Source organism: Mesoplodon densirostris, chromosome 9, assembly GCF_025265405.1.
Source record: "Mesoplodon densirostris isolate mMesDen1 chromosome 9, mMesDen1 primary haplotype, whole genome shotgun sequence".
Taxonomy (NCBI): Eukaryota; Metazoa; Chordata; class Mammalia; order Artiodactyla; family Ziphiidae; genus Mesoplodon; species Mesoplodon densirostris.
In genome coordinates this window covers 6,419,751-6,489,349 of record NC_082669.1, presented here as the reverse complement: position 1 = coordinate 6,489,349, position 69,599 = coordinate 6,419,751, and the positions used below count along the sequence as shown (strand labels likewise).

Here is a 69,599-nt window from a genome sequence, read left to right as displayed (position 1 = left end):
GAGGGTCTTCTTGAAGTTGTCTCCCACTCATGGGCCAGATAAAAGGAATTAGAAAACAAGCCGGAGCTGCAGCCCCTTGTCTATCCAGACTCTCAGGAGCCCACACCTGTTCCTTGGACCTGGCCGGTTCAGCGAGGTCCATTTTCTGCAATGTGAGTCCCTGAGGGGTGAGGATGGGCTGACCTGGGCAGCCTGACCCTGCCGGCCAGCCCTCCCCAGGTGTGCCTGGGTTGAGGTCCATATAAACACTGCTCCAGGCAGCAAGAGCCCCTGCAGCTGTGCCTGACGCCATATTCTCTGCCCCGTCAGCAGTCTCGGGGCTGTGCTGGTGGGAGGGAGGGAGGGGCCACGGCTCTGTGGGTGGCCCGGTGTGAGTGGGGCTCTGCTGGACTTTCTGCAGGAGTTGCCGGGCTGCCACCTGCTAAAGAAGAGGATGTGTCACCCATACCTTCCGCTGGAATTTCTCCCCGGGCAGAGGTGAGGAAGGAAAAAAGCAGTGGGGGCCGGGACAGGAGGAGTATCTCAGGCAGGGAAATGGAAAGCTTCCAGAAGAGCGCCCGGGGCCAGGACCATCCTGGCTGGCCTGCAGGCACCAAGTCGGCCTGCGTGCTGTCGCTGCTGTGGCTCCACGGCCCTTCCTCTAGGCTTTCAAGCCCTCGTACATATTCAGGTGTTTTACCTGGGAAGGGTGGGAACAGTTCAGCAGCAGCTGGCCTGGGGCTCGGCTCACGTTTACTCACAGAGGCCTCGGCACGGTCCCCCAGCTTTGCAATGAGGACGCTCCTTGCGGGGGTGGGGGGGCTGCTGGCTGCATGGGAGGTGATTCCCCACCTCTGACCAATTTCAGAATTGTTTCCCGCTGGAGAAAGTGCCCTGATGGGTTTCCCTCTGTATAACTGGTGGGTTCTGGTTTTTTTTTTTTCTTTTTTGGTTCAAGTTAGATTTTATTCCTCTTCTATGTATTTATAGATATAAGCATGGAAATAATTCATTCCTATAAATACATCTGTGTGAAGGGAAGAACTTCTTTTCCGTTTTATTTAAAAATTTTATTTATTTTTAAAAATTTTGAAATTTAAGTTGATTTTTTTATTCAGCAGGATTATTATTAGTTATCTGTTTTATGCATATACATGTATACAGGACAATCCCAATCTCCCAACTCATCCCACCACCACCAACCCATGGCTTCCCCCCTCTTGGTGTCCATACGTTTGTTCTCTACCTCTGTGTCTCTCTTTCTGCCCTGCAAACCGGGTCATCTGTACCATTTTTCTAGGTTCCACATATATGCATGAATATACAATATTTGTTTTTCTCCTTCTGACTTACTTCACTCTGTATGACAGTCTGTAGATCCGTCGACGTCTCCACAGATGACCCAGTTTCGTTCCTTTTTATGGCTGAGTAATATTCCGTTTTATATATGGACCACATCATCATCCGTTCGTCTGTCTGTGGGCATTTAGGTTGCTTCCATTACCTGGCTATTGTAAATAGTGCTGCAATGAACATTGTGGTGAATGTGTCTTTTTGATTTATGGTTTTCTCTGGGTATATGCCCAGAAGTGGGATTGCTGGATCCTATGGTAATTCTATTTTTAGTTTTTTAAGGAACCTCCATGCTGTTCTCCATAGTGACTGTATCAATTGACATTCCCACCAATAGTGGAAGCGGGTTCCTTTGGTCCACACCCTCCCCAGCATTTGTTGTTTGTAGATTTTCTGATGATGCCCATTCTAACAGGTTTGAGGTGATACCTCACTGTAGTTTTGATGTGCATTTCTCTAATGATGAGTGATGTTGAGCAGCTTTTCATGTGCGTCTTGGCCATCTCTGTGTCTTCTTTGAAGAAACGTCTATTTAGATCTTCTGCCCATTTTTGTATTGGGTTGTTTTTTTTTTTTTAATATTAAGCTGCATGAGCTGTTATATATATTGGAGATTAAACCTTTGTCCATGGATTCGTTTGCAAATATTTTCTCCCATTCTGAGGGTTGCCTTTTTCCATTCCCGTTTTTTTTTTTTTTTTTTTAACAAAGAAAGAAAGAAAGAAAAAGAAGCAGAACCCTAATGTGCAGAACAAATATGCAGAACAAAATATGCCTCTTGAAAGTGTCGTTTTGAAATATGGACGTCTTTTGAATTTTTTGGTCGATATATGACCCCAGGATTTGTTTTCAGGGCAGGTGTCATTTACAGGCCTGCAATGATTTTGAATATCCACTGACCATTAGCGCTGGGATTAAAGGTGCTGTTGTGTGAAACGGCCACAAGGGGGCAGCGGTTCTCCCTTACCAAATCTGGTTACTAGGGCAGCAGAGCCTCAATGGAAGTCGTGTTCTAGGTTGTAATTTGGAATGAAATGTGCCAGGAGAAGGCCCCTTAAGTTTGTCTCACTACTTCTTGTTCGTTTTTTTAATTTAATTTTTTTATTTTTTTATCACAGCATGTTTGATTACAATGTTTGGCTTGTTGCAGGTGTGCAAGATGTGGTTCTTTTACACATATACATATGTCTGTTCTTCCTGGGATCCTTTTGCCATGTACGTTAGGACAGAATGTTGAGTAGTCTTCTCTTGGTATTCTGTAGGTCTTTGGTGATTATATATTTCACCTGTGTTTGTATATGTCTGTTAACCCCAATCTCGTAATGTATCCAGTCCTCACACCTTTCCGTTGGTGAACCATAAGTTTGTTTAATGAATCTGGGATTGCCCTTCTCTGTGGAAATATCTTCACTGGTATCAATTTTTAGGTAACACCTATAAGTGATATCATACGATACGTGTCTTTCTCTTTCTGACTTACTACAAGTCACGTGATCACCTCTAGACTCATGTACGGTGCTGCAAATGGCATTGTGTCCTTTTCTTCCTTGGCTAATATTCTGTCTGTACATGTACCAGTTCTCCTTTGTCCACTCATCTGTTGATGGACTTTTTGGTTGCTTCCACGTCATGGCTATTGTAATGCTGCGGCAATGCACATTTGCCTGCCTGTGTCTTTCCAATTCTGTCTTCTTAGGTTATAGGCCCAGGAGTGGGCCTGCTGGATCATATGGTAGCGGAATGTTTACCTTGTAGAGGCACCTCCAGTCTGTTCTCACTAGTGGCTCTTCCGAGGTTACGTCCCGCTTAAAGTTGAGGGTATGCACTTCTCCACAACACCTTCAGCATTTTTTGTTTGTAGTTTTTTTGCTTATTATGTTTAATTCTTATGTTTATTCTGACTAGTGTGAGCCGATATACCACTTTGTGGCTGGATTTGCATGCGTCTCATAATCCCTTGAAATTGAGCTTTCTGGCATGTCCTTCTTTTCTTCAACTGTGAGTACAGCTTACCTCTTCAAATTGTTTTCGTGAAGTGTGTGTGACATTTAGAAATATTTTGGCCATTACCTCCCTCAAGACGTTTTGAGGGCAGGTTTCATTTACAGCCCACCAGTACTGCTGCATATGAAGTGACCCTTAGCACAGGTCTTAAAGCTGCTGTTGCAGGTAACGGCCAGAGGGCGGCAGCATTTCTGCTTTTCCCAACCTGGGAACTAGGCAAACAGACCATCCGGGCAGTGGTGTTCCTCGGTTATATATTAGAGTGGAATGTGCCCCCCAAAGCTGATGTCTCCTTACTTATGTTTGTTTTATAAATTGTATTTATATATTTTTTTATTGGAGTCATATTCCATTGTGTACATGGACCACTTCTTCTTTGTGCATTCCTCTGTTGATGGACATTTTCGTAGCTTCCAAGTGTTGGCTATGGTAAATATTGCTGGAGTGGAGGATTGCCAGCCTGTGTTTTTTTTTTTTTTTTTTTTTTTTTTTTTTTTTTTTAATGCGGTACGTGGGCCTCTCACTGCGGTGGACCCTCCCATTGCAGAGCACAGGCTCCGGACGCACAGGCCCAGCAGCCCTAGCTCACGGGACAAGCCGCTCCGCGGCACGTGGGATCTTCCCGACCCGGGGCATGAACGCGTGTCCCCTGCATTGGCAGGTGGGCTCTCAACCACTGGGCCACCAGTGAAGCCCAGCCTGTGTTTTTTTTTGATTCTCATCCCCTCAGGCGATAGGCCCAGCAGTGGGTATGCTTGATTGAATGGTAGCTCAGTATTTACCTTTACAAGGCACCTCATTTTTGTTTTCACTACTGGCTCTTACCATGTCCCACTTTGGACCAAGGGTAGGCATTTCTCTAAAACCCCTTCAGCATTTACTTTTTGCAGAATTCTTGCTGATGGCCATTCTGACTGGTGTGAGCGGATAGGTTTTTGTAATTTGGATTTGCATATCTTTAATTATTCCTAATGTTCAGCAGTTTTCCATGCCGTTTTAAATTTCTTTTTTTTTGCCATTACACTATGCTTTTATTAGAAAAAAAAAAAATATATGTATTGGGGAACATTAAATATCTTGGATGTGCTAATGAGAAAATCATTTTCTCTACATGGACTGAAATTTTACTTGGAGACATGTTTTCCTACTAAAGGGAAGACTAAAGAAGGATTTTACTGTCGACCAGGCAAGACACCTCCCCAAAGATGACAATGCCTTGGACAGTGCTTATGGCGGGCTGGGGCACCTGGAATCCTTGGCCCATACTGGCAGGTACTAACTGGAAACACACTCTTCCTGGGGGGCAAGGATGGGAGGCACCTTAGGCCCAGCTGCTCATCGTCGAACCTTACACTGTTCAAACTCTGTTGGTGTCTGACTTCCCTTTCCCTGACAGCACAACTCTGGCCCTTGGAGGTGGCTTTATGACTGCAGGCTGTAGAACCCATCATTCTCCCTTGCTCTGGGTAGGAGGTAAGCCTATGGCAGCAGAAACCCCCACACACTGGGACTTGGCATTCCAGTCTGTGTTCATTTAACTTTGTGGCGTGAAGTCCATGGTGAATCGCTCTTGTTTCTTCTACGATCTGTCCAACAGCGGGCATGAGTGCCTGACCCTCAGCAGTCTCACTCTTCAAGGTTGATCTGCTTTGGACTGATCCGTGACTCCGGGCAGTGGCTGATATGGGCTTTTTTTTTTTCTTTGCAGAGCATCTCGACCATTGACTTTTTTATTGGGGAAAATCCACTTTAAAAATAGCCTCATCCTTTTTCTGAAGAGGCTCTCTGGAGGGCTACATTTCTTCTCTGGCATGAGCTGGAGACATCTGCTCCCAATAGAGTCTGTTATTCCCCTGACCTGGGCAGGGCGGCTCGTACTTCCAGCTTGAGGGGTCCCTCATTCTTTAAACCTCTCTTCATGCTCTCCTGGTTTATGCCTCCTACGGTCCTCTCTTTTGTAAGTAGGGGCAATCATCTTGCTCTGGCTCTTCCATGAGTCTTGGAGTTTTGAAGTTTGGGGCTCCTGCTGCCCTAGGTTGCTCCTTTGGCCTTCCATAAGGCCACTTGGCTCCTGGGAAGCTAACGTGTCTCTGGTGGGGACTCTCTGGGGATGGCACTGAGGCACCTGAGAAGCCAAGTTGTCTGCAGCAAGGAACCTGTGTTTGGGAAAGTCCTGAAGCTGGTTGTCTGACTGTACCTTTACTTTGGAGTTAAACTCACTAGCAACCTCCATGTTAAGGCATGGCTCACCTAGATGTTGGAAAACAGACATTCTAGGTAGTAGGAAACTTTTCCTGGCCCCTGGCACCTCTAAACTCCTCATAGGTACATTTGTGGTTTGGGATTTTGTCAACACTTTGGTTTCCAAGATAACACTAGACTGTGGTTGAAGAGCAGGAGACTCCTTGGCCTCCACAGCCTCCCTGGCCTCTTCACCTCTCAAAGATTGGGATCCTAAGTTCGCCTCCATCACTGTTACCCTATGGCAGGGGTCTCCTGAGGCCTGACCACCACTCTCCTCTCTTGGCTCGTTCCTGACCATTGCTGAACTTGGACCTGGCTCTAGGCTGTCCCTCTTGACCCATTCCACAGTCTCACTCTTCCAGGTTCTGCCCACAAGGCTGAGCGTGAGGGACTGAGAAGGTGGCCTTCCCTGCTGTGCAGTCAGAGAAGCCTTTGAGGGCCCATGGTAGTCACCAGGTGGAATCGCTCCCAGGGCACTCTGGATTTCCTTACACACAGTGGAGGGGACAAGGAGAGGCCTCTTCAGGGCAGGAACGGACTCTTCTGTTCTCACCTTCTCTCCTGAATGAGCCTGAGGAGGTTTCTCCAGGAACTCAGCAAACGTGACTGTTGAGTGGGGCCCAGATACACAGGTGGCTGAAGGGGACGAGGCTAACCGCAGGATGGTGGAGGGTTGGAACTTTGTCGACTTCAAGAGATTGATGGGCTTGAGGACCTTGAGGGGTAGGGTCCGCCCGTGCTTTACCCAAAACCTTGTAATATGTGCTTCCAGCACCTCTCGAGTGTCTTGAACCAGGAAGGAAACCCTACAGGAGGTGTTCCTGCAGGGTTCCCAAGCCTTCAAGCAGTATCCTCCACAGGCTCCAGCAGGCACTGCTTTGCACATCTCACCAGGAGGGTCTTGACATGAGAGCTGGTGAAAGTTGCCCTTGCCAGGAAGCCTCCCCAGGCAGCTCCGCAGAGGTGAAGCCAGGTTGTGAGTCCCCTCCAGTTCTTCCAGGCAATCTCTGCAAGCTTTCAAAGATCTCCTTTTCTTCCTACTCCTGCTCCTCCCCTTCAGCTCTACTTGATGCTTCCTGATGTTTCTAGGTTTCCTAGGTGGTGCTAAGAATGGATTACTCTGGAAGCAGGGGAGTAACATGAGGAAGAGCCCCAGTCCACACAGGAAGCCAAGGATGATATCAATCACCCAGGAAGTTGGGCTGGATCTCAGCCAGATAGCAACAGTGTTTTTCAAAGAAAAGAGATTCTCCGTCTTCTGAACTGCATTGCCGCCCTCAGGCAACAGAGCTCTGGGAGTTCACTTGATGGCAGAACCCCAGGCCTGCATCACAGAGCTGTGGCCTTGTCACAAAGGGCTTCTGAGTGTGGGGGAGGGGCACTAAGAGCAATAGGCTGAATCACTGCCCCTCCTTCCCATCCAGACCTTTATCCAGCTTTATCCGGAGAGAGCTGCAGAGAGCCACACCGGCGGACAGGTGGCGGCGCCGGGGCTGGGCGCCGGTGGGGCCGGCCAGGTGCAGGTGGAGGGGCTCGCGGGCCGCACGGACGGCCCCCGGGCCCGCGGCGGAGTCTGGGTCCGGGCCAGCCACCCCCGGAGCTTCAGGTGTGCCGCTGCCTTCCGGGGCCGCCTTCGGGCCGCATGCAGCGGCTCCTCTGGCGCGCTGTGGTGGTGGGGGGGGCGGTGCAACCCGCCCCCCGGGCCCGCGGCGGAGTCTGGGTCCGGGCCAGACACCCCCGGAGCTTCAGGTGTGCCGCTGCCTTCCAAGGCCGCCTTCGGGCCGCATGGAGCGGCCCCTCTGGCGCGCTGTGGTGGGGGGGTGGGCGGAGGAGGTGGGGCCTGCAGCGGTGCCCGGCGGGGGGCGGAGCTGGCGGCCACCGCCGCGGGCGACTAAAGGAGAAGGCGGAGCCGCAGCAGCGGGAGGCCAAAAGCCTACAGCACCCGGTATTCCCAGGCGGTCTCCCATCCAAGTACTAACCAGGCCCGACCCTGCTTAGCTTCCGAGATCAGACGAGATCGGGCGCGTTCAGGGTGGTATGGCCGTAGACGGGGGCGGGGACCGCGGACTGCCTCTTGAGGCCCAGCTTCGCTTGTCCTTGCGCCTTACCGCCATCCCCGCGGCCAGCCCGCCCCGGCAGGGCAACGGAGGCCTCGGGGACCGGGGCGTGGCGGAGGGGCCGTTTTCAACTTCTGGTACAGAAAAACAGAAAAAAACGGAGAGTACAATTAACCTCTTGAAATTGTCTTCTTGCACGGTTGCCCTCTTTAGAAGTTTTGGGTCCATTTTCGACCCCAGGATTGTTTTTCAGGGCAGGTGCCATTTACAGGCTGCAGTGAGTGTGAATATTTAGTGACCATGAGCACTGGGTTTAAAGCTGCTGTTGTGGGAAACGGCCACAAGGCGGCAGCATTTCTCCATTCCCTAATCTGGTTACTAGGGCAGCAGAGCCTTTCGGGGACCAATGGAATACAGAAGAAGGCATCACTGAAGTCTAATACAGAATACCGTGTCCTGGTGGATGGTAGAATGACCAGCAGGGTGTAGGAATTAGGAACTACCGGATGTATATCCTCGGTGGCTTCACTGACTGTCCCGACATCGTTTACCAGGTCCCCAGCAGCCCACGGGGCTCTCGTGGTCAGGGCAATCCCAGGATACGGAGCTCACCTGGGCAGGCCCCCCCTCCCCAGCAGCCCATGGCGCTCTCGTGGTCAGGCCCCCTCCCAGGATACGGAGCTCCCCTGGGCAGGTACCCCGGCAGGGCTGGGCACACAGGTACCGTGCACGTAGCCCTCATTGCAGAGCAGCCCAGATCACCTGTCACTCAGAGCTGACACAGAGCACCTCAGAGCAGGACTTGAACGAACAGACAGCAGCTCCGACAGGTCTGTGACCCTGGGCATCACTCTGTGCGGCCTCCCTCTGCCTGGTCTTCCAGAGGCTTCCACCGCAGCCGGGGCACCAGGCCTCTGTCTCCACCCATCACCGCTCCTCTCCCTGACTCCTGGGTTCCTCTCATTAGGAGAGGGTCTTCTTGAAGTTGTCTCCCACTCATGGGCCAGATAAAAGGAATTAGAAAACAAGCCGGAGCTGCAGCCCCTTGTCTATCCAGACTCTCAGGAGCCCACACCTGTTCCTTGGACCTGGCCGGTTCAGCGAGGTCCATTTTCTGCAATGTGAGTCCCTGAGGGGTGAGGATGGGCTGACCTGGGCAGCCTGACCCTGCCGGCCAGCCCTCCCCAGGTGTGCCTGGGTTGAGGTCCATATAAACACTGCTCCAGGCAGCAAGAGCCCCTGCAGCTGTGCCTGACGCCATATTCTCTGCCCCGTCAGCAGTCTCGGGGCTGTGCTGGTGGGAGGGAGGGAGGGGCCACGGCTCTGTGGGTGGCCCGGTGTGAGTGGGGCTCTGCTGGACTTTCTGCAGGAGTTGCCGGGCTGCCACCTGCTAAAGAAGAGGATGTGTCACCCATACCTTCCGCTGGAATTTCTCCCCGGGCAGAGGTGAGGAAGGAAAAAAGCAGTGGGGGCCGGGACAGGAGGAGTATCCCAGGCAGGGAAATGGAAAGCTTCCAGAAGAGCGCCCGGGGCCAGGACCATCCTGGCTGGCCTGCAGGCACCAAGTCGGCCTGCGTGCTGTCGCTGCTGTGGCTCCACGGCCCTTCCTCTAGGCTTTCAAGCCCTCGTACATATTCAGGTGTTTTACCTGGGAAGGGTGGGAACAGTTCAGCAGCAGCTGGCCTGGGGCTCGGCTCACGTTTACTCACAGAGGCCTCGGCACGGTCCCCCAGCTTTGCAATGAGGACGCTCCTTGCGGGGGTGGGGGGGGGCTGCTGGCTGCATGGGAGGTGATTCCCCACCTCTGACCAATTTCAGAATTGTTTCCCGCTGGAGAAAGTGCCCTGATGGGTTTCCCTCTGTACAACTGGTGGGTTCTGGGTTTTTTTTTTCTTTTTTGGTTCAAGTTAGATTTTATTCCTCTTCTATGTATTTATAGATATAAGCATGGAAATAATTCATTCCTATAAATACATCTGTGTGAAGGGAAGAACTTCTTTTCCGTTTTATTTAAAAATTTTATTTATTTTTAAAAATTTTGAAATTTAAGTTGATTTTTTTATTCAGCAGGATTATTATTAGTTATCTATTTTATGCATATACATGTATACAGGACAATCCCAATCTCCCAACTCATCCCACCACCACCAACCCATGGCTTCCCCCCTCTTGGTGTCCATACGTTTGTTCTCTACCTCTGTGTCTCTCTTTCTGCCCTGCAAACCGGGTCATCTGTACCATTTTTCTAGGTTCCACATATATGCATGAATATACAATATTTGTTTTTCTCCTTCTGACTTACTTCACTCTGTATGACAGTCTGTAGATCCGTCGACGTCTCCACAGATGACCCAGTTTCGTTCCTTTTTATGGCTGAGTAATATTCCGTTTTATATATGGACCACATCATCATCCGTTCGTCTGTCTGTGGGCATTTAGGTTGCTTCCATTACCTGGCTATTGTAAATAGTGCTGCAATGAACATTGTGGTGAATGTGTCTTTTTGATTTATGGTTTTCTCTGGGTATATGCCCAGAAGTGGGATTGCTGGATCCTATGGTAATTCTATTTTTAGTTTTTTAAGGAACCTCCATGCTGTTCTCCATAGTGACTGTATCAATTGACATTCCCACCAATAGTGGAAGCGGGTTCCTTTGGTCCACACCCTCCCCAGCATTTGTTGTTTGTAGATTTTCTGATGATGCCCATTCTAACAGGTTTGAGGTGATACCTCACTGTAGTTTTGATGTGCATTTCTCTAATGATGAGTGATGTTGAGCAGCTTTTCATGTGCGTCTTGGCCATCTCTGTGTCTTCTTTGAAGAAACGTCTATTTAGATCTTCTGCCCATTTTTGTATTGGGTTGTTTTTTTTTTTTTAATATTAAGCTGCATGAGCTGTTATATATATTGGAGATTAAACCTTTGTCCATGGATTCGTTTGCAAATATTTTCTCCCATTCTGAGGGTTGCCTTTTTCCATTCCCGTTTTTTTTTTTTTTTTTTTTTTTAACAAAGAAAGAAAGAAAGAAAAAGAAGCAGAACCCTAATGTGCAGAACAAATATGCAGAACAAAATATGCCTCTTGAAAGTGTCGTTTTGAAATATGGACGTCTTTTGAATTTTTTGGTCGATATATGACCCCAGGATTTGTTTTCAGGGCAGGTGTCATTTACAGGCCTGCAATGATTTTGAATATCCACTGACCATTAGCGCTGGGATTAAAGGTGCTGTTGTGTGAAACGGCCACAAGGGGGCAGCGGTTCTCCCTTACCAAATCTGGTTACTAGGGCAGCAGAGCCTCAATGGAAGTCGTGTTCTAGGTTGTAATTTGGAATGAAATGTGCCAGGAGAAGGCCCCTTAAGTTTGTCTCACTACTTCTTGTTCGTTTTTTTAATTTAATTTTTTTATTTTTTTATCACAGCATGTTTGATTACAATGTTTGGCTTGTTGCAGGTGTGCAAGATGTGGTTCTTTTACACATATACATATGTCTGTTCTTCCTGGGATCCTTTTGCCATGTACGTTAGGACAGAATGTTGAGTAGTCTTCTCTTGGTATTCTGTAGGTCTTTGGTGATTATATATTTCACCTGTGTTTGTATATGTCTGTTAACCCCAATCTCGTAATGTATCCAGTCCTCACACCTTTCCGTTGGTGAACCATAAGTTTGTTTAATGAATCTGGGATTGCCCTTCTCTGTGGAAATATCTTCACTGGTATCAATTTTTAGGTAACACCTATAAGTGATATCATACGATACGTGTCTTTCTCTTTCTGACTTACTACAAGTCACGTGATCACCTCTAGACTCATGTACGGTGCTGCAAATGGCATTGTGTCCTTTTCTTCCTTGGCTAATATTCTGTCTGTACATGTACCAGTTCTCCTTTGTCCACTCATCTGTTGATGGACTTTTTGGTTGCTTCCACGTCATGGCTATTGTAATGCTGCGGCAATGCACATTTGCCTGCCTGTGTCTTTCCAATTCTGTCTTCTTAGGTTATAGGCCCAGGAGTGGGCCTGCTGGATCATATGGTAGCGGAATGTTTACCTTGTAGAGGCACCTCCAGTCTGTTCTCACTAGTGGCTCTTCCGAGGTTACGTCCCGCTTAAAGTTGAGGGTATGCACTTCTCCACAACACCTTCAGCATTTTTTGTTTGTAGTTTTTTTGCTTATTATGTTTAATTCTTATGTTTATTCTGACTAGTGTGAGCCGATATACCACTTTGTGGCTGGATTTGCATGCGTCTCATAATCCCTTGAAATTGAGCTTTCTGGCATGTCCTTCTTTTCTTCAACTGTGAGTACAGCTTACCTCTTCAAATTGTTTTCGTGAAGTGTGTGTGACATTTAGAAATATTTTGGCCATTACCTCCCTCAAGACGTTTTGAGGGCAGGTTTCATTTACAGCCCACCAGTACTGCTGCATATGAAGTGACCCTTAGCACAGGTCTTAAAGCTGCTGTTGCAGGTAACGGCCAGAGGGCGGCAGCATTTCTGCTTTTCCCAACCTGGGAACTAGGCAAACAGACCATCCGGGCAGTGGTGTTCCTCGGTTATATATTAGAGTGGAATGTGCCCCCCAAAGCTGATGTCTCCTTACTTATGTTTGTTTTATAAATTGTATTTATATATTTTTTTATTGGAGTCATATTCCATTGTGTACATGGACCACTTCTTCTTTGTGCATTCCTCTGTTGATGGACATTTTCGTAGCTTCCAAGTGTTGGCTATGGTAAATATTGCTGGAGTGGAGGATTGCCAGCCTGTGTTTTTTTTTTTTTTTTTTTTTTTTTTTTTTTAATGCGGTACGTGGGCCTCTCACTGCGGTGGACCCTCCCATTGCAGAGCACAGGCTCCGGACGCACAGGCCCAGCAGCCCTAGCTCACAGGACAAGCCGCTCCGCGGCACGTGGGATCTTCCCGACCCGGGGCATGAACGCGTGTCCCCTGCATTGGCAGGTGGGCTCTCAACCACTGGGCCACCAGTGAAGCCCAGCCTGTGTTTTTTTTTGATTCTCATCCCCTCAGGCGATAGGCCCAGCAGTGGGTATGCTTGATTGAATGGTAGCTCAGTATTTACCTTTACAAGGCACCTCATTTTTGTTTTCACTACTGGCTCTTACCATGTCCCACTTTGGACCAAGGGTAGGCATTTCTCTAAAACCCCTTCAGCATTTACTTTTTGCAGAATTCTTGCTGATGGCCATTCTGACTGGTGTGAGCGGATAGGTTTTTGTAATTTGGATTTGCATATCTTTAATTATTCCTAATGTTCAGCAGTTTTCCATGCCGTTTTAAATTTCTTTTTTTTTGCCATTACACTATGCTTTTATTAGAAAAAAAAAATATATATATATGTATTGGGGAACATTAAATATCTTGGATGTGCTAATGAGAAAATCATTTTCTCTACATGGACTGAAATTTTACTTGGAGACATGTTTTCCTACTAAAGGGAAGACTAAAGAAGGATTTTACTGTCGACCAGGCAAGACACCTCCCCAAAGATGACAATGCCTTGGACAGTGCTTATGGCGGGCTGGGGCACCTGGAATCCTTGGCCCATACTGGCAGGTACTAACTGGAAACACACTCTTCCTGGGGGGCAAGGATGGGAGGCACCTTAGGCCCAGCTGCTCATCGTCGAACCTTACACTGTTCAAACTCTGTTGGTGTCTGACTTCCCTTTCCCTGACAGCACAACTCTGGCCCTTGGAGGTGGCTTTATGACTGCAGGCTGTAGAACCCATCATTCTCCCTTGCTCTGGGTAGGAGGTAAGCCTATGGCAGCAGAAACCCCCACACACTGGGACTTGGCATTCCAGTCTGTGTTCATTTAACTTTGTGGCGTGAAGTCCATGGTGAATCGCTCTTGTTTCTTCTACGATCTGTCCAACAGCGGGCATGAGTGCCTGACCCTCAGCAGTCTCACTCTTCAAGGTTGATCTGCTTTGGACTGATCCGTGACTCCGGGCAGTGGCTGATATGGGCTTTTTTTTTTTCTTTGCAGAGCATCTCGACCATTGACTTTTTTATTGGGGAAAATCCACTTTAAAAATAGCCTCATCCTTTTTCTGAAGAGGCTCTCTGGAGGGCTACATTTCTTCTCTGGCATGAGCTGGAGACATCTGCTCCCAATAGAGTCTGTTATTCCCCTGACCTGGGCAGGGCGGCTCGTACTTCCAGCTTGAGGGGTCCCTCATTCTTTAAACCTCTCTTCATGCTCTCCTGGTTTATGCCTCCTACGGTCCTCTCTTTTGTAAGTAGGGGCAATCATCTTGCTCTGGCTCTTCCATGAGTCTTGGAGTTTTGAAGTTTGGGGCTCCTGCTGCCCTAGGTTGCTCCTTTGGCCTTCCATAAGGCCACTTGGCTCCTGGGAAGCTAACGTGTCTCTGGTGGGGACTCTCTGGGGATGGCACTGAGGCACCTGAGAAGCCAAGTTGTCTGCAGCAAGGAACCTGTGTTTGGGAAAGTCCTGAAGCTGGTTGTCTGACTGTACCTTTACTTTGGAGTTAAACTCACTAGCAACCTCCATGTTAAGGCATGGCTCACCTAGATGTTGGAAAACAGACATTCTAGGTAGTAGGAAACTTTTCCTGGCCCCTGGCACCTCTAAACTCCTCATAGGTACATTTGTGGTTTGGGATTTTGTCAACACTTTGGTTTCCAAGATAACACTAGACTGTGGTTGAAGAGCAGGAGACTCCTTGGCCTCCACAGCCTCCCTGGCCTCTTCACCTCTCAAAGATTGGGATCCTAAGTTCGCCTCCATCACTGTTACCCTATGGCAGGGGTCTCCTGAGGCCTGACCACCACTCTCCTCTCTTGGCTCGTTCCTGACCATTGCTGAACTTGGACCTGGCTCTAGGCTGTCCCTCTTGACCCATTCCACAGTCTCACTCTTCCAGGTTCTGCCCACAAGGCTGAGCGTGAGGGACTGAGAAGGTGGCCTTCCCTGCTGTGCAGTCAGAGAAGCCTTTGAGGGCCCATGGTAGTCACCAGGTGGAATCGCTCCCAGGGCACTCTGGATTTCCTTACACACAGTGGAGGGGACAAGGAGAGGCCTCTTCAGGGCAGGAACGGACTCTTCTGTTCTCACCTTCTCTCCTGAATGAGCCTGAGGAGGTTTCTCCAGGAACTCAGCAAACGTGACTGTTGAGTGGGGCCCAGATACACAGGTGGCTGAAGGGGACGAGGCTAACCGCAGGATGGTGGAGGGTTGGAACTTTGTCGACTTCAAGAGATTGACGGGCTTGAGGACCTTGAGGGGTAGGGTCCGCCCGTGCTTTACCCAAAACCTTGTAATATGTGCTTCCAGCACCTCTCGAGTGTCTTGAACCAGGAAGGAAACCCTACAGGAGGTGTTCCTGCAGGGTTCCCAAGCCTTCAAGCAGTATCCTCCACAGGCTCCAGCAGGCACTGCTTTGCACATCTCACCAGGAGGGTCTTGACATGAGAGCTGGTGAAAGTTGCCCTTGCCAGGAAGCCTCCCCAGGCAGCTCCGCAGAGGTGAAGCCAGGTTGTGAGTCCCCTCCAGTTCTTCCAGGCAATCTCTGCAAGCTTTCAAAGATCTCCTTTTCTTCCTACTCCTGCTCCTCCCCTTCAGCTCTACTTGATGCTTCCTGATGTTTCTAGGTTTCCTAGGTGGTGCTAAGAATGGATTACTCTGGAAGCAGGGGAGTAACATGAGGAAGAGCCCCAGTCCACACAGGAAGCCAAGGATGATATCAATCACCCAGGAAGTTGGGCTGGATCTCAGCCAGATAGCAACAGTGTTTTTCAAAGAAAAGAGATTCTCCGTCTTCTGAACTGCATTGCCGCCCTCAGGCAACAGAGCTCTGGGAGTTCACTTGATGGCAGAACCCCAGGCCTGCATCACAGAGCTGTGGCCTTGTCACAAAGGGCTTCTGAGTGTGGGGGAGGGGCACTAAGAGCAATAGGCTGAATCACTGCCCCTCCTTCCCATCCAGACCTTTATCCAGCTTTATCCGGAGAGAGCTGCAGAGAGCCACACCGGCGGACAGGTGGCGGCGCCGGGGCTGGGCGCCGGTGGGGCCGGCCAGGTGCAGGTGGAGGGGCTCGCGGGCCGCACGGACGGCCCCCGGGCCCGCGGCGGAGTCTGGGTCCGGGCCAGCCACCCCCGGAGCTTCAGGTGTGCCGCTGCCTTCCGGGGCCGCCTTCGGGCCGCATGCAGCGGCTCCTCTGGCGCGCTGTGGTGGTGGGGGGGGCGGTGCAACCCGCCCCCCGGGCCCGCGGCGGAGTCTGGGTCCGGGCCAGACACCCCCGGAGCTTCAGGTGTGCCGCTACCTTCCAAGGCCGCCTTCGGGCCGCATGGAGCGGCCCCTCTGGCGCGCTGTGGTGGGGGGTGGGCGGAGGAGGTGGGGCCTGCAGCGGTGCCCGGCGGGGGGCGGAGCTGGCGGCCACCGCCGCGGGCGACTAAAGGAGAAGGCGGAGCCGCAGCAGCGGGAGGCCAAAAGCCTACAGCACCCGGTATTCCCAGGCGGTCTCCCATCCAAGTACTAACCAGGCCCGACCCTGCTTAGCTTCCGAGATCAGACGAGATCGGGCGCGTTCAGGGTGGTATGGCCGTAGACGGGGGCGGGGACCGCGGGCTGCCTCTTGAGGCCCAGCTTCGCTTGTCCTTGCGCCTTACCGCCATCCCCGCGGCCAGCCCGCCCCGGCAGGGCAACGGAGACCTCGGGGACCGGGGCGTGGCGGAGGGGCCGTTTTCAACTTCTGGTACAGAAAAACAGAAAAAAACGGAGAGTACAATTAACCTCTTGAAATTGTCTTCTTGCACGGTTGCCCTCTTTAGAAGTTTTGGGTCCATTTTCGACCCCAGGATTGTTTTTCAGGGCAGGTGCCATTTACAGGCTGCAGTGAGTGTGAATATTTAGTGACCATGAGCACTGGGTTTAAAGCTGCTGTTGTGGGAAACGGCCACAAGGCGGCAGCATTTCTCCATTCCCTAATCTGGTTACTAGGGCAGCAGAGCCTTTCGGGGACCAATGGAATACAGAAGAAGGCATCACTGAAGTCTAATACAGAATACCGTGTCCTGGTGGATGGTAGAATGACCAGCAGGGTGTAGGAATTAGGAACTCCCGGATGTATATCCTCGGTGGCTTCACTGACTGTCCCGACATCGTTTACCAGGTCCCCAGCAGCCCACGGGGCTCTCGTGGTCAGGGCAATCCCAGGATACGGAGCTCACCTGGGCAGGCCCCCCCTCCCCAGCAGCCCATGGCGCTCTCGTGGTCAGGCCCCCTCCCAGGATACGGAGCTCCCCTGGGCAGGTACCCCGGCAGGGCTGGGCACACAGGTACCGTGCACGTAGCCCTCATTGCAGAGCAGCCCAGATCACCTGTCACTCAGAGCTGACACAGAGCACCTCAGAGCAGGACTTGAACGAACAGACAGCAGCTCCGACAGGTCTGTGACCCTGGGCATCACTCTGTGCGGCCTCCCTCTGCCTGGTCTTCCAGAGGCTTCCACCGCAGCCGGGGCACCAGGCCTCTGTCTCCACCCATCACCGCTCCTCTCCCTGACTCCTGGGTTCCTCTCATTAGGAGAGGGTCTTCTTGAAGTTGTCTCCCACTCATGGGCCAGATAAAAGGAATTAGAAAACAAGCCGGAGCTGCAGCCCCTTGTCTATCCAGACTCTCAGGAGCCCACACCTGTTCCTTGGACCTGGCCGGTTCAGCGAGGTCCATTTTCTGCAATGTGAGTCCCTGAGGGGTGAGGATGGGCTGACCTGGGCAGCCTGACCCTGCCGGCCAGCCCTCCCCAGGTGTGCCTGGGTTGAGGTCCATATAAACACTGCTCCAGGCAGCAAGAGCCCCTGCAGCTGTGCCTGACGCCATATTCTCTGCCCCGTCAGCAGTCTCGGGGCTGTGCTGGTGGGAGGGAGGGAGGGGCCACGGCTCTGTGGGTGGCCCGGTGTGAGTGGGGCTCTGCTGGACTTTCTGCAGGAGTTGCCGGGCTGCCACCTGCTAAAGAAGAGGATGTGTCACCCATACCTTCCGCTGGAATTTCTCCCCGGGCAGAGGTGAGGAAGGAAAAAAGCAGTGGGGGCCGGGACAGGAGGAGTATCTCAGGCAGGGAAATGGAAAGCTTCCAGAAGAGCGCCCGGGGCCAGGACCATCCTGGCTGGCCTGCAGGCACCAAGTCGGCCTGCGTGCTGTCGCTGCTGTGGCTCCACGGCCCTTCCTCTAGGCTTTCAAGCCCTCGTACATATTCAGGTGTTTTACCTGGGAAGGGTGGGAACAGTTCAGCAGCAGCTGGCCTGGGGCTCGGCTCACGTTTACTCACAGAGGCCTCGGCACGGTCCCCCAGCTTTGCAATGAGGACGCTCCTTGCGGGGGTGGGGGGGGCTGCTGGCTGCATGGGAGATGATTCCCCACCTCTGACCAACTTCAGAATTGTTTGCCGCTGGAGCAAGTGCCCTGATGGGTATTCCTGTGTATAACTGGTGGGTTCAGGTTTTTTTTTTCTTTTTTGGTTCAAGTTAGATTTTATTCCTCTTCTATGTATTTATAGATATAAGCATGGAAATAATTCATTCCTATAAATACATCTGTGTGAAGGGAAGAACTTCTTTTCCGTTTTATTTAAAAATTTTATTTATTTTTAAAAATTTTGAAATTTAAGTTGATTTTTTTATTCAGCAGGATTATTATTAGTTATCTATTTTATGCATATACATGTATACAGGACAATCCCAATCTCCCAACTCATCCCACCACCACCAACCCATGGCTTCCCCCCTCTTGGTGTCCATACGTTTGTTCTCTACCTCTGTGTCTCTCTTTCTGCCCTGCAAACCGGGTCATCTGTACCATTTTTCTAGGTTCCACATATATGCATGAATATACAATATTTGTTTTTCTCCTTCTGACTTACTTCACTCTGTATGACAGTCTGTAGATCCGTCGACGTCTCCACAGATGACCCAGTTTCGTTCCTTTTTATGGCTGAGTAATATTCCGTTTTATATATGGACCACATCATCATCCGTTCGTCTGTCTGTGGGCATTTAGGTTGCTTCCATTACCTGGCTATTGTAAATAGTGCTGCAATGAACATTGTGGTGAATGTGTCTTTTTGATTTATGGTTTTCTCTGGGTATATGCCCAGAAGTGGGATTGCTGGATCCTATGGTAATTCTATTTTTAGTTTTTTAAGGAACCTCCATGCTGTTCTCCATAGTGACTGTATCAATTGACATTCCCACCAATAGTGGAAGCGGGTTCCTTTGGTCCACACCCTCCCCAGCATTTGTTGTTTGTAGATTTTCTGATGATGCCCATTCTAACAGGTTTGAGGTGATACCTCACTGTAGTTTTGATGTGCATTTCTCTAATGATGAGTGATGTTGAGCAGCTTTTCATGTGCGTCTTGGCCATCTCTGTGTCTTCTTTGAAGAAACGTCTATTTAGATCTTCTGCCCATTTTTGTATTGGGTTGTTTTTTTTTTTTAATATTAAGCTGCATGAGCTGTTATATATATTGGAGATTAAACCTTTGTCCATGGATTCGTTTGCAAATATTTTCTCCCATTCTGAGGGTTGCCTTTTTCCATTCCCGTTTTTTTTTTTTTTTTTAACAAAGAAAGAAAGAAAGAAAAAGAAGCAGAACCCTAATGTGCAGAACAAATATGCAGAACAAAATATGCCTCTTGAAAGTGTCGTTTTGAAATATGGACGTCTTTTGAATTTTTTGGTCGATATATGACCCCAGGATTTGTTTTCAGGGCAGGTGTCATTTACAGGCCTGCAATGATTTTGAATATCCACTGACCATTAGCGCTGGGATTAAAGGTGCTGTTGTGTGAAACGGCCACAAGGGGGCAGCGGTTCTCCCTTACCAAATCTGGTTACTAGGGCAGCAGAGCCTCAATGGAAGTCGTGTTCTAGGTTGTAATTTGGAATGAAATGTGCCAGGAGAAGGCCCCTTAAGTTTGTCTCACTACTTCTTGTTCGTTTTTTTAATTTAATTTTTTTATTTTTTTATCACAGCATGTTTGATTACAATGTTTGGCTTGTTGCAGGTGTGCAAGATGTGGTTCTTTTACACATATACATATGTCTGTTCTTCCTGGGATCCTTTTGCCATGTACGTTAGGACAGAATGTTGAGTAGTCTTCTCTTGGTATTCTGTAGGTCTTTGGTGATTATATATTTCACCTGTGTTTGTATATGTCTGTTAACCCCAATCTCGTAATGTATCCAGTCCTCACACCTTTCCGTTGGTGAACCATAAGTTTGTTTAATGAATCTGGGATTGCCCTTCTCTGTGGAAATATCTTCACTGGTATCAATTTTTAGGTAACACCTATAAGTGATATCATACGATACGTGTCTTTCTCTTTCTGACTTACTACAAGTCACGTGATCACCTCTAGACTCATGTACGGTGCTGCAAATGGCATTGTGTCCTTTTCTTCCTTGGCTAATATTCTGTCTGTACATGTACCAGTTCTCCTTTGTCCACTCATCTGTTGATGGACTTTTTGGTTGCTTCCACGTCATGGCTATTGTAATGCTGCGGCAATGCACATTTGCCTGCCTGTGTCTTTCCAATTCTGTCTTCTTAGGTTATAGGCCCAGGAGTGGGCCTGCTGGATCATATGGTAGCGGAATGTTTACCTTGTAGAGGCACCTCCAGTCTGTTCTCACTAGTGGCTCTTCCGAGGTTACGTCCCGCTTAAAGTTGAGGGTATGCACTTCTCCACAACACCTTCAGCATTTTTTGTTTGTAGTTTTTTTGCTTATTATGTTTAATTCTTATGTTTATTCTGACTAGTGTGAGCCGATATACCACTTTGTGGCTGGATTTGCATGCGTCTCATAATCCCTTGAAATTGAGCTTTCTGGCATGTCCTTCTTTTCTTCAACTGTGAGTACAGCTTACCTCTTCAAATTGTTTTCGTGAAGTGTGTGTGACATTTAGAAATATTTTGGCCATTACCTCCCTCAAGACGTTTTGAGGGCAGGTTTCATTTACAGCCCACCAGTACTGCTGCATATGAAGTGACCCTTAGCACAGGTCTTAAAGCTGCTGTTGCAGGTAACGGCCAGAGGGCGGCAGCATTTCTGCTTTTCCCAACCTGGGAACTAGGCAAACAGACCATCCGGGCAGTGGTGTTCCTCGGTTATATATTAGAGTGGAATGTGCCCCCCAAAGCTGATGTCTCCTTACTTATGTTTGTTTTATAAATTGTATTTATATATTTTTTTATTGGAGTCATATTCCATTGTGTACATGGACCACTTCTTCTTTGTGCATTCCTCTGTTGATGGACATTTTCGTAGCTTCCAAGTGTTGGCTATGGTAAATATTGCTGGAGTGGAGGATTGCCAGCCTGTGTTTTTTTTTTTTTTTTTTTTTTTTTTTTTTTTTAATGCGGTACGTGGGCCTCTCACTGCGGTGGACCCTCCCATTGCAGAGCACAGGCTCCGGACGCACAGGCCCAGCAGCCCTAGCTCACGGGACAAGCCGCTCCGCGGCACGTGGGATCTTCCCGACCCGGGGCATGAACGCGTGTCCCCTGCATTGGCAGGTGGGCTCTCAACCACTGGGCCACCAGTGAAGCCCAGCCTGTGTTTTTTTTTGATTCTCATCCCCTCAGGCGATAGGCCCAGCAGTGGGTATGCTTGATTGAATGGTAGCTCAGTATTTACCTTTACAAGGCACCTCATTTTTGTTTTCACTACTGGCTCTTACCATGTCCCACTTTGGACCAAGGGTAGGCATTTCTCTAAAACCCCTTCAGCATTTACTTTTTGCAGAATTCTTGCTGATGGCCATTCTGACTGGTGTGAGCGGATAGGTTTTTGTAATTTGGATTTGCATATCTTTAATTATTCCTAATGTTCAGCAGTTTTCCATGCCGTTTTAAATTTCTTTTTTTTTGCCATTACACTATGCTTTTATTAGAAAAAAAAAATATATATATATGTATTGGGGAACATTAAATATCTTGGATGTGCTAATGAGAAAATCATTTTCTCTACATGGACTGAAATTTTACTTGGAGACATGTTTTCCTACTAAAGGGAAGACTAAAGAAGGATTTTACTGTCGACCAGGCAAGACACCTCCCCAAAGATGACAATGCCTTGGACAGTGCTTATGGCGGGCTGGGGCACCTGGAATCCTTGGCCCATACTGGCAGGTACTAACTGGAAACACACTCTTCCTGGGGGGCAAGGATGGGAGGCACCTTAGGCCCAGCTGCTCATCGTCGAACCTTACACTGTTCAAACTCTGTTGGTGTCTGACTTCCCTTTCCCTGACAGCACAACTCTGGCCCTTGGAGGTGGCTTTATGACTGCAGGCTGTAGAACCCATCATTCTCCCTTGCTCTGGGTAGGAGGTAAGCCTATGGCAGCAGAAACCCCCACACACTGGGACTTGGCATTCCAGTCTGTGTTCATTTAACTTTGTGGCGTGAAGTCCATGGTGAATCGCTCTTGTTTCTTCTACGATCTGTCCAACAGCGGGCATGAGTGCCTGACCCTCAGCAGTCTCACTCTTCAAGGTTGATCTGCTTTGGACTGATCCGTGACTCCGGGCAGTGGCTGATATGGGCTTTTTTTTTTTCTTTGCAGAGCATCTCGACCATTGACTTTTTTATTGGGGAAAATCCACTTTAAAAATAGCCTCATCCTTTTTCTGAAGAGGCTCTCTGGAGGGCTACATTTCTTCTCTGGCATGAGCTGGAGACATCTGCTCCCAATAGAGTCTGTTATTCCCCTGACCTGGGCAGGGCGGCTCGTACTTCCAGCTTGAGGGGTCCCTCATTCTTTAAACCTCTCTTCATGCTCTCCTGGTTTATGCCTCCTACGGTCCTCTCTTTTGTAAGTAGGGGCAATCATCTTGCTCTGGCTCTTCCATGAGTCTTGGAGTTTTGAAGTTTGGGGCTCCTGCTGCCCTAGGTTGCTCCTTTGGCCTTCCATAAGGCCACTTGGCTCCTGGGAAGCTAACGTGTCTCTGGTGGGGACTCTCTGGGGATGGCACTGAGGCACCTGAGAAGCCAAGTTGTCTGCAGCAAGGAACCTGTGTTTGGGAAAGTCCTGAAGCTGGTTGTCTGACTGTACCTTTACTTTGGAGTTAAACTCACTAGCAACCTCCATGTTAAGGCATGGCTCACCTAGATGTTGGAAAACAGACATTCTAGGTAGTAGGAAACTTTTCCTGGCCCCTGGCACCTCTAAACTCCTCATAGGTACATTTGTGGTTTGGGATTTTGTCAACACTTTGGTTTCCAAGATAACACTAGACTGTGGTTGAAGAGCAGGAGACTCCTTGGCCTCCACAGCACAGCCTCCCTGGCCTCTTCACCTCTCAAAGATTGGGATCCTAAGTTCGCCTCCATCACTGTTACCCTATGGCAGGGGTCTCCTGAGGCCTGACCACCACTCTCCTCTCTTGGCTCGTTCCTGACCATTGCTGAACTTGGACCTGGCTCTAGGCTGTCCCTCTTGACCCATTCCACAGTCTCACTCTTCCAGGTTCTGCCCACAAGGCTGAGCGTGAGGGACTGAGAAGGTGGCCTTCCCTGCTGTGCAGTCAGAGAAGCCTTTGAGGGCCCATGGTAGTCACCAGGTGGAATCGCTCCCAGGGCACTCTGGATTTCCTTACACACAGTGGAGGGGACAAGGAGAGGCCTCTTCAGGGCAGGAACGGACTCTTCTGTTCTCACCTTCTCTCCTGAATGAGCCTGAGGAGGTTTCTCCAGGAACTCAGCAAACGTGACTGTTGAGTGGGGCCCAGATACACAGGTGGCTGAAGGGGACGAGGCTAACCGCAGGATGGTGGAGGGTTGGAACTTTGTCGACTTCAAGAGATTGACGGGCTTGAGGACCTTGAGGGGTAGGGTCCGCCCGTGCTTTACCCAAAACCTTGTAATATGTGCTTCCAGCACCTCTCGAGTGTCTTGAACCAGGAAGGAAACCCTACAGGAGGTGTTCCTGCAGGGTTCCCAAGCCTTCAAGCAGTATCCTCCACAGGCTCCAGCAGGCACTGCTTTGCACATCTCACCAGGAGGGTCTTGACATGAGAGCTGGTGAAAGTTGCCCTTGCCAGGAAGCCTCCCCAGGCAGCTCCGCAGAGGTGAAGCCAGGTTGTGAGTCCCCTCCAGTTCTTCCAGGCAATCTCTGCAAGCTTTCAAAGATCTCCTTTTCTTCCTACTCCTGCTCCTCCCCTTCAGCTCTACTTGATGCTTCCTGATGTTTCTAGGTTTCCTAGGTGGTGCTAAGAATGGATTACTCTGGAAGCAGGGGAGTAACATGAGGAAGAGCCCCAGTCCACACAGGAAGCCAAGGATGATATCAATCACCCAGGAAGTTGGGCTGGATCTCAGCCAGATAGCAACAGTGTTTTTCAAAGAAAAGAGATTCTCCGTCTTCTGAACTGCATTGCCGCCCTCAGGCAACAGAGCTCTGGGAGTTCACTTGATGGCAGAACCCCAGGCCTGCATCACAGAGCTGTGGCCTTGTCACAAAGGGCTTCTGAGTGTGGGGGAGGGGCACTAAGAGCAATAGGCTGAATCACTGCCCCTCCTTCCCATCCAGACCTTTATCCAGCTTTATCCGGAGAGAGCTGCAGAGAGCCACACCGGCGGACAGGTGGCGGCGCCGGGGCTGGGCGCCGGTGGGGCCGGCCAGGTGCAGGTGGAGGGGCTCGCGGGCCGCACGGACGGCCCCCGGGCCCGCGGCGGAGTCTGGGTCCGGGCCAGCCACCCCCGGAGCTTCAGGTGTGCCGCTGCCTTCCGGGGCCGCCTTCGGGCCGCATGCAGCGGCTCCTCTGGCGCGCTGTGGTGGTGGGGGGGGCGGTGCAACCCGCCCCCCGGGCCCGCGGCGGAGTCTGGGTCCGGGCCAGACACCCCCGGAGCTTCAGGTGTGCCGCTGCCTTCCAAGGCCGCCTTCGGGCCGCATGGAGCGGCCCCTCTGGCGCGCTGTGGTGGGGGGGTGGGCGGAGGAGGTGGGGCCTGCAGCGGTGCCCGGCGGGGGGCGGAGCTGGCGGCCACCGCCGCGGGCGACTAAAGGAGAAGGCGGAGCCGCAGCAGCGGGAGGCCAAAAGCCTACAGCACCCGGTATTCCCAGGCGGTCTCCCATCCAAGTACTAACCAGGCCCGACCCTGCTTAGCTTCCGAGATCAGACGAGATCGGGCGCGTTCAGGGTGGTATGGCCGTAGACGGGGGCGGGGACCGCGGGCTGCCTCTTGAGGCCCAGCTTCGCTTGTCCTTGCGCCTTACCGCCATCCCCGCGGCCAGCCCGCCCCGGCAGGGCAACGGAGGCCTCGGGGACCGGGGCGTGGCGGAGGGGCCGTTTTCAACTTCTGGTACAGAAAAACAGAAAAAAACGGAGAGTACAATTAACCTCTTGAAATTGTCTTCTTGCACGGTTGCCCTCTTTAGAAGTTTTGGGTCCATTTTCGACCCCAGGATTGTTTTTCAGGGCAGGTGCCATTTACAGGCTGCAGTGAGTGTGAATATTTAGTGACCATGAGCACTGGGTTTAAAGCTGCTGTTGTGGGAAACGGCCACAAGGCGGCAGCATTTCTCCATTCCCTAATCTGGTTACTAGGGCAGCAGAGCCTTTCGGGGACCAATGGAATACAGAAGAAGGCATCACTGAAGTCTAATACAGAATACCGTGTCCTGGTGGATGGTAGAATGACCAGCAGGGTGTAGGAATTAGGAACTACCGGATGTATATCCTCGGTGGCTTCACTGACTGTCCCGACATCGTTTACCAGGTCCCCAGCAGCCCACGGGGCTCTCGTGGTCAGGGCAATCCCAGGATACGGAGCTCACCTGGGCAGGCCCCCCCTCCCCAGCAGCCCATGGCGCTCTCGTGGTCAGGCCCCCTCCCAGGATACGGAGCTCCCCTGGGCAGGTACCCCGGCAGGGCTGGGCACACAGGTACCGTGCACGTAGCCCTCATTGCAGAGCAGCCCAGATCACCTGTCACTCAGAGCTGACACAGAGCACCTCAGAGCAGGACTTGAACGAACAGACAGCAGCTCCGACAGGTCTGTGACCCTGGGCATCACTCTGTGCGGCCTCCCTCTGCCTGGTCTTCCAGAGGCTTCCACCGCAGCCGGGGCACCAGGCCTCTGTCTCCACCCATCACCGCTCCTCTCCCTGACTCCTGGGTTCCTCTCATTAGGAGAGGGTCTTCTTGAAGTTGTCTCCCACTCATGGGCCAGATAAAAGGAATTAGAAAACAAGCCGGAGCTGCAGCCCCTTGTCTATCCAGACTCTCAGGAGCCCACACCTGTTCCTTGGACCTGGCCGGTTCAGCGAGGTCCATTTTCTGCAATGTGAGTCCCTGAGGGGTGAGGATGGGCTGACCTGGGCAGCCTGACCCTGCCGGCCAGCCCTCCCCAGGTGTGCCTGGGTTGAGGTCCATATAAACACTGCTCCAGGCAGCAAGAGCCCCTGCAGCTGTGCCTGACGCCATATTCTCTGCCCCGTCAGCAGTCTCGGGGCTGTGCTGGTGGGAGGGAGGGAGGGGCCACGGCTCTGTGGGTGGCCCGGTGTGAGTGGGGCTCTGCTGGACTTTCTGCAGGAGTTGCCGGGCTGCCACCTGCTAAAGAAGAGGATGTGTCACCCATACCTTCCGCTGGAATTTCTCCCCGGGCAGAGGTGAGGAAGGAAAAAAGCAGTGGGGGCCGGGACAGGAGGAGTATCTCAGGCAGGGAAATGGAAAGCTTCCAGAAGAGCGCCCGGGGCCAGGACCATCCTGGCTGGCCTGCAGGCACCAAGTCGGCCTGCGTGCTGTCGCTGCTGTGGCTCCACGGCCCTTCCTCTAGGCTTTCAAGCCCTCGTACATATTCAGGTGTTTTACCTGGGAAGGGTGGGAACAGTTCAGCAGCAGCTGGCCTGGGGCTCGGCTCACGTTTACTCACAGAGGCCTCGGCACGGTCCCCCAGCTTTGCAATGAGGACGCTCCTTGCGGGGGTGGGGGGGGCTGCTGGCTGCATGGGAGATGATTCCCCACCTCTGACCAACTTCAGAATTGTTTGCCGCTGGAGCAAGTGCCCTGATGGGTATTCCTGTGTATAACTGGTGGGTTCAGGTTTTTTTTTTCTTTTTTGGTTCAAGTTAGATTTTATTCCTCTTCTATGTATTTATAGATATAAGCATGGAAATAATTCATTCCTATAAATACATCTGTGTGAAGGGAAGAACTTCTTTTCCGTTTTATTTAAAAATTTTATTTATTTTTAAAAATTTTGAAATTTAAGTTGATTTTTTTATTCAGCAGGATTATTATTAGTTATCTATTTTATGCATATACATGTATACAGGACAATCCCAATCTCCCAACTCATCCCACCACCACCAACCCATGGCTTCCCCCCTCTTGGTGTCCATACGTTTGTTCTCTACCTCTGTGTCTCTCTTTCTGCCCTGCAAACCGGGTCATCTGTACCATTTTTCTAGGTTCCACATATATGCATGAATATACAATATTTGTTTTTCTCCTTCTGACTTACTTCACTCTGTATGACAGTCTGTAGATCCGTCGACGTCTCCACAGATGACCCAGTTTCGTTCCTTTTTATGGCTGAGTAATATTCCGTTTTATATATGGACCACATCATCATCCGTTCGTCTGTCTGTGGGCATTTAGGTTGCTTCCATTACCTGGCTATTGTAAATAGTGCTGCAATGAACATTGTGGTGAATGTGTCTTTTTGATTTATGGTTTTCTCTGGGTATATGCCCAGAAGTGGGATTGCTGGATCCTATGGTAATTCTATTTTTAGTTTTTTAAGGAACCTCCATGCTGTTCTCCATAGTGACTGTATCAATTCACATTCCCACCAATAGTGGAAGCGGGTTCCTTTGGTCCACACCCTCCCCAGCATTTGTTGTTTGTAGATTTTCTGATGATGCCCATTCTAACAGGTTTGAGGTGATACCTCACTGTAGTTTTGATGTGCATTTCTCTAATGATGAGTGATGTTGAGCAGCTTTTCATGTGCGTCTTGGCCATCTCTGTGTCTTCTTTGAAGAAACGTCTATTTAGATCTTCTGCCCATTTTTGTATTGGGTTGTTTTTTTTTTTTTAATATTAAGCTGCATGAGCTGTTATATATATTGGAGATTAAACCTTTGTCCATGGATTCGTTTGCAAATATTTTCTCCCATTCTGAGGGTTGCCTTTTTCCATTCCCGTTTTTTTTTTTTTTTTTTTTAACAAAGAAAGAAAGAAAGAAAAAGAAGCAGAACCCTAATGTGCAGAACAAATATGCAGAACAAAATATGCCTCTTGAAAGTGTCGTTTTGAAATATGGACGTCTTTTGAATTTTTTGGTCGATATATGACCCCAGGATTTGTTTTCAGGGCAGGTGTCATTTACAGGCCTGCAATGATTTTGAATATCCACTGACCATTAGCGCTGGGATTAAAGGTGCTGTTGTGTGAAACGGCCACAAGGGGGCAGCGGTTCTCCCTTACCAAATCTGGTTACTAGGGCAGCAGAGCCTCAATGGAAGTCGTGTTCTAGGTTGTAATTTGGAATGAAATGTGCCAGGAGAAGGCCCCTTAAGTTTGTCTCACTACTTCTTGTTCGTTTTTTTAATTTAATTTTTTTATTTTTTTATCACAGCATGTTTGATTACAATGTTTGGCTTGTTGCAGGTGTGCAAGATGTGGTTCTTTTACACATATACATATGTCTGTTCTTCCTGGGATCCTTTTGCCATGTACGTTAGGACAGAATGTTGAGTAGTCTTCTCTTGGTATTCTGTAGGTCTTTGGTGATTATATATTTCACCTGTGTTTGTATATGTCTGTTAACCCCAATCTCGTAATGTATCCAGTCCTCACACCTTTCCGTTGGTGAACCATAAGTTTGTTTAATGAATCTGGGATTGCCCTTCTCTGTGGAAATATCTTCACTGGTATCAATTTTTAGGTAACACCTATAAGTGATATCATACGATACGTGTCTTTCTCTTTCTGACTTACTACAAGTCACGTGATCACCTCTAGACTCATGTACGGTGCTGCAAATGGCATTGTGTCCTTTTCTTCCTTGGCTAATATTCTGTCTGTACATGTACCAGTTCTCCTTTGTCCACTCATCTGTTGATGGACTTTTTGGTTGCTTCCACGTCATGGCTATTGTAATGCTGCGGCAATGCACATTTGCCTGCCTGTGTCTTTCCAATTCTGTCTTCTTAGGTTATAGGCCCAGGAGTGGGCCTGCTGGATCATATGGTAGCGGAATGTTTACCTTGTAGAGGCACCTCCAGTCTGTTCTCACTAGTGGCTCTTCCGAGGTTACGTCCCGCTTAAAGTTGAGGGTATGCACTTCTCCACAACACCTTCAGCATTTTTTGTTTGTAGTTTTTTTGCTTATTATGTTTAATTCTTATGTTTATTCTGACTAGTGTGAGCCGATATACCACTTTGTGGCTGGATTTGCATGCGTCTCATAATCCCTTGAAATTGAGCTTTCTGGCATGTCCTTCTTTTCTTCAACTGTGAGTACAGCTTACCTCTTCAAATTGTTTTCGTGAAGTGTGTGTGACATTTAGAAATATTTTGGCCATTACCTCCCTCAAGACGTTTTGAGGGCAGGTTTCATTTACAGCCCACCAGTACTGCTGCATATGAAGTGACCCTTAGCACAGGTCTTAAAGCTGCTGTTGCAGGTAACGGCCAGAGGGCGGCAGCATTTCTGCTTTTCCCAACCTGGGAACTAGGCAAACAGACCATCCGGGCAGTGGTGTTCCTCGGTTATATATTAGAGTGGAATGTGCCCCCCAAAGCTGATGTCTCCTTACTTATGTTTGTTTTATAAATTGTATTTATATATTTTTTTATTGGAGTCATATTCCATTGTGTACATGGACCACTTCTTCTTTGTGCATTCCTCTGTTGATGGACATTTTCGTAGCTTCCAAGTGTTGGCTATGGTAAATATTGCTGGAGTGGAGGATTGCCAGCCTGTGTTTTTTTTTTTTTTTTTTTTTTTTTTTTTTTTTTTTAATGCGGTACGTGGGCCTCTCACTGCGGTGGACCCTCCCATTGCAGAGCACAGGCTCCGGACGCACAGGCCCAGCAGCCCTAGCTCACGGGACAAGCCGCTCCGCGGCACGTGGGATCTTCCCGACCCGGGGCATGAACGCGTGTCCCCTGCATTGGCAGGTGGGCTCTCAACCACTGGGCCACCAGTGAAGCCCAGCCTGTGTTTTTTTTTGATTCTCATCCCCTCAGGCGATAGGCCCAGCAGTGGGTATGCTTGATTGAATGGTAGCTCAGTATTTACCTTTACAAGGCACCTCATTTTTGTTTTCACTACTGGCTCTTACCATGTCCCACTTTGGACCAAGGGTAGGCATTTCTCTAAAACCCCTTCAGCATTTACTTTTTGCAGAATTCTTGCTGATGGCCATTCTGACTGGTGTGAGCGGATAGGTTTTTGTAATTTGGATTTGCATATCTTTAATTATTCCTAATGTTCAGCAGTTTTCCATGCCGTTTTAAATTTCTTTTTTTTTGCCATTACACTATGCTTTTATTAGAAAAAAAAAATATATATATATATGTATTGGGGAACATTAAATATCTTGGATGTGCTAATGAGAAAATCATTTTCTCTACATGGACTGAAATTTTACTTGGAGACATGTTTTCCTACTAAAGGGAAGACTAAAGAAGGATTTTACTGTCGACCAGGCAAGACACCTCCCCAAAGATGACAATGCCTTGGACAGTGCTTATGGCGGGCTGGGGCACCTGGAATCCTTGGCCCATACTGGCAGGTACTAACTGGAAACACACTCTTCCTGGGGGGCAAGGATGGGAGGCACCTTAGGCCCAGCTGCTCATCGTCGAACCTTACACTGTTCAAACTCTGTTGGTGTCTGACTTCCCTTTCCCTGACAGCACAACTCTGGCCCTTGGAGGTGGCTTTATGACTGCAGGCTGTAGAACCCATCATTCTCCCTTGCTCTGGGTAGGAGGTAAGCCTATGGCAGCAGAAACCCCCACACACTGGGACTTGGCATTCCAGTCTGTGTTCATTTAACTTTGTGGCGTGAAGTCCATGGTGAATCGCTCTTGTTTCTTCTACGATCTGTCCAACAGCGGGCATGAGTGCCTGACCCTCAGCAGTCTCACTCTTCAAGGTTGATCTGCTTTGGACTGATCCGTGACTCCGGGCAGTGGCTGATATGGGCTTTTTTTTTTCTTTGCAGAGCATCTCGACCATTGACTTTTTTATTGGGGAAAATCCACTTTAAAAATAGCCTCATCCTTTTTCTGAAGAGGCTCTCTGGAGGGCTACATTTCTTCTCTGGCATGAGCTGGAGACATCTGCTCCCAATAGAGTCTGTTATTCCCCTGACCTGGGCAGGGCGGCTCGTACTTCCAGCTTGAGGGGTCCCTCATTCTTTAAACCTCTCTTCATGCTCTCCTGGTTTATGCCTCCTACGGTCCTCTCTTTTGTAAGTAGGGGCAATCATCTTGCTCTGGCTCTTCCATGAGTCTTGGAGTTTTGAAGTTTGGGGCTCCTGCTGCCCTAGGTTGCTCCTTTGGCCTTCCATAAGGCCACTTGGCTCCTGGGAAGCTAACGTGTCTCTGGTGGGGACTCTCTGGGGATGGCACTGAGGCACCTGAGAAGCCAAGTTGTCTGCAGCAAGGAACCTGTGTTTGGGAAAGTCCTGAAGCTGGTTGTCTGACTGTACCTTTACTTTGGAGTTAAACTCACTAGCAACCTCCATGTTAAGGCATGGCTCACCTAGATGTTGGAAAACAGACATTCTAGGTAGTAGGAAACTTTTCCTGGCCCCTGGCACCTCTAAACTCCTCATAGGTACATTTGTGGTTTGGGATTTTGTCAACACTTTGGTTTCCAAGATAACACTAGACTGTGGTTGAAGAGCAGGAGACTCCTTGGCCTCCACAGCCTCCCTGGCCTCTTCACCTCTCAAAGATTGGGATCCTAAGTTCGCCTCCATCACTGTTACCCTATGGCAGGGGTCTCCTGAGGCCTGACCACCACTCTCCTCTCTTGGCTCGTTCCTGACCATTGCTGAACTTGGACCTGGCTCTAGGCTGTCCCTCTTGACCCATTCCACAGTCTCACTCTTCCAGGTTCTGCCCACAAGGCTGAGCGTGAGGGACTGAGAAGGTGGCCTTCCCTGCTGTGCAGTCAGAGAAGCCTTTGAGGGCCCATGGTAGTCACCAGGTGGAATCGCTCCCAGGGCACTCTGGATTTCCTTACACACAGTGGAGGGGACAAGGAGAGGCCTCTTCAGGGCAGGAACGGACTCTTCTGTTCTCACCTTCTCTCCTGAATGAGCCTGAGGAGGTTTCTCCAGGAACTCAGCAAACGTGACTGTTGAGTGGGGCCCAGATACACAGGTGGCTGAAGGGGACGAGGCTAACCGCAGGATGGTGGAGGGTTGGAACTTTGTCGACTTCAAGAGATTGATGGGCTTGAGGACCTTGAGGGGTAGGGTCCGCCCGTGCTTTACCCAAAACCTTGTAATATGTGCTTCCAGCACCTCTCGAGTGTCTTGAACCAGGAAGGAAACCCTACAGGAGGTGTTCCTGCAGGGTTCCCAAGCCTTCAAGCAGTATCCTCCACAGGCTCCAGCAGGCACTGCTTTGCACATCTCACCAGGAGGGTCTTGACATGAGAGCTGGTGAAAGTTGCCCTTGCCAGGAAGCCTCCCCAGGCAGCTCCGCAGAGGTGAAGCCAGGTTGTGAGTCCCCTCCAGTTCTTCCAGGCAATCTCTGCAAGCTTTCAAAGATCTCCTTTTCTTCCTACTCCTGCTCCTCCCCTTCAGCTCTACTTGATGCTTCCTGATGTTTCTAGGTTTCCTAGGTGGTGCTAAGAATGGATTACTCTGGAAGCAGGGGAGTAACATGAGGAAGAGCCCCAGTCCACACAGGAAGCCAAGGATGATATCAATCACCCAGGAAGTTGGGCTGGATCTCAGCCAGATAGCAACAGTGTTTTTCAAAGAAAAGAGATTCTCCGTCTTCTGAACTGCATTGCCGCCCTCAGGCAACAGAGCTCTGGGAGTTCACTTGATGGCAGAACCCCAGGCCTGCATCACAGAGCTGTGGCCTTGTCACAAAGGGCTTCTGAGTGTGGGGGAGGGGCACTAAGAGCAATAGGCTGAATCACTGCCCCTCCTTCCCATCCAGACCTTTATCCAGCTTTATCCGGAGAGAGCTGCAGAGAGCCACACCGGCGGACAGGTGGCGGCGCCGGGGCTGGGCGCCGGTGGGGCCGGCCAGGTGCAGGTGGAGGGGCTCGCGGGCCGCACGGACGGCCCCCGGGCCCGCGGCGGAGTCTGGGTCCGGGCCAGCCACCCCCGGAGCTTCAGGTGTGCCGCTGCCTTCCAGGGCCGCCTTCGGGCCGCATGCAGCGGCTCCTCTGGCGCGCTGTGGTGGTGGTGGGGGGGCGGTTCAACCCGCCCCCCGGGCCCGCGGCGGAGTCTGGGTCCGGGCCAGACACCCCCGGAGCTTCAGGTGTGCCGCTGCCTTCCAAGGCCGCCTTCGGGCCGCATGGAGCGGCCCCTCTGGCGCGCTGTGGTGGGGGGGGGGCGGAGGAGGTGGGGCCTGCAGCGGTGCCCGGCGGGGGGCGGAGCTGGCGGCCACCGCCGCGGGCGACTAAAGGAGAAGGCGGAGCCGCAGCAGCGGGAGGCCAAAAGCCTACAGCACCCGGTATTCCCAGGCGGTCTCCCATCCAAGTACTAACCAGGCCCGACCCTGCTTAGCTTCCGAGATCAGACGAGATCGGGCGCGTTCAGGGTGGTATGGCCGTAGACGGGGGCGGGGACCGCGGGCTGCCTCTTGAGGCCCAGCTTCGCTTGTCCTTGCGCCTTACCGCCATCCCCGCGGCCAGCCCGCCCCGGCAGGGCAACGGAGGCCTCGGGGACCGGGGCGTGGCGGAGGGGCCGTTTTCAACTTCTGGTACAGAAAAACAGAAAAAAACGGAGAGTACAATTAACCTCTTGAAATTGTCTTCTTGCACGGTTGCCCTCTTTAGAAGTTTTGGGTCCATTTTCGACCCCAGGATTGTTTTTCAGGGCAGGTGCCATTTACAGGCTGCAGTGAGTGTGAATATTTAGTGACCATGAGCACTGGGTTTAAAGCTGCTGTTGTGGGAAACGGCCACAAGGCGGCAGCATTTCTCCATTCCCTAATCTGGTTACTAGGGCAGCAGAGCCTTTCGGGGACCAATGGAATACAGAAGAAGGCATCACTGAAGTCTAATACAGAATACCGTGTCCTGGTGGATGGTAGAATGACCAGCAGGGTGTAGGAATTAGGAACTACCGGATGTATATCCTCGGTGGCTTCACTGACTGTCCCGACATCGTTTACCAGGTCCCCAGCAGCCCACGGGGCTCTCGTGGTCAGGGCAATCCCAGGATACGGAGCTCACCTGGGCAGGCCCCCCCTCCCCAGCAGCCCATGGCGCTCTCGTGGTCAGGCCCCCTCCCAGGATACGGAGCTCCCCTGGGCAGGTACCCCGGCAGGGCTGGGCACACAGGTACCGTGCACGTAGCCCTCATTGCAGAGCAGCCCAGATCACCTGTCACTCAGAGCTGACACAGAGCACCTCAGAGCAGGACTTGAACGAACAGACAGCAGCTCCGACAGGTCTGTGACCCTGGGCATCACTCTGTGCGGCCTCCCTCTGCCTGGTCTTCCAGAGGCTTCCACCGCAGCCGGGGCACCAGGCCTCTGTCTCCACCCATCACCGCTCCTCTCCCTGACTCCTGGGTTCCTCTCATTAGGAGAGGGTCTTCTTGAAGTTGTCTCCCACTCATGGGCCAGATAAAAGGAATTAGAAAACAAGCCGGAGCTGCAGCCCCTTGTCTATCCAGACTCTCAGGAGCCCACACCTGTTCCTTGGACCTGGCCGGTTCAGCGAGGTCCATTTTCTGCAATGTGAGTCCCTGAGGGGTGAGGATGGGCTGACCTGGGCAGCCTGACCCTGCCGGCCAGCCCTCCCCAGGTGCGCCTGGGTTGAGGTCCATATAAACACTGCTCCAGGCAGCAAGAGCCCCTGCAGCTGTGCCTGACGCCATATTCTCTGCCCCGTCAGCAGTCTCGGGGCTGTGCTGGTGGGAGGGAGGGAGGGGCCACGGCTCTGTGGGTGGCCCGGTGTGAGTGGGGCTCTGCTGGACTTTCTGCAGGAGTTGCCGGGCTGCCACCTGCTAAAGAAGAGGATGTGTCACCCATACCTTCCGCTGGAATTTCTCCCCGGGCAGAGGTGAGGAAGGAAAAAAGCAGTGGGGGCCGGGACAGGAGGAGTATCCCAGGCAGGGAAATGGAAAGCTTCCAGAAGAGCGCCCGGGGCCAGGACCATCCTGGCTGGCCTGCAGGCACCAAGTCGGCCTGCGTGCTGTCGCTGCTGTGGCTCCACGGCCCTTCCTCTAGGCTTTCAAGCCCTCGTACATATTCAGGTGTTTTACCTGGGAAGGGTGGGAACAGTTCAGCAGCAGCTGGCCTGGGGCTCGGCTCACGTTTACTCACAGAGGCCTCGGCACGGTCCCCCAGCTTTGCAATGAGGACGCTCCTTGCGGGGGTGGGGGTGGGGGGCTGCTGGCTGCATGGGAGGTGATTCCCCACCTCTGACCAATTTCAGAATTGTTTCCCGCTGGAGAAAGTGCCCTGATGGGTTTCCCTCTGTACAACTGGTGGGTTCTGGTTTTTTTTTTTTCTTTTTTGGTTCAAGTTAGATTTTATTCCTCTTCTATGTATTTATAGATATAAGCATGGAAATAATTCATTCCTATAAATACATCTGTGTGAAGGGAAGAACTTCTTTTCCGTTTTATTTAAAAATTTTATTTATTTTTAAAAATTTTGAAATTTAAGTTGATTTTTTTATTCAGCAGGATTATTATTAGTTATCTATTTTATGCATATACATGTATACAGGACAATCCCAATCTCCCAACTCATCCCACCACCACCAACCCATGGCTTCCCCCCTCTTGGTGTCCATACGTTTGTTCTCTACCTCTGTGTCTCTCTTTCTGCCCTGCAAACCGGGTCATCTGTACCATTTTTCTAGGTTCCACATATATGCATGAATATACAATATTTGTTTTTCTCCTTCTGACTTACTTCACTCTGTATGACAGTCTGTAGATCCGTCGACGTCTCCACAGATGACCCAGTTTCGTTCCTTTTTATGGCTGAGTAATATTCCGTTTTATATATGGACCACATCATCATCCGTTCGTCTGTCTGTGGGCATTTAGGTTGCTTCCATTACCTGGCTATTGTAAATAGTGCTGCAATGAACATTGTGGTGAATGTGTCTTTTTGATTTATGGTTTTCTCTGGGTATATGCCCAGAAGTGGGATTGCTGGATCCTATGGTAATTCTATTTTTAGTTTTTTAAGGAACCTCCATGCTGTTCTCCATAGTGACTGTATCAATTGACATTCCCACCAATAGTGGAAGCGGGTTCCTTTGGTCCACACCCTCCCCAGCATTTGTTGTTTGTAGATTTTCTGATGATGCCCATTCTAACAGGTTTGAGGTGATACCTCACTGTAGTTTTGATGTGCATTTCTCTAATGATGAGTGATGTTGAGCAGCTTTTCATGTGCGTCTTGGCCATCTCTGTGTCTTCTTTGAAGAAACGTCTATTTAGATCTTCTGCCCATTTTTGTATTGGGTTGTTGTTTTTTTTTAATATTAAGCTGCATGAGCTGTTATATATATTGGAGATTAAACCTTTGTCCATGGATTCGTTTGCAAATATTTTCTCCCATTCTGAGGGTTGCCTTTTTCCATTCCCGTTTTTTTTTTTTTTTTTTTTTTAACAAAGAAAGAAAGAAAGAAAAAGAAGCAGAACCCTAATGTGCAGAACAAATATGCAGAACAAAATATGCCTCTTGAAAGTGTCGTTTTGAAATATGGACGTCTTTTGAATTTTTTGGTCGATATATGACCCCAGGATTTGTTTTCAGGGCAGGTGTCATTTACAGGCCTGCAATGATTTTGAATATCCACTGACCATTAGCGCTGGGATTAAAGGTGCTGTTGTGTGAAACGGCCACAAGGGGGCAGCGGTTCTCCCTTACCAAATCTGGTTACTAGGGCAGCAGAGCCTCAATGGAAGTCGTGTTCTAGGTTGTAATTTGGAATGAAATGTGCCAGGAGAAGGCCCCTTAAGTTTGTCTCACTACTTCTTGTTCGTTTTTTTAATTTAATTTTTTTATTTTTTTATCACAGCATGTTTGATTACAATGTTTGGCTTGTTGCAGGTGTGCAAGATGTGGTTCTTTTACACATATACATATGTCTGTTCTTCCTGGGATCCTTTTGCCATGTACGTTAGGACAGAATGTTGAGTAGTCTTCTCTTGGTATTCTGTAGGTCTTTGGTGATTATATATTTCACCTGTGTTTGTATATGTCTGTTAACCCCAATCTCGTAATGTATCCAGTCCTCACACCTTTCCGTTGGTGAACCATAAGTTTGTTTAATGAATCTGGGATTGCCCTTCTCTGTGGAAATATCTTCACTGGTATCAATTTTTAGGTAACACCTATAAGTGATATCATACGATACGTGTCTTTCTCTTTCTGACTTACTACAAGTCACGTGATCACCTCTAGACTCATGTACGGTGCTGCAAATGGCATTGTGTCCTTTTCTTCCTTGGCTAATATTCTGTCTGTACATGTACCAGTTCTCCTTTGTCCACTCATCTGTTGATGGACTTTTTGGTTGCTTCCACGTCATGGCTATTGTAATGCTGCGGCAATGCACATTTGCCTGCCTGTGTCTTTCCAATTCTGTCTTCTTAGGTTATAGGCCCAGGAGTGGGCCTGCTGGATCATATGGTAGCGGAATGTTTACCTTGTAGAGGCACCTCCAGTCTGTTCTCACTAGTGGCTCTTCCGAGGTTACGTCCCGCTTAAAGTTGAGGGTATGCACTTCTCCACAACACCTTCAGCATTTTTTGTTTGTAGTTTTTTTGCTTATTATGTTTAATTCTTATGTTTATTCTGACTAGTGTGAGCCGATATACCACTTTGTGGCTGGATTTGCATGCGTCTCATAATCCCTTGAAATTGAGCTTTCTGGCATGTCCTTCTTTTCTTCAACTGTGAGTACAGCTTACCTCTTCAAATTGTTTTCGTGAAGTGTGTGTGACATTTAGAAATATTTTGGCCATTACCTCCCTCAAGACGTTTTGAGGGCAGGTTTCATTTACAGCCCACCAGTACTGCTGCATATGAAGTGACCCTTAGCACAGGTCTTAAAGCTGCTGTTGCAGGTAACGGCCAGAGGGCGGCAGCATTTCTGCTTTTCCCAACCTGGGAACTAGGCAAACAGACCATCCGGGCAGTGGTGTTCCTCGGTTATATATTAGAGTGGAATGTGCCCCCCAAAGCTGATGTCTCCTTACTTATGTTTGTTTTATAAATTGTATTTATATATTTTTTTATTGGAGTCATATTCCATTGTGTACATGGACCACTTCTTCTTTGTGCATTCCTCTCTTGATGGACATTTTCGTAGCTTCCAAGTGTTGGCTATGGTAAATATTGCTGGAGTGGAGGATTGCCAGCCTGTGTTTTTTTTTTTTTTTTTTTAATGCGGTACATGGGCCTCTCACTGCGGTGGACCCTCCCATTGCAGAGCACAGGCTCCGGACGCACAGGCCCAGCAGCCCTAGCTCACGGGACAAGCCGCTCCGCGGCACGTGGGATCTTCCCGACCCGGGGCATGAACGCGTGTCCCCTGCATTGGCAGGTGGGCTCTCAACCACTGGGCCACCAGTGAAGCCCAGCCTGTGTTTTTTTTTGATTCTCATCCCCTCAGGCGATAGGCCCAGCAGTGGGTATGCTTGATTGAATGGTAGCTCAGTATTTACCTTTACAAGGCACCTCATTTTTGTTTTCACTACTGGCTCTTACCATGTCCCACTTTGGACCAAGGGTAGGCATTTCTCTAAAACCCCTTCAGCATTTACTTTTTGCAGAATTCTTGCTGATGGCCATTCTGACTGGTGTGAGCGGATAGGTTTTTGTAATTTGGATTTGCATATCTTTAATTATTCCTAATGTTCAGCAGTTTTCCATGCCGTTTTAAATTTCTTTTTTTTTGCCATTACACTATGCTTTTATTAGAAAATATATATATATATATATATATGTATTGGGGAACATTAAATATCTTGGATGTGCTAATGAGAAAATCATTTTCTCTACATGGACTGAAATTTTACTTGGAGACATGTTTTCCTACTAAAGGGAAGACTAAAGAAGGATTTTACTGTCGACCAGGCAAGACACCTCCCCAAAGATGACAATGCCTTGGACAGTGCTTATGGCGGGCTGGGGCACCTGGAATCCTTGGCCCATACTGGCAGGTACTAACTGGAAACACACTCTTCCTGGGGGGCAAGGATGGGAGGCACCTTAGGCCCAGCTGCTCATCGTCGAACCTTACACTGTTCAAACTCTGTTGGTGTCTGACTTCCCTTTCCCTGACAGCACAACTCTGGCCCTTGGAGGTGGCTTTATGACTGCAGGCTGTAGAACCCATCATTCTCCCTTGCTCTGGGTAGGAGGTAAGCCTATGGCAGCAGAAACCCCCACACACTGGGACTTGGCATTCCAGTCTGTGTTCATTTAACTTTGTGGCGTGAAGTCCATGGTGAATCGCTCTTGTTTCTTCTACGATCTGTCCAACAGCGGGCATGAGTGCCTGACCCTCAGCAGTCTCACTCTTCAAGGTTGATCTGCTTTGGACTGATCCGTGACTCCGGGCAGTGGCTGATATGGGCTTTTTTTTTTCTTTGCAGAGCATCTCGACCATTGACTTTTTTATTGGGGAAAATCCACTTTAAAAATAGCCTCATCCTTTTTCTGAAGAGGCTCTCTGGAGGGCTACATTTCTTCTCTGGCATGAGCTGGAGACATCTGCTCCCAATAGAGTCTGTTATTCCCCTGACCTGGGCAGGGCGGCTCGTACTTCCAGCTTGAGGGGTCCCTCATTCTTTAAACCTCTCTTCATGCTCTCCTGGTTTATGCCTCCTACGGTCCTCTCTTTTGTAAGTAGGGGCAATCATCTTGCTCTGGCTCTTCCATGAGTCTTGGAGTTTTGAAGTTTGGGGCTCCTGCTGCCCTAGGTTGCTCCTTTGGCCTTCCATAAGGCCACTTGGCTCCTGGGAAGCTAACGTGTCTCTGGTGGGGACTCTCTGGGGATGGCACTGAGGCACCTGAGAAGCCAAGTTGTCTGCAGCAAGGAACCTGTGTTTGGGAAAGTCCTGAAGCTGGTTGTCTGACTGTACCTTTACTTTGGAGTTAAACTCACTAGCAACCTCCATGTTAAGGCATGGCTCACCTAGATGTTGGAAAACAGACATTCTAGGTAGTAGGAAACTTTTCCTGGCCCCTGGCACCTCTAAACTCCTCATAGGTACATTTGTGGTTTGGGATTTTGTCAACACTTTGGTTTCCAAGATAACACTAGACTGTGGTTGAAGAGCAGGAGACTCCTTGGCCTCCACAGCCTCCCTGGCCTCTTCACCTCTCAAAGATTGGGATCCTAAGTTCGCCTCCATCACTGTTACCCTATGGCAGGGGTCTCCTGAGGCCTGACCACCACTCTCCTCTCTTGGCTCGTTCCTGACCATTGCTGAACTTGGACCTGGCTCTAGGCTGTCCCTCTTGACCCATTCCACAGTCTCACTCTTCCAGGTTCTGCCCACAAGGCTGAGCGTGAGGGACTGAGAAGGTGGCCTTCCCTGCTGTGCAGTCAGAGAAGCCTTTGAGGGCCCATGGTAGTCACCAGGTGGAATCGCTCCCAGGGCACTCTGGATTTCCTTACACACAGTGGAGGGGACAAGGAGAGGCCTCTTCAGGGCAGGAACGGACTCTTCTGTTCTCACCTTCTCTCCTGAATGAGCCTGAGGAGGTTTCTCCAGGAACTCAGCAAACGTGACTGTTGAGTGGGGCCCAGATACACAGGTGGCTGAAGGGGACGAGGCTAACCGCAGGATGGTGGAGGGTTGGAACTTTGTCGACTTCAAGAGATTGACGGGCTTGAGGACCTTGAGGGGTAGGGTCCGCCCGTGCTTTACCCAAAACCTTGTAATATGTGCTTCCAGCACCTCTCGAGTGTCTTGAACCAGGAAGGAAACCCTACAGGAGGTGTTCCTGCAGGGTTCCCAAGCCTTCAAGCAGTATCCTCCACAGGCTCCAGCAGGCACTGCTTTGCACATCTCACCAGGAGGGTCTTGACATGAGAGCTGGTGAAAGTTGCCCTTGCCAGGAAGCCTCCCCAGGCAGCTCCGCAGAGGTGAAGCCAGGTTGTGAGTCCCCTCCAGTTCTTCCAGGCAATCTCTGCAAGCTTTCAAAGATCTCCTTTTCTTCCTACTCCTGCTCCTCCCCTTCAGCTCTACTTGATGCTTCCTGATGTTTCTAGGTTTCCTAGGTGGTGCTAAGAATGGATTACTCTGGAAGCAGGGGAGTAACATGAGGAAGAGCCCCAGTCCACACAGGAAGCCAAGGATGATATCAATCACCCAGGAAGTTGGGCTGGATCTCAGCCAGATAGCAACAGTGTTTTTCAAAGAAAAGAGATTCTCCGTCTTCTGAACTGCATTGCCGCCCTCAGGCAACAGAGCTCTGGGAGTTCACTTGATGGCAGAACCCCAGGCCTGCATCACAGAGCTGTGGCCTTGTCACAAAGGGCTTCTGAGTGTGGGGGAGGGGCACTAAGAGCAATAGGCTGAATCACTGCCCCTCCTTCCCATCCAGACCTTTATCCAGCTTTATCCGGAGAGAGCTGCAGAGAGCCACACCGGCGGACAGGTGGCGGCGCCGGGGCTGGGCGCCGGTGGGGCCGGCCAGGTGCAGGTGGAGGGGCTCGCGGGCCGCACGGACGGCCCCCGGGCCCGCGGCGGAGTCTGGGTCCGGGCCAGCCACCCCCGGAGCTTCAGGTGTGCCGCTGCCTTCCGGGGCCGCCTTCGGGCCGCATGCAGCGGCTCCTCTGGCGCGCTGTGGTGGTGGTGGGGGGGCGGTTCAACCCGCCCCCCGGGCCCGCGGCGGAGTCTGGGTCCGGGCCAGACACCCCCGGAGCTTCAGGTGTGCCGCTGCCTTCCAAGGCCGCCTTCGGGCCGCATGGAGCGGCCCCTCTGGCGCGCTGTGGTGGGGGGGGGGCGGAGGAGGTGGGGCCTGCAGCGGTGCCCGGCGGGGGGCGGAGCTGGCGGCCACCGCCGCGGGCGACTAAAGGAGAAGGCGGAGCCGCAGCAGCGGGAGGCCAAAAGCCTACAGCACCTGGTATTCCCAGGCGGTCTCCCATCCAAGTACTAACCAGGCCCGACCCTGCTTAGCTTCCGAGATCAGACGAGATCGGGCGCGTTCAGGGTGGTATGGCCGTAGACGGGGGCGGGGACCGCGGGCTGCCTCTTGAGGCCCAGCTTCGCTTGTCCTTGCGCCTTACCGCCATCCCCGCGGCCAGCCCGCCCCGGCAGGGCAACGGAGGCCTCGGGGACCGGGGCGTGGCGGAGGGGCCGTTTTCAACTTCTGGTACAGAAAAACAGAAAAAAACGGAGAGTACAATTAACCTCTTGAAATTGTCTTCTTGCACGGTTGCCCTCTTTAGAAGTTTTGGGTCCATTTTCGACCCCAGGATTGTTTTTCAGGGCAGGTGCCATTTACAGGCTGCAGTGAGTGTGAATATTTAGTGACCATGAGCACTGGGTTTAAAGCTGCTGTTGTGGGAAACGGCCACAAGGCGGCAGCATTTCTCCATTCCCTAATCTGGTTACTAGGGCAGCAGAGCCTTTCGGGGACCAATGGAATACAGAAGAAGGCATCACTGAAGTCTAATACAGAATACCGTGTCCTGGTGGATGGTAGAATGACCAGCAGGGTGTAGGAATTAGGAACTACCGGATGTATATCCTCGGTGGCTTCACTGACTGTCCCGACATCGTTTACCAGGTCCCCAGCAGCCCACGGGGCTCTCGTGGTCAGGGCAATCCCAGGATACGGAGCTCACCTGGGCAGGCCCCCCCTCCCCAGCAGCCCATGGCGCTCTCGTGGTCAGGCCCCCTCCCAGGATACGGAGCTCCCCTGGGCAGGTACCCCGGCAGGGCTGGGCACACAGGTACCGTGCACGTAGCCCTCATTGCAGAGCAGCCCAGATCACCTGTCACTCAGAGCTGACACAGAGCACCTCAGAGCAGGACTTGAACGAACAGACAGCAGCTCCGACAGGTCTGTGACCCTGGGCATCACTCTGTGCGGCCTCCCTCTGCCTGGTCTTCCAGAGGCTTCCACCGCAGCCGGGGCACCAGGCCTCTGTCTCCACCCATCACCGCTCCTCTCCCTGACTCCTGGGTTCCTCTCATTAGGAGAGGGTCTTCTTGAAGTTGTCTCCCACTCATGGGCCAGATAAAAGGAATTAGAAAACAAGCCGGAGCTGCAGCCCCTTGTCTATCCAGACTCTCAGGAGCCCACACCTGTTCCTTGGACCTGGCCGGTTCAGCGAGGTCCATTTTCTGCAATGTGAGTCCCTGAGGGGTGAGGATGGGCTGACCTGGGCAGCCTGACCCTGCCGGCCAGCCCTCCCCAGGTGTGCCTGGGTTGAGGTCCATATAAACACTGCTCCAGGCAGCAAGAGCCCCTGCAGCTGTGCCTGACGCCATATTCTCTGCCCCGTCAGCAGTCTCGGGGCTGTGCTGGTGGGAGGGAGGGAGGGGCCACGGCTCTGTGGGTGGCCCGGTGTGAGTGGGGCTCTGCTGGACTTTCTGCAGGAGTTGCCGGGCTGCCACCTGCTAAAGAAGAGGATGTGTCACCCATACCTTCCGCTGGAATTTCTCCCCGGGCAGAGGTGAGGAAGGAAAAAAGCAGTGGGGGCCGGGACAGGAGGAGTATCCCAGGCAGGGAAATGGAAAGCTTCCAGAAGAGCGCCCGGGGCCAGGACCATCCTGGCTGGCCTGCAGGCACCAAGTCGGCCTGCGTGCTGTCGCTGCTGTGGCTCCACGGCCCTTCCTCTAGGCTTTCAAGCCCTCGTACATATTCAGGTGTTTTACCTGGGAAGGGTGGGAACAGTTCAGCAGCAGCTGGCCTGGGGCTCGGCTCACGTTTACTCACAGAGGCCTCGGCACGGTCCCCCAGCTTTGCAATGAGGACGCTCCTTGCGGGGGTGGGGGGGGGGCTGCTGGCTGCATGGGAGGTGATTCCCCACCTCTGACCAATTTCAGAATTGTTTCCCGCTGGAGAAAGTGCCCTGATGGGTTTCCCTCTGTACAACTGGTGGGTTCTGGGTTTTTTTTTTCTTTTTTGGTTCAAGTTAGATTTTATTCCTCTTCTATGTATTTATAGATATAAGCATGGAAATAATTCATTCCTATAAATACATCTGTGTGAAGGGAAGAACTTCTTTTCCGTTTTATTTAAAAATTTTATTTATTTTTAAAAATTTTGAAATTTAAGTTGATTTTTTTATTCAGCAGGATTATTATTAGTTATCTATTTTATGCATATACATGTATACAGGACAATCCCAATCTCCCAACTCATCCCACCACCACCAACCCATGGCTTCCCCCCTCTTGGTGTCCATACGTTTGTTCTCTACCTCTGTGTCTCTCTTTCTGCCCTGCAAACCGGGTCATCTGTACCATTTTTCTAGGTTCCACATATATGCATGAATATACAATATTTGTTTTTCTCCTTCTGACTTACTTCACTCTGTATGACAGTCTGTAGATCCGTCGACGTCTCCACAGATGACCCAGTTTCGTTCCTTTTTATGGCTGAGTAATATTCCGTTTTATATATGGACCACATCATCATCCGTTCGTCTGTCTGTGGGCATTTAGGTTGCTTCCATTACCTGGCTATTGTAAATAGTGCTGCAATGAACATTGTGGTGAATGTGTCTTTTTGATTTATGGTTTTCTCTGGGTATATGCCCAGAAGTGGGATTGCTGGATCCTATGGTAATTCTATTTTTAGTTTTTTAAGGAACCTCCATGCTGTTCTCCATAGTGACTGTATCAATTGACATTCCCACCAATAGTGGAAGCGGGTTCCTTTGGTCCACACCCTCCCCAGCATTTGTTGTTTGTAGATTTTCTGATGATGCCCATTCTAACAGGTTTGAGGTGATACCTCACTGTAGTTTTGATGTGCATTTCTCTAATGATGAGTGATGTTGAGCAGCTTTTCATGTGCGTCTTGGCCATCTCTGTGTCTTCTTTGAAGAAACGTCTATTTAGATCTTCTGCCCATTTTTGTATTGGGTTGTTTTTTTTTTTTAATATTAAGCTGCATGAGCTGTTATATATATTGGAGATTAAACCTTTGTCCATGGATTCGTTTGCAAATATTTTCTCCCATTCTGAGGGTTGCCTTTTTCCATTCCCGTTTTTTTTTTTTTTTTTTTAACAAAGAAAGAAAGAAAGAAAAAGAAGCAGAACCCTAATGTGCAGAACAAATATGCAGAACAAAATATGCCTCTTGAAAGTGTCGTTTTGAAATATGGACGTCTTTTGAATTTTTTGGTCGATATATGACCCCAGGATTTGTTTTCAGGGCAGGTGTCATTTACAGGCCTGCAATGATTTTGAATATCCACTGACCATTAGCGCTGGGATTAAAGGTGCTGTTGTGTGAAACGGCCACAAGGGGGCAGCGGTTCTCCCTTACCAAATCTGGTTACTAGGGCAGCAGAGCCTCAATGGAAGTCGTGTTCTAGGTTGTAATTTGGAATGAAATGTGCCAGGAGAAGGCCCCTTAAGTTTGTCTCACTACTTCTTGTTCGTTTTTTTAATTTAATTTTTTTATTTTTTTATCACAGCATGTTTGATTACAATGTTTGGCTTGTTGCAGGTGTGCAAGATGTGGTTCTTTTACACATATACATATGTCTGTTCTTCCTGGGATCCTTTTGCCATGTACGTTAGGACAGAATGTTGAGTAGTCTTCTCTTGGTATTCTGTAGGTCTTTGGTGATTATATATTTCACCTGTGTTTGTATATGTCTGTTAACCCCAATCTCGTAATGTATCCAGTCCTCACACCTTTCCGTTGGTGAACCATAAGTTTGTTTAATGAATCTGGGATTGCCCTTCTCTGTGGAAATATCTTCACTGGTATCAATTTTTAGGTAACACCTATAAGTGATATCATACGATACGTGTCTTTCTCTTTCTGACTTACTACAAGTCACGTGATCACCTCTAGACTCATGTACGGTGCTGCAAATGGCATTGTGTCCTTTTCTTCCTTGGCTAATATTCTGTCTGTACATGTACCAGTTCTCCTTTGTCCACTCATCTGTTGATGGACTTTTTGGTTGCTTCCACGTCATGGCTATTGTAATGCTGCGGCAATGCACATTTGCCTGCCTGTGTCTTTCCAATTCTGTCTTCTTAGGTTATAGGCCCAGGAGTGGGCCTGCTGGATCATATGGTAGCGGAATGTTTACCTTGTAGAGGCACCTCCAGTCTGTTCTCACTAGTGGCTCTTCCGAGGTTACGTCCCGCTTAAAGTTGAGGGTATGCACTTCTCCACAACACCTTCAGCATTTTTTGTTTGTAGTTTTTTTGCTTATTATGTTTAATTCTTATGTTTATTCTGACTAGTGTGAGCCGATATACCACTTTGTGGCTGGATTTGCATGCGTCTCATAATCCCTTGAAATTGAGCTTTCTGGCATGTCCTTCTTTTCTTCAACTGTGAGTACAGCTTACCTCTTCAAATTGTTTTCGTGAAGTGTGTGTGACATTTAGAAATATTTTGGCCATTACCTCCCTCAAGACGTTTTGAGGGCAGGTTTCATTTACAGCCCACCAGTACTGCTGCATATGAAGTGACCCTTAGCACAGGTCTTAAAGCTGCTGTTGCAGGTAACGGCCAGAGGGCGGCAGCATTTCTGCTTTTCCCAACCTGGGAACTAGGCAAACAGACCATCCGGGCAGTGGTGTTCCTCGGTTATATATTAGAGTGGAATGTGCCCCCCAAAGCTGATGTCTCCTTACTTATGTTTGTTTTATAAATTGTATTTATATATTTTTTTATTGGAGTCATATTCCATTGTGTACATGGACCACTTCTTCTTTGTGCATTCCTCTGTTGATGGACATTTTCGTAGCTTCCAAGTGTTGGCTATGGTAAATATTGCTGGAGTGGAGGATTGCCAGCCTGTGTTTTTTTTTTTTTTTTTTTTTTTTTTTTTTTTTTTTTTAATGCGGTACGTGGGCCTCTCACTGCGGTGGACCCTCCCATTGCAGAGCACAGGCTCCGGACGCACAGGCCCAGCAGCCCTAGCTCACGGGACAAGCCGCTCCGCGGCACGTGGGATCTTCCCGACCCGGGGCATGAACGCGTGTCCCCTGCATTGGCAGGTGGGCTCTCAACCACTGGGCCACCAGTGAAGCCCAGCCTGTGTTTTTTTTTGATTCTCATCCCCTCAGGCGATAGGCCCAGCAGTGGGTATGCTTGATTGAATGGTAGCTCAGTATTTACCTTTACAAGGCACCTCATTTTTGTTTTCACTACTGGCTCTTACCATGTCCCACTTTGGACCAAGTGTAGGCATTTCTCTAAAACCCCTTCAGCATTTACTTTTTGCAGAATTCTTGCTGATGGCCATTCTGACTGGTGTGAGCGGATAGGTTTTTGTAATTTGGATTTGCATATCTTTAATTATTCCTAATGTTCAGCAGTTTTCCATGCCGTTTTAAATTTCTTTTTTTTTGCCATTACACTATGCTTTTATTAGAAAAAAAATATATATATATATGTATTGGGGAACATTAAATATCTTGGATGTGCTAATGAGAAAATCATTTTCTCTACATGGACTGAAATTTTACTTGGAGACATGTTTTCCTACTAAAGGGAAGACTAAAGAAGGATTTTACTGTCGACCAGGCAAGACACCTCCCCAAAGATGACAATGCCTTGGACAGTGCTTATGGCGGGCTGGGGCACCTGGAATCCTTGGCCCATACTGGCAGGTACTAACTGGAAACACACTCTTCCTGGGGGGCAAGGATGGGAGGCACCTTAGGCCCAGCTGCTCATCGTCGAACCTTACACTGTTCAAACTCTGTTGGTGTCTGACTTCCCTTTCCCTGACAGCACAACTCTGGCCCTTGGAGGTGGCTTTATGACTGCAGGCTGTAGAACCCATCATTCTCCCTTGCTCTGGGTAGGAGGTAAGCCTATGGCAGCAGAAACCCCCACACACTGGGACTTGGCATTCCAGTCTGTGTTCATTTAACTTTGTGGCGTGAAGTCCATGGTGAATCGCTCTTGTTTCTTCTACGATCTGTCCAACAGCGGGCATGAGTGCCTGACCCTCAGCAGTCTCACTCTTCAAGGTTGATCTGCTTTGGACTGATCCGTGACTCCGGGCAGTGGCTGATATGGGCTTTTTTTTTTTCTTTGCAGAGCATCTCGACCATTGACTTTTTTATTGGGGAAAATCCACTTTAAAAATAGCCTCATCCTTTTTCTGAAGAGGCTCTCTGGAGGGCTACATTTCTTCTCTGGCATGAGCTGGAGACATCTGCTCCCAATAGAGTCTGTTATTCCCCTGACCTGGGCAGGGCGGCTCGTACTTCCAGCTTGAGGGGTCCCTCATTCTTTAAACCTCTCTTCATGCTCTCCTGGTTTATGCCTCCTACGGTCCTCTCTTTTGTAAGTAGGGGCAATCATCTTGCTCTGGCTCTTCCATGAGTCTTGGAGTTTTGAAGTTTGGGGCTCCTGCTGCCCTAGGTTGCTCCTTTGGCCTTCCATAAGGCCACTTGGCTCCTGGGAAGCTAACGTGTCTCTGGTGGGGACTCTCTGGGGATGGCACTGAGGCACCTGAGAAGCCAAGTTGTCTGCAGCAAGGAACCTGTGTTTGGGAAAGTCCTGAAGCTGGTTGTCTGACTGTACCTTTACTTTGGAGTTAAACTCACTAGCAACCTCCATGTTAAGGCATGGCTCACCTAGATGTTGGAAAACAGACATTCTAGGTAGTAGGAAACTTTTCCTGGCCCCTGGCACCTCTAAACTCCTCATAGGTACATTTGTGGTTTGGGATTTTGTCAACACTTTGGTTTCCAAGATAACACTAGACTGTGGTTGAAGAGCAGGAGACTCCTTGGCCTCCACAGCCTCCCTGGCCTCTTCACCTCTCAAAGATTGGGATCCTAAGTTCGCCTCCATCACTGTTACCCTATGGCAGGGGTCTCCTGAGGCCTGACCACCACTCTCCTCTCTTGGCTCGTTCCTGACCATTGCTGAACTTGGACCTGGCTCTAGGCTGTCCCTCTTGACCCATTCCACAGTCTCACTCTTCCAGGTTCTGCCCACAAGGCTGAGCGTGAGGGACTGAGAAGGTGGCCTTCCCTGCTGTGCAGTCAGAGAAGCCTTTGAGGGCCCATGGTAGTCACCAGGTGGAATCGCTCCCAGGGCACTCTGGATTTCCTTACACACAGTGGAGGGGACAAGGAGAGGCCTCTTCAGGGCAGGAACGGACTCTTCTGTTCTCACCTTCTCTCCTGAATGAGCCTGAGGAGGTTTCTCCAGGAACTCAGCAAACGTGACTGTTGAGTGGGGCCCAGATACACAGGTGGCTGAAGGGGACGAGGCTAACCGCAGGATGGTGGAGGGTTGGAACTTTGTCGACTTCAAGAGATTGATGGGCTTGAGGACCTTGAGGGGTAGGGTCCGCCCGTGCTTTACCCAAAACCTTGTAATATGTGCTTCCAGCACCTCTCGAGTGTCTTGAACCAGGAAGGAAACCCTACAGGAGGTGTTCCTGCAGGGTTCCCAAGCCTTCAAGCAGTATCCTCCACAGGCTCCAGCAGGCACTGCTTTGCACATCTCACCAGGAGGGTCTTGACATGAGAGCTGGTGAAAGTTGCCCTTGCCAGGAAGCCTCCCCAGGCAGCTCCGCAGAGGTGAAGCCAGGTTGTGAGTCCCCTCCAGTTCTTCCAGGCAATCTCTGCAAGCTTTCAAAGATCTCCTTTTCTTCCTACTCCTGCTCCTCCCCTTCAGCTCTACTTGATGCTTCCTGATGTTTCTAGGTTTCCTAGGTGGTGCTAAGAATGGATTACTCTGGAAGCAGGGGAGTAACATGAGGAAGAGCCCCAGTCCACACAGGAAGCCAAGGATGATATCAATCACCCAGGAAGTTGGGCTGGATCTCAGCCAGATAGCAACAGTGTTTTTCAAAGAAAAGAGATTCTCCGTCTTCTGAACTGCATTGCCGCCCTCAGGCAACAGAGCTCTGGGAGTTCACTTGATGGCAGAACCCCAGGCCTGCATCACAGAGCTGTGGCCTTGTCACAAAGGGCTTCTGAGTGTGGGGGAGGGGCACTAAGAGCAATAGGCTGAATCACTGCCCCTCCTTCCCATCCAGACCTTTATCCAGCTTTATCCGGAGAGAGCTGCAGAGAGCCACACCGGCGGACAGGTGGCGGCGCCGGGGCTGGGCGCCGGTGGGGCCGGCCAGGTGCAGGTGGAGGGGCTCGCGGGCCGCACGGACGGCCCCCGGGCCCGCGGCGGAGTCTGGGTCCGGGCCAGCCACCCCCGGAGCTTCAGGTGTGCCGCTGCCTTCCAGGGCCGCCTTCGGGCCGCATGCAGCGGCTCCTCTGGCGCGCTGTGGTGGTGGTGGGGGGGCGGTTCAACCCGCCCCCCGGGCCCGCGGCGGAGTCTGGGTCCGGGCCAGACACCCCCGGAGCTTCAGGTGTGCCGCTGCCTTCCAAGGCCGCCTTCGGGCCGCATGGAGCGGCCCCTCTGGCGCGCTGTGGTGGGGGGGGGGCGGAGGAGGTGGGGCCTGCAGCGGTGCCCGGCGGGGGGCGGAGCTGGCGGCCACCGCCGCGGGCGACTAAAGGAGAAGGCGGAGCCGCAGCAGCGGGAGGCCAAAAGCCTACAGCACCCGGTATTCCCAGGCGGTCTCCCATCCAAGTACTAACCAGGCCCGACCCTGCTTAGCTTCCGAGATCAGACGAGATCGGGCGCGTTCAGGGTGGTATGGCCGTAGACGGGGGCGGGGACCGCGGGCTGCCTCTTGAGGCCCAGCTTCGCTTGTCCTTGCGCCTTACCGCCATCCCCGCGGCCAGCCCGCCCCGGCAGGGCAACGGAGGCCTCGGGGACCGGGGCGTGGCGGAGGGGCCGTTTTCAACTTCTGGTACAGAAAAACAGAAAAAAACGGAGAGTACAATTAACCTCTTGAAATTGTCTTCTTGCACGGTTGCCCTCTTTAGAAGTTTTGGGTCCATTTTCGACCCCAGGATTGTTTTTCAGGGCAGGTGCCATTTACAGGCTGCAGTGAGTGTGAATATTTAGTGACCATGAGCACTGGGTTTAAAGCTGCTGTTGTGGGAAACGGCCACAAGGCGGCAGCATTTCTCCATTCCCTAATCTGGTTACTAGGGCAGCAGAGCCTTTCGGGGACCAATGGAATACAGAAGAAGGCATCACTGAAGTCTAATACAGAATACCGTGTCCTGGTGGATGGTAGAATGACCAGCAGGGTGTAGGAATTAGGAACTACCGGATGTATATCCTCGGTGGCTTCACTGACTGTCCCGACATCGTTTACCAGGTCCCCAGCAGCCCACGGGGCTCTCGTGGTCAGGGCAATCCCAGGATACGGAGCTCACCTGGGCAGGCCCCCCCTCCCCAGCAGCCCATGGCGCTCTCGTGGTCAGGCCCCCTCCCAGGATACGGAGCTCCCCTGGGCAGGTACCCCGGCAGGGCTGGGCACACAGGTACCGTGCACGTAGCCCTCATTGCAGAGCAGCCCAGATCACCTGTCACTCAGAGCTGACACAGAGCACCTCAGAGCAGGACTTGAACGAACAGACAGCAGCTCCGACAGGTCTGTGACCCTGGGCATCACTCTGTGCGGCCTCCCTCTGCCTGGTCTTCCAGAGGCTTCCACCGCAGCCGGGGCACCAGGCCTCTGTCTCCACCCATCACCGCTCCTCTCCCTGACTCCTGGGTTCCTCTCATTAGGAGAGGGTCTTCTTGAAGTTGTCTCCCACTCATGGGCCAGATAAAAGGAATTAGAAAACAAGCCGGAGCTGCAGCCCCTTGTCTATCCAGACTCTCAGGAGCCCACACCTGTTCCTTGGACCTGGCCGGTTCAGCGAGGTCCATTTTCTGCAATGTGAGTCCCTGAGGGGTGAGGATGGGCTGACCTGGGCAGCCTGACCCTGCCGGCCAGCCCTCCCCAGGTGCGCCTGGGTTGAGGTCCATATAAACACTGCTCCAGGCAGCAAGAGCCCCTGCAGCTGTGCCTGACGCCATATTCTCTGCCCCGTCAGCAGTCTCGGGGCTGTGCTGGTGGGAGGGAGGGAGGGGCCACGGCTCTGTGGGTGGCCCGGTGTGAGTGGGGCTCTGCTGGACTTTCTGCAGGAGTTGCCGGGCTGCCACCTGCTAAAGAAGAGGATGTGTCACCCATACCTTCCGCTGGAATTTCTCCCCGGGCAGAGGTGAGGAAGAAAAAAAGCAGTGGGGGCCGGGACAGGAGGAGTATCCCAGGCAGGGAAATGGAAAGCTTCCAGAAGAGCGCCCGGGGCCAGGACCATCCTGGCTGGCCTGCAGGCACCAAGTCGGCCTGCGTGCTGTCGCTGCTGTGGCTCCACGGCCCTTCCTCTAGGCTTTCAAGCCCTCGTACATATTCAGGTGTTTTACCTGGGAAGGGTGGGAACAGTTCAGCAGCAGCTGGCCTGGGGCTCGGCTCACGTTTACTCACAGAGGCCTCGGCACGGTCCCCCAGCTTTGCAATGAGGACGCTCCTTGCGGGGGTGGGGGGGGGGGCTGCTGGCTGCATGGGAGGTGATTCCCCACCTCTGACCAATTTCAGAATTGTTTCCCGCTGGAGAAAGTGCCCTGATGGGTTTCCCTCTGTACAACTGGTGGGTTCTGGGTTTTTTTTTTCTTTTTTGGTTCAAGTTAGATTTTATTCCTCTTCTATGTATTTATAGATATAAGCATGGAAATAATTCATTCCTATAAATACATCTGTGTGAAGGGAAGAACTTCTTTTCCGTTTTATTTAAAAATTTTATTTATTTTTAAAAATTTTGAAATTTAAGTTGATTTTTTTATTCAGCAGGATTATTATTAGTTATCTATTTTATGCATATACATGTATACAGGACAATCCCAATCTCCCAACTCATCCCACCACCACCAACCCATGGCTTCCCCCCTCTTGGTGTCCATACGTTTGTTCTCTACCTCTGTGTCTCTCTTTCTGCCCTGCAAACCGGGTCATCTGTACCATTTTTCTAGGTTCCACATATATGCATGAATATACAATATTTGTTTTTCTCCTTCTGACTTACTTCACTCTGTATGACAGTCTGTAGATCCGTCGACGTCTCCACAGATGACCCAGTTTCGTTCCTTTTTATGGCTGAGTAATATTCCGTTTTATATATGGACCACATCATCATCCGTTCGTCTGTCTGTGGGCATTTAGGTTGCTTCCATTACCTGGCTATTGTAAATAGTGCTGCAATGAACATTGTGGTGAATGTGTCTTTTTGATTTATGGTTTTCTCTGGGTATATGCCCAGAAGTGGGATTGCTGGATCCTATGGTAATTCTATTTTTAGTTTTTTAAGGAACCTCCATGCTGTTCTCCATAGTGACTGTATCAATTGACATTCCCACCAATAGTGGAAGCGGGTTCCTTTGGTCCACACCCTCCCCAGCATTTGTTGTTTGTAGATTTTCTGATGATGCCCATTCTAACAGGTTTGAGGTGATACCTCACTGTAGTTTTGATGTGCATTTCTCTAATGATGAGTGATGTTGAGCAGCTTTTCATGTGCGTCTTGGCCATCTCTGTGTCTTCTTTGAAGAAACGTCTATTTAGATCTTCTGCCCATTTTTGTATTGGGTTGTTTTTTTTTTTAATATTAAGCTGCATGAGCTGTTATATATATTGGAGATTAAACCTTTGTCCATGGATTCGTTTGCAAATATTTTCTCCCATTCTGAGGGTTGCCTTTTTCCATTCCCGTTTTTTTTTTTTTTTTTTTTTTAACAAAGAAAGAAAGAAAGAAAAAGAAGCAGAACCCTAATGTGCAGAACAAATATGCAGAACAAAATATGCCTCTTGAAAGTGTCGTTTTGAAATATGGACGTCTTTTGAATTTTTTGGTCGATATATGACCCCAGGATTTGTTTTCAGGGCAGGTGTCATTTACAGGCCTGCAATGATTTTGAATATCCACTGACCATTAGCGCTGGGATTAAAGGTGCTGTTGTGTGAAACGGCCACAAGGGGGCAGCGGTTCTCCCTTACCAAATCTGGTTACTAGGGCAGCAGAGCCTCAATGGAAGTCGTGTTCTAGGTTGTAATTTGGAATGAAATGTGCCAGGAGAAGGCCCCTTAAGTTTGTCTCACTACTTCTTGTTCGTTTTTTTAATTTAATTTTTTTATTTTTTTATCACAGCATGTTTGATTACAATGTTTGGCTTGTTGCAGGTGTGCAAGATGTGGTTCTTTTACACATATACATATGTCTGTTCTTCCTGGGATCCTTTTGCCATGTACGTTAGGACAGAATGTTGAGTAGTCTTCTCTTGGTATTCTGTAGGTCTTTGGTGATTATATATTTCACCTGTGTTTGTATATGTCTGTTAACCCCAATCTCGTAATGTATCCAGTCCTCACACCTTTCCGTTGGTGAACCATAAGTTTGTTTAATGAATCTGGGATTGCCCTTCTCTGTGGAAATATCTTCACTGGTATCAATTTTTAGGTAACACCTATAAGTGATATCATACGATACGTGTCTTTCTCTTTCTGACTTACTACAAGTCACGTGATCACCTCTAGACTCATGTACGGTGCTGCAAATGGCATTGTGTCCTTTTCTTCCTTGGCTAATATTCTGTCTGTACATGTACCAGTTCTCCTTTGTCCACTCATCTGTTGATGGACTTTTTGGTTGCTTCCACGTCATGGCTATTGTAATGCTGCGGCAATGCACATTTGCCTGCCTGTGTCTTTCCAATTCTGTCTTCTTAGGTTATAGGCCCAGGAGTGGGCCTGCTGGATCATATGGTAGCGGAATGTTTACCTTGTAGAGGCACCTCCAGTCTGTTCTCACTAGTGGCTCTTCCGAGGTTACGTCTCGCTTAAAGTTGAGGGTATGCACTTCTCCACAACACCTTCAGCATTTTTTGTTTGTAGTTTTTTTGCTTATTATGTTTAATTCTTATGTTTATTCTGACTAGTGTGAGCCGATATACCACTTTGTGGCTGGATTTGCATGCGTCTCATAATCCCTTGAAATTGAGCTTTCTGGCATGTCCTTCTTTTCTTCAACTGTGAGTACAGCTTACCTCTTCAAATTGTTTTCGTGAAGTGTGTGTGACATTTAGAAATATTTTGGCCATTACCTCCCTCAAGACGTTTTGAGGGCAGGTTTCATTTACAGCCCACCAGTACTGCTGCATATGAAGTGACCCTTAGCACAGGTCTTAAAGCTGCTGTTGCAGGTAACGGCCAGAGGGCGGCAGCATTTCTGCTTTTCCCAACCTGGGAACTAGGCAAACAGACCATCCGGGCAGTGGTGTTCCTCGGTTATATATTAGAGTGGAATGTGCCCCCCAAAGCTGATGTCTCCTTACTTATGTTTGTTTTATAAATTGTATTTATATATTTTTTTATTGGAGTCATATTCCATTGTGTACATGGACCACTTCTTCTTTGTGCATTCCTCTCTTGATGGACATTTTCGTAGCTTCCAAGTGTTGGCTATGGTAAATATTGCTGGAGTGGAGGATTGCCAGCCTGTGTTTTTTTTTTTTTTTTTTTTTTTTTTTTTTAATGCGGTACGTGGGCCTCTCACTGCGGTGGACCCTCCCATTGCAGAGCACAGGCTCCGGACGCACAGGCCCAGCAGCCCTAGCTCACGGGACAAGCCGCTCCGCGGCACGTGGGATCTTCCCGACCCGGGGCATGAACGCGTGTCCCCTGCATTGGCAGGTGGGCTCTCAACCACTGGGCCACCAGTGAAGCCCAGCCTGTGTTTTTTTTTGATTCTCATCCCCTCAGGCGATAGGCCCAGCAGTGGGTATGCTTGATTGAATGGTAGCTCAGTATTTACCTTTACAAGGCACCTCATTTTTGTTTTCACTACTGGCTCTTACCATGTCCCACTTTGGACCAAGGGTAGGCATTTCTCTAAAACCCCTTCAGCATTTACTTTTTGCAGAATTCTTGCTGATGGCCATTCTGACTGGTGTGAGCGGATAGGTTTTTGTAATTTGGATTTGCATATCTTTAATTATTCCTAATGTTCAGCAGTTTTCCATGCCGTTTTAAATTTCTTTTTTTTTGCCATTACACTATGCTTTTATTAGAAAAAAAAATATATATATATGTATTGGGGAACATTAAATATCTTGGATGTGCTAATGAGAAAATCATTTTCTCTACATGGACTGAAATTTTACTTGGAGACATGTTTTCCTACTAAAGGGAAGACTAAAGAAGGATTTTACTGTCGACCAGGCAAGACACCTCCCCAAAGATGACAATGCCTTGGACAGTGCTTATGGCGGGCTGGGGCACCTGGAATCCTTGGCCCATACTGGCAGGTACTAACTGGAAACACACTCTTCCTGGGGGGCAAGGATGGGAGGCACCTTAGGCCCAGCTGCTCATCGTCGAACCTTACACTGTTCAAACTCTGTTGGTGTCTGACTTCCCTTTCCCTGACAGCACAACTCTGGCCCTTGGAGGTGGCTTTATGACTGCAGGCTGTAGAACCCATCATTCTCCCTTGCTCTGGGTAGGAGGTAAGCCTATGGCAGCAGAAACCCCCACACACTGGGACTTGGCATTCCAGTCTGTGTTCATTTAACTTTGTGGCGTGAAGTCCATGGTGAATCGCTCTTGTTTCTTCTACGATCTGTCCAACAGCGGGCATGAGTGCCTGACCCTCAGCAGTCTCACTCTTCAAGGTTGATCTGCTTTGGACTGATCCGTGACTCCGGGCAGTGGCTGATATGGGCTTTTTTTTTTTCTTTGCAGAGCATCTCGACCATTGACTTTTTTATTGGGGAAAATCCACTTTAAAAATAGCCTCATCCTTTTTCTGAAGAGGCTCTCTGGAGGGCTACATTTCTTCTCTGGCATGAGCTGGAGACATCTGCTCCCAATAGAGTCTGTTATTCCCCTGACCTGGGCAGGGCGGCTCGTACTTCCAGCTTGAGGGGTCCCTCATTCTTTAAACCTCTCTTCATGCTCTCCTGGTTTATGCCTCCTACGGTCCTCTCTTTTGTAAGTAGGGGCAATCATCTTGCTCTGGCTCTTCCATGAGTCTTGGAGTTTTGAAGTTTGGGGCTCCTGCTGCCCTAGGTTGCTCCTTTGGCCTTCCATAAGGCCACTTGGCTCCTGGGAAGCTAACGTGTCTCTGGTGGGGACTCTCTGGGGATGGCACTGAGGCACCTGAGAAGCCAAGTTGTCTGCAGCAAGGAACCTGTGTTTGGGAAAGTCCTGAAGCTGGTTGTCTGACTGTACCTTTACTTTGGAGTTAAACTCACTAGCAACCTCCATGTTAAGGCATGGCTCACCTAGATGTTGGAAAACAGACATTCTAGGTAGTAGGAAACTTTTCCTGGCCCCTGGCACCTCTAAACTCCTCATAGGTACATTTGTGGTTTGGGATTTTGTCAACACTTTGGTTTCCAAGATAACACTAGACTGTGGTTGAAGAGCAGGAGACTCCTTGGCCTCCACAGCCTCCCTGGCCTCTTCACCTCTCAAAGATTGGGATCCTAAGTTCGCCTCCATCACTGTTACCCTATGGCAGGGGTCTCCTGAGGCCTGACCACCACTCTCCTCTCTTGGCTCGTTCCTGACCATTGCTGAACTTGGACCTGGCTCTAGGCTGTCCCTCTTGACCCATTCCACAGTCTCACTCTTCCAGGTTCTGCCCACAAGGCTGAGCGTGAGGGACTGAGAAGGTGGCCTTCCCTGCTGTGCAGTCAGAGAAGCCTTTGAGGGCCCATGGTAGTCACCAGGTGGAATCGCTCCCAGGGCACTCTGGATTTCCTTACACACAGTGGAGGGGACAAGGAGAGGCCTCTTCAGGGCAGGAACGGACTCTTCTGTTCTCACCTTCTCTCCTGAATGAGCCTGAGGAGGTTTCTCCAGGAACTCAGCAAACGTGACTGTTGAGTGGGGCCCAGATACACAGGTGGCTGAAGGGGACGAGGCTAACCGCAGGATGGTGGAGGGTTGGAACTTTGTCGACTTCAAGAGATTGACGGGCTTGAGGACCTTGAGGGGTAGGGTCCGCCCGTGCTTTACCCAAAACCTTGTAATATGTGCTTCCAGCACCTCTCGAGTGTCTTGAACCAGGAAGGAAACCCTACAGGAGGTGTTCCTGCAGGGTTCCCAAGCCTTCAAGCAGTATCCTCCACAGGCTCCAGCAGGCACTGCTTTGCACATCTCACCAGGAGGGTCTTGACATGAGAGCTGGTGAAAGTTGCCCTTGCCAGGAAGCCTCCCCAGGCAGCTCCGCAGAGGTGAAGCCAGGTTGTGAGTCCCCTCCAGTTCTTCCAGGCAATCTCTGCAAGCTTTCAAAGATCTCCTTTTCTTCCTACTCCTGCTCCTCCCCTTCAGCTCTACTTGATGCTTCCTGATGTTTCTAGGTTTCCTAGGTGGTGCTAAGAATGGATTACTCTGGAAGCAGGGGAGTAACATGAGGAAGAGCCCCAGTCCACACAGGAAGCCAAGGATGATATCAATCACCCAGGAAGTTGGGCTGGATCTCAGCCAGATAGCAACAGTGTTTTTCAAAGAAAAGAGATTCTCCGTCTTCTGAACTGCATTGCCGCCCTCAGGCAACAGAGCTCTGGGAGTTCACTTGATGGCAGAACCCCAGGCCTGCATCACAGAGCTGTGGCCTTGTCACAAAGGGCTTCTGAGTGTGGGGGAGGGGCACTAAGAGCAATAGGCTGAATCACTGCCCCTCCTTCCCATCCAGACCTTTATCCAGCTTTATCCGGAGAGAGCTGCAGAGAGCCACACCGGCGGACAGGTGGCGGCGCCGGGGCTGGGCGCCGGTGGGGCCGGCCAGGTGCAGGTGGAGGGGCTCGCGGGCCGCACGGACGGCCCCCGGGCCCGCGGCGGAGTCTGGGTCCGGGCCAGCCACCCCCGGAGCTTCAGGTGTGCCGCTGCCTTCCGGGGCCGCCTTCGGGCCGCATGCAGCGGCTCCTCTGGCGCGCTGTGGTGGTGGGGGGGGCGGTGCAACCCGCCCCCCGGGCCCGCGGCGGAGTCTGGGTCCGGGCCAGACACCCCCGGAGCTTCAGGTGTGCCGCTGCCTTCCAAGGCCGCCTTCGGGCCGCATGGAGCGGCCCCTCTGGCGCGCTGTGGTGGGGGGGTGGGCGGAGGAGGTGGGGCCTGCAGCGGTGCCCGGCGGGGGGCGGAGCTGGCGGCCACCGCCGCGGGCGACTAAAGGAGAAGGCGGAGCCGCAGCAGCGGGAGGCCAAAAGCCTACAGCACCCGGTATTCCCAGGCGGTCTCCCATCCAAGTACTAACCAGGCCCGACCCTGCTTAGCTTCCGAGATCAGACGAGATCGGGCGCGTTCAGGGTGGTATGGCCGTAGACGGGGGCGGGGACCGCGGGCTGCCTCTTGAGGCCCAGCTTCGCTTGTCCTTGCGCCTTACCGCCATCCCCGCGGCCAGCCCGCCCCGGCAGGGCAACGGAGGCCTCGGGGACCGGGGCGTGGCGGAGGGGCCGTTTTCAACTTCTGGTACAGAAAAACAGAAAAAAACGGAGAGTACAATTAACCTCTTGAAATTGTCTTCTTGCACGGTTGCCCTCTTTAGAAGTTTTGGGTCCATTTTCGACCCCAGGATTGTTTTTCAGGGCAGGTGCCATTTACAGGCTGCAGTGAGTGTGAATATTTAGTGACCATGAGCACTGGGTTTAAAGCTGCTGTTGTGGGAAACGGCCACAAGGCGGCAGCATTTCTCCATTCCCTAATCTGGTTACTAGGGCAGCAGAGCCTTTCGGGGACCAATGGAATACAGAAGAAGGCACCACTGAAGTCTAATACAGAATACCGTGTCCTGGTGGATGGTAGAATGACCAGCAGGGTGTAGGAATTAGGAACTACCGGATGTATATCCTCGGTGGCTTCACTGACTGTCCCGACATCGTTTACCAGGTCCCCAGCAGCCCACGGGGCTCTCGTGGTCAGGGCAATCCCAGGATACGGAGCTCACCTGGGCAGGCCCCCCCTCCCCAGCAGCCCATGGCGCTCTCGTGGTCAGGCCCCCTCCCAGGATACGGAGCTCCCCTGGGCAGGTACCCCGGCAGGGCTGGGCACACAGGTACCGTGCACGTAGCCCTCATTGCAGAGCAGCCCAGATCACCTGTCACTCAGAGCTGACACAGAGCACCTCAGAGCAGGACTTGAACGAACAGACAGCAGCTCCGACAGGTCTGTGACCCTGGGCATCACTCTGTGCGGCCTCCCTCTGCCTGGTCTTCCAGAGGCTTCCACCGCAGCCGGGGCACCAGGCCTCTGTCTCCACCCATCACCGCTCCTCTCCCTGACTCCTGGGTTCCTCTCATTAGGAGAGGGTCTTCTTGAAGTTGTCTCCCACTCATGGGCCAGATAAAAGGAATTAGAAAACAAGCCGGAGCTGCAGCCCCTTGTCTATCCAGACTCTCAGGAGCCCACACCTGTTCCTTGGACCTGGCCGGTTCAGCGAGGTCCATTTTCTGCAATGTGAGTCCCTGAGGGGTGAGGATGGGCTGACCTGGGCAGCCTGACCCTGCCGGCCAGCCCTCCCCAGGTGTGCCTGGGTTGAGGTCCATATAAACACTGCTCCAGGCAGCAAGAGCCCCTGCAGCTGTGCCTGACGCCATATTCTCTGCCCCGTCAGCAGTCTCGGGGCTGTGCTGGTGGGAGGGAGGGAGGGGCCACGGCTCTGTGGGTGGCCCGGTGTGAGTGGGGCTCTGCTGGACTTTCTGCAGGAGTTGCCGGGCTGCCACCTGCTAAAGAAGAGGATGTGTCACCCATACCTTCCGCTGGAATTTCTCCCCGGGCAGAGGTGAGGAAGGAAAAAAGCAGTGGGGGCCGGGACAGGAGGAGTATCTCAGGCAGGGAAATGGAAAGCTTCCAGAAGAGCGCCCGGGGCCAGGACCATCCTGGCTGGCCTGCAGGCACCAAGTCGGCCTGCGTGCTGTCGCTGCTGTGGCTCCACGGCCCTTCCTCTAGGCTTTCAAGCCCTCGTACATATTCAGGTGTTTTACCTGGGAAGGGTGGGAACAGTTCAGCAGCAGCTGGCCTGGGGCTCGGCTCACGTTTACTCACAGAGGCCTCGGCACGGTCCCCCAGCTTTGCAATGAGGACGCTCCTTGCGGGGGTGGGGGGGGCTGCTGGCTGCATGGGAGGTGATTCCCCACCTCTGACCAATTTCAGAATTGTTTCCCGCTGGAGAAAGTGCCCTGATGGGTTTCCCTCTGTACAACTGGTGGGTTCTGGTTTTTTTTTTTTCTTTTTTGGTTCAAGTTAGATTTTATTCCTCTTCTATGTATTTATAGATATAAGCATGGAAATAATTCATTCCTATAAATACATCTGTGTGAAGGGAAGAACTTCTTTTCCGTTTTATTTAAAAATTTTATTTATTTTTAAAAATTTTGAAATTTAAGTTGATTTTTTTATTCAGCAGGATTATTATTAGTTATCTGTTTTATGCATATACATGTATACAGGACAATCCCAATCTCCCAACTCATCCCACCACCACCAACCCATGGCTTCCCCCCTCTTGGTGTCCATACGTTTGTTCTCTACCTCTGTGTCTCTCTTTCTGCCCTGCAAACCGGGTCATCTGTACCATTTTTCTAGGTTCCACATATATGCATGAATATACAATATTTGTTTTTCTCCTTCTGACTTACTTCACTCTGTATGACAGTCTGTAGATCCGTCGACGTCTCCACAGATGACCCAGTTTCGTTCCTTTTTATGGCTGAGTAATATTCCGTTTTATATATGGACCACATCATCATCCGTTCGTCTGTCTGTGGGCATTTAGGTTGCTTCCATTACCTGGCTATTGTAAATAGTGCTGCAATGAACATTGTGGTGAATGTGTCTTTTTGATTTATGGTTTTCTCTGGGTATATGCCCAGAAGTGGGATTGCTGGATCCTATGGTAATTCTATTTTTAGTTTTTTAAGGAACCTCCATGCTGTTCTCCATAGTGACTGTATCAATTGACATTCCCACCAATAGTGGAAGCGGGTTCCTTTGGTCCACACCCTCCCCAGCATTTGTTGTTTGTAGATTTTCTGATGATGCCCATTCTAACAGGTTTGAGGTGATACCTCACTGTAGTTTTGATGTGCATTTCTCTAATGATGAGTGATGTTGAGCAGCTTTTCATGTGCGTCTTGGCCATCTCTGTGTCTTCTTTGAAGAAACGTCTATTTAGATCTTCTGCCCATTTTTGTATTGGGTTGTTTTTTTTTTTTAATATTAAGCTGCATGAGCTGTTATATATATTGGAGATTAAACCTTTGTCCATGGATTCGTTTGCAAATATTTTCTCCCATTCTGAGGGTTGCCTTTTTCCATTCCCGTTTTTTTTTTTTTTTTTTTTTTAACAAAGAAAGAAAGAAAGAAAAAGAAGCAGAACCCTAATGTGCAGAACAAATATGCAGAACAAAATATGCCTCTTGAAAGTGTCGTTTTGAAATATGGACGTCTTTTGAATTTTTTGGTCGATATATGACCCCAGGATTTGTTTTCAGGGCAGGTGTCATTTACAGGCCTGCAATGATTTTGAATATCCACTGACCATTAGCGCTGGGATTAAAGGTGCTGTTGTGTGAAACGGCCACAAGGGGGCAGCGGTTCTCCCTTACCAAATCTGGTTACTAGGGCAGCAGAGCCTCAATGGAAGTCGTGTTCTAGGTTGTAATTTGGAATGAAATGTGCCAGGAGAAGGCCCCTTAAGTTTGTCTCACTACTTCTTGTTCGTTTTTTTAATTTAATTTTTTTATTTTTTTATCACAGCATGTTTGATTACAATGTTTGGCTTGTTGCAGGTGTGCAAGATGTGGTTCTTTTACACATATACATATGTCTGTTCTTCCTGGGATCCTTTTGCCATGTACGTTAGGACAGAATGTTGAGTAGTCTTCTCTTGGTATTCTGTAGGTCTTTGGTGATTATATATTTCACCTGTGTTTGTATATGTCTGTTAACCCCAATCTCGTAATGTATCCAGTCCTCACACCTTTCCGTTGGTGAACCATAAGTTTGTTTAATGAATCTGGGATTGCCCTTCTCTGTGGAAATATCTTCACTGGTATCAATTTTTAGGTAACACCTATAAGTGATATCATACGATACGTGTCTTTCTCTTTCTGACTTACTACAAGTCACGTGATCACCTCTAGACTCATGTACGGTGCTGCAAATGGCATTGTGTCCTTTTCTTCCTTGGCTAATATTCTGTCTGTACATGTACCAGTTCTCCTTTGTCCACTCATCTGTTGATGGACTTTTTGGTTGCTTCCACGTCATGGCTATTGTAATGCTGCGGCAATGCACATTTGCCTGCCTGTGTCTTTCCAATTCTGTCTTCTTAGGTTATAGGCCCAGGAGTGGGCCTGCTGGATCATATGGTAGCGGAATGTTTACCTTGTAGAGGCACCTCCAGTCTGTTCTCACTAGTGGCTCTTCCCAGGTTACGTCCCGCTTAAAGTTGAGGGTATGCACTTCTCCACAACACCTTCAGCATTTTTTGTTTGTAGTTTTTTTGCTTATTGTGTTTAATTCTTATGTTTATTCTGACTAGTGTGAGCCGATATACCACTTTGTGGCTGGATTTGCATGCGTCTCATAATCCCTTGAAATTGAGCTTTCTGGCATGTCCTTCTTTTCTTCAACTGTGAGTACAGCTTACCTCTTCAAATTGTTTTCGTGAAGTGTGTGTGACATTTAGAAATATTTTGGCCATTACCTCCCTCAAGACGTTTTGAGGGCAGGTTTCATTTACAGCCCACCAGTACTGCTGCATATGAAGTGACCCTTAGCACAGGTCTTAAAGCTGCTGTTGCAGGTAACGGCCAGAGGGCGGCAGCATTTCTGCTTTTCCCAACCTGGGAACTAGGCAAACAGACCATCCGGGCAGTGGTGTTCCTCGGTTATATATTAGAGTGGAATGTGCCCCCCAAAGCTGATGTCTCCTTACTTATGTTTGCTTTATAAATTGTATTTATGTATTTTTTTATTGGAGTCATATTCCATTGTGTACATGGACCACTTCTTCTTTGTGCATTCCTCTGTTGATGGACATTTTCGTAGCTTCCAAGTGTTGGCTATGGTAAATATTGCTGGAGTGGAGGATTGCCAGCCTGTGTTTTTTTTTTTTTTTTTAATGCGGTACGTGGGCCTCTCACTGCGGTGGACCCTCCCATTGCAGAGCACAGGCTCCGGACGCACAGGCCCAGCGGCCCTAGCTCACGGGACAAGCCGCTCCGTGGCACGAGGGATCTTCCCGACCCGGGGCATGAACGCGTGTCCCCTGCATTGGCAGGTGGGCTCTCAACCACTGGGCCACCAGTGAAGCCCAGCCTGTGTTTTTTTGATTCTCATCCCCTCAGGCGATAGGCCCAGCAGTGGGTATGCTTGATTGAATGGTAGCTCAGTATTTACCTTTACAAGGCACCTCATTTTTGTTTTCACTACTGGCTCTTACCATGTCCCACTTTGGACCAAGGGTAGGCATTTCTCTAAAACCCCTTCAGCATTTACTTTTTGCAGAATTCTTGCTGATGGCCATTCTGACTGGTGTGAGCGGATAGGTTTTTGTAATTTGGATTTGCATATCTTTAATTATTCCTAATGTTCAGCAGTTTTCCATGCCGTTTTAAATTTCTTTTTTTTTGCCATTACACTATGCTTTTATTAGAAAAAAAAATATATATATGTATTGGGGAACATTAAATATCTTGGATGTGCTAATGAGAAAATCATTTTCTCTACATGGACTGAAATTTTACTTGGAGACATGTTTTCCTACTAAAGGGAAGACTAAAGAAGGATTTTACTGTCGACCAGGCAAGACACCTCCCCAAAGATGACAATGCCTTGGACAGTGCTTATGGCGGGCTGGGGCACCTGGAATCCTTGGCCCATACTGGCAGGTACTAACTGGAAACACACTCTTCCTGGGGGGCAAGGATGGGAGGCACCTTAGGCCCAGCTGCTCATCGTCGAACCTTACACTGTTCAAACTCTGTTGGTGTCTGACTTCCCTTTCCCTGACAGCACAACTCTGGCCCTTGGAGGTGGCTTTATGACTGCAGGCTGTAGAACCCATCATTCTCCCTTGCTCTGGGTAGGAGGTAAGCCTATGGCAGCAGAAACCCCCACACACTGGGACTTGGCATTCCAGTCTGTGTTCATTTAACTTTGTGGCGTGAAGTCCATGGTGAATCGCTCTTGTTTCTTCTACGATCTGTCCAACAGCGGGCATGAGTGCCTGACCCTCAGCAGTCTCACTCTTCAAGGTTGATCTGCTTTGGACTGATCCGTGACTCCGGGCAGTGGCTGATATGGGCTTTTTTTTTTCTTTGCAGAGCATCTCGACCATTGACTTTTTTATTGGGGAAAATCCACTTTAAAAATAGCCTCATCCTTTTTCTGAAGAGGCTCTCTGGAGGGCTACATTTCTTCTCTGGCATGAGCTGGAGACATCTGCTCCCAATAGAGTCTGTTATTCCCCTGACCTGGGCAGGGCGGCTCGTACTTCCAGCTTGAGGGGTCCCTCATTCTTTAAACCTCTCTTCATGCTCTCCTGGTTTATGCCTCCTACGGTCCTCTCTTTTGTAAGTAGGGGCAATCATCTTGCTCTGGCTCTTCCATGAGTCTTGGAGTTTTGAAGTTTGGGGCTCCTGCTGCCCTAGGTTGCTCCTTTGGCCTTCCATAAGGCCACTTGGCTCCTGGGAAGCTAACGTGTCTCTGGTGGGGACTCTCTGGGGATGGCACTGAGGCACCTGAGAAGCCAAGTTGTCTGCAGCAAGGAACCTGTGTTTGGGAAAGTCCTGAAGCTGGTTGTCTGACTGTACCTTTACTTTGGAGTTAAACTCACTAGCAACCTCCATGTTAAGGCATGGCTCACCTAGATGTTGGAAAACAGACATTCTAGGTAGTAGGAAACTTTTCCTGGCCCCTGGCACCTCTAAACTCCTCATAGGTACATTTGTGGTTTGGGATTTTGTCAACACTTTGGTTTCCAAGATAACACTAGACTGTGGTTGAAGAGCAGGAGACTCCTTGGCCTCCACAGCCTCCCTGGCCTCTTCACCTCTCAAAGATTGGGATCCTAAGTTCGCCTCCATCACTGTTACCCTATGGCAGGGGTCTCCTGAGGCCTGACCACCACTCTCCTCTCTTGGCTCGTTCCTGACCATTGCTGAACTTGGACCTGGCTCTAGGCTGTCCCTCTTGACCCATTCCACAGTCTCACTCTTCCAGGTTCTGCCCACAAGGCTGAGCGTGAGGGACTGAGAAGGTGGCCTTCCCTGCTGTGCAGTCAGAGAAGCCTTTGAGGGCCCATGGTAGTCACCAGGTGGAATCGCTCCCAGGGCACTCTGGATTTCCTTACACACAGTGGAGGGGACAAGGAGAGGCCTCTTCAGGGCAGGAACGGACTCTTCTGTTCTCACCTTCTCTCCTGAATGAGCCTGAGGAGGTTTCTCCAGGAACTCAGCAAACGTGACTGTTGAGTGGGGCCCAGATACACAGGTGGCTGAAGGGGACGAGGCTAACCGCAGGATGGTGGAGGGTTGGAACTTTGTCGACTTCAAGAGATTGACGGGCTTGAGGACCTTGAGGGGTAGGGTCCGCCCGTGCTTTACCCAAAACCTTGTAATATGTGCTTCCAGCACCTCTCGAGTGTCTTGAACCAGGAAGGAAACCCTACAGGAGGTGTTCCTGCAGGGTTCCCAAGCCTTCAAGCAGTATCCTCCACAGGCTCCAGCAGGCACTGCTTTGCACATCTCACCAGGAGGGTCTTGACATGAGAGCTGGTGAAAGTTGCCCTTGCCAGGAAGCCTCCCCAGGCAGCTCCGCAGAGGTGAAGCCAGGTTGTGAGTCCCCTCCAGTTCTTCCAGGCAATCTCTGCAAGCTTTCAAAGATCTCCTTTTCTTCCTACTCCTGCTCCTCCCCTTCAGCTCTACTTGATGCTTCCTGATGTTTCTAGGTTTCCTAGGTGGTGCTAAGAATGGATTACTCTGGAAGCAGGGGAGTAACATGAGGAAGAGCCCCAGTCCACACAGGAAGCCAAGGATGATATCAATCACCCAGGAAGTTGGGCTGGATCTCAGCCAGATAGCAACAGTGTTTTTCAAAGAAAAGAGATTCTCCGTCTTCTGAACTGCATTGCCGCCCTCAGGCAACAGAGCTCTGGGAGTTCACTTGATGGCAGAACCCCAGGCCTGCATCACAGAGCTGTGGCCTTGTCACAAAGGGCTTCTGAGTGTGGGGGAGGGGCACTAAGAGCAATAGGCTGAATCACTGCCCCTCCTTCCCATCCAGACCTTTATCCAGCTTTATCCGGAGAGAGCTGCAGAGAGCCACACCGGCGGACAGGTGGCGGCGCCGGGGCTGGGCGCCGGTGGGGCCGGCCAGGTGCAGGTGGAGGGGCTCGCGGGCCGCACGGACGGCCCCCGGGCCCGCGGCGGAGTCTGGGTCCGGGCCAGCCACCCCCGGAGCTTCAGGTGTGCCGCTGCCTTCCGGGGCCGCCTTCGGGCCGCATGCAGCGGCTCCTCTGGCGCGCTGTGGTGGTGGGGGGGGCGGTGCAACCCGCCCCCCGGGCCCGCGGCGGAGTCTGGGTCCGGGCCAGACACCCCCGGAGCTTCAGGTGTGCCGCTGCCTTCCAAGGCCGCCTTCGGGCCGCATGGAGCGGCCCCTCTGGCGCGCTGTGGTGGGGGGGTGGGCGGAGGAGGTGGGGCCTGCAGCGGTGCCCGGCGGGGGGCGGAGCTGGCGGCCACCGCCGCGGGCGACTAAAGGAGAAGGCGGAGCCGCAGCAGCGGGAGGCCAAAAGCCTACAGCACCCGGTATTCCCAGGCGGTCTCCCATCCAAGTACTAACCAGGCCCGACCCTGCTTAGCTTCCGAGATCAGACGAGATCGGGCGCGTTCAGGGTGGTATGGCCGTAGACGGGGGCGGGGACCGCGGGCTGCCTCTTGAGGCCCAGCTTCGCTTGTCCTTGCGCCTTACCGCCATCCCCGCGGCCAGCCCGCCCCGGCAGGGCAACGGAGGCCTCGGGGACCGGGGCGTGGCGGAGGGGCCGTTTTCAACTTCTGGTACAGAAAAACAGAAAAAAACGGAGAGTACAATTAACCTCTTGAAATTGTCTTCTTGCACGGTTGCCCTCTTTAGAAGTTTTGGGTCCATTTTCGACCCCAGGATTGTTTTTCAGGGCAGGTGCCATTTACAGGCTGCAGTGAGTGTGAATATTTAGTGACCATGAGCACTGGGTTTAAAGCTGCTGTTGTGGGAAACGGCCACAAGGCGGCAGCATTTCTCCATTCCCTAATCTGGTTACTAGGGCAGCAGAGCCTTTCGGGGACCAATGGAATACAGAAGAAGGCATCACTGAAGTCTAATACAGAATACCGTGTCCTGGTGGATGGTAGAATGACCAGCAGGGTGTAGGAATTAGGAACTACCGGATGTATATCCTCGGTGGCTTCACTGACTGTCCCGACATCGTTTACCAGGTCCCCAGCAGCCCACGGGGCTCTCGTGGTCAGGGCAATCCCAGGATACGGAGCTCACCTGGGCAGGCCCCCCCTCCCCAGCAGCCCATGGCGCTCTCGTGGTCAGGCCCCCTCCCAGGATACGGAGCTCCCCTGGGCAGGTACCCCGGCAGGGCTGGGCACACAGGTACCGTGCACGTAGCCCTCATTGCAGAGCAGCCCAGATCACCTGTCACTCAGAGCTGACACAGAGCACCTCAGAGCAGGACTTGAACGAACAGACAGCAGCTCCGACAGGTCTGTGACCCTGGGCATCACTCTGTGCGGCCTCCCTCTGCCTGGTCTTCCAGAGGCTTCCACCGCAGCCGGGGCACCAGGCCTCTGTCTCCACCCATCACCGCTCCTCTCCCTGACTCCTGGGTTCCTCTCATTAGGAGAGGGTCTTCTTGAAGTTGTCTCCCACTCATGGGCCAGATAAAAGGAATTAGAAAACAAGCCGGAGCTGCAGCCCCTTGTCTATCCAGACTCTCAGGAGCCCACACCTGTTCCTTGGACCTGGCCGGTTCAGCGAGGTCCATTTTCTGCAATGTGAGTCCCTGAGGGGTGAGGATGGGCTGACCTGGGCAGCCTGACCCTGCCGGCCAGCCCTCCCCAGGTGTGCCTGGGTTGAGGTCCATATAAACACTGCTCCAGGCAGCAAGAGCCCCTGCAGCTGTGCCTGACGCCATATTCTCTGCCCCGTCAGCAGTCTCGGGGCTGTGCTGGTGGGAGGGAGGGAGGGGCCACGGCTCTGTGGGTGGCCCGGTGTGAGTGGGGCTCTGCTGGACTTTCTGCAGGAGTTGCCGGGCTGCCACCTGCTAAAGAAGAGGATGTGTCACCCATACCTTCCGCTGGAATTTCTCCCCGGGCAGAGGTGAGGAAGGAAAAAAGCAGTGGGGGCCGGGACAGGAGGAGTATCTCAGGCAGGGAAATGGAAAGCTTCCAGAAGAGCGCCCGGGGCCAGGACCATCCTGGCTGGCCTGCAGGCACCAAGTCGGCCTGCGTGCTGTCGCTGCTGTGGCTCCACGGCCCTTCCTCTAGGCTTTCAAGCCCTCGTACATATTCAGGTGTTTTACCTGGGAAGGGTGGGAACAGTTCAGCAGCAGCTGGCCTGGGGCTCGGCTCACGTTTACTCACAGAGGCCTCGG

The 69,599-nt window shown here is 50.6% G+C and overlaps 1 protein-coding gene and 8 non-coding genes across 9 annotated transcripts; all 9 read right to left on the bottom strand.

Annotated features, from left to right (window-relative positions):
* Positions 1-7,510: 7,510 nt before the first annotated feature.
* LOC132496560 (5S ribosomal RNA) lies at positions 7,511-7,629 on the bottom strand. The gene has a single exon (XR_009533455.1). It is a non-coding gene; the product is annotated as a 5S ribosomal RNA (ribosomal RNA).
* An 8,490-nt stretch (positions 7,630-16,119) lies between these two features.
* Positions 16,120-16,238, bottom strand: LOC132496548 (5S ribosomal RNA). Its single transcript, XR_009533448.1, has one exon. It is a non-coding gene; the product is annotated as a 5S ribosomal RNA (ribosomal RNA).
* Positions 16,239-24,727: 8,489 nt separating this feature from the next.
* Positions 24,728-24,846, bottom strand: LOC132496536 (5S ribosomal RNA). The gene has a single exon (XR_009533437.1). It is a non-coding gene; the product is annotated as a 5S ribosomal RNA (ribosomal RNA).
* An 8,493-nt stretch (positions 24,847-33,339) lies between these two features.
* Positions 33,340-33,458, bottom strand: LOC132496525 (5S ribosomal RNA). Its single transcript, XR_009533426.1, has one exon. It is a non-coding gene; the product is annotated as a 5S ribosomal RNA (ribosomal RNA).
* Positions 33,459-41,943: 8,485 nt separating this feature from the next.
* Positions 41,944-42,062, bottom strand: LOC132496519 (5S ribosomal RNA). The gene has a single exon (XR_009533420.1). It is a non-coding gene; the product is annotated as a 5S ribosomal RNA (ribosomal RNA).
* An 8,311-nt stretch (positions 42,063-50,373) lies between these two features.
* On the bottom strand, positions 50,374-57,133 carry LOC132496437 (putative spermatogenesis-associated protein 31C2; the record flags this gene model as incomplete). The annotated part of the gene is made up of 3 exons (XM_060108814.1): positions 50,374-50,435; positions 56,492-56,690; positions 57,005-57,133. Coding segments are annotated over 3 exons (390 nt in total), but the record flags the coding sequence as incomplete, so codon positions are not given.
* LOC132496615 (5S ribosomal RNA) lies at positions 50,558-50,676 on the bottom strand. The gene has a single exon (XR_009533505.1). It is a non-coding gene; the product is annotated as a 5S ribosomal RNA (ribosomal RNA).
* Positions 57,134-59,164: 2,031 nt separating the features above from the next.
* Positions 59,165-59,283, bottom strand: LOC132496603 (5S ribosomal RNA). Its single transcript, XR_009533498.1, has one exon. It is a non-coding gene; the product is annotated as a 5S ribosomal RNA (ribosomal RNA).
* Positions 59,284-67,752: 8,469 nt separating this feature from the next.
* LOC132496592 (5S ribosomal RNA) lies at positions 67,753-67,871 on the bottom strand. Its single transcript, XR_009533487.1, has one exon. It is a non-coding gene; the product is annotated as a 5S ribosomal RNA (ribosomal RNA).
* Between the last annotated feature and the right edge of the window lie 1,728 nt (positions 67,872-69,599).